This window comes from Pleurodeles waltl, chromosome 12 (genome assembly GCF_031143425.1).
Source record: "Pleurodeles waltl isolate 20211129_DDA chromosome 12, aPleWal1.hap1.20221129, whole genome shotgun sequence".
Lineage (NCBI taxonomy): Eukaryota > Metazoa > Chordata > Amphibia > Caudata > Salamandridae > Pleurodeles > Pleurodeles waltl.
The window spans coordinates 411,005,048-411,077,136 of NC_090451.1; positions in this window are offsets into that span (position 1 = coordinate 411,005,048).

Here is a 72,089-nt window from a genome sequence, read left to right on the forward strand (position 1 = left end):
TGCAGATTTTTTCACCACAATTTCAATATTTTGTTTTTTCAGTTGTTATTTTCTGTTTGGAAACCCTAGTAGGATCTACACAAATTACCCCTTGCTGAATTCAGAATTATGTCTACTTTTCAGATATGTTGCGGTTTCTGGGATCCAGCATTGGTTTCATGCCCATTTCTGTCACTGACTGGAAGGAGGCTGAAAGCACAAAAAATCGTAAAAATGGGGTATGTCCCAGTAAAATGCCAAAATTGTGTCGAAAAATTGGTTTTTCTGATTAAAGTCTGCCTGTTCCTGAAAGCTGGGAAGCTGGTGATTTTAGCATCGCAAACACTTTGTTGATGCCATTTTCAGGGGGAAAACACAAGCCTTCTTCTGCAGCCCCTTTTTCCCATTTTTTTAAAAAAAAACGAAATTTTCACTGTATTTTGGCTAATTTCTTGGCCTCCTTCTGGGGAACCCACAAAGTCTGGGTACATCTAGAATCCCTAGGATGTTGGAAAAAAAGGACGCAAATTTGGCTTGGGTAGCTTATGTGAACAAAAAGTTATGAGGGCCTAAGCGTGAACTGCCCCAAATAGCCAAAAAAAGGCTTGCCATCTGAGGGGGAAGAGGCCTGGCAGCGAAGGGGTTAATCAATTTCACATCCACGCTATTTCTGTTGTGATCCACAGCGGCCTATCACCACTACACGTCATGAGATATATCATATAACATCAATATTGCAAATAATATTGCAACCACTATACCGACCGTTCCACTACATCAGAAGGAAAGACTAGCTAAGGTGAGTGAGGAATAGTTGATATAGGTGTACATTGATGATGTAGTGGGAGGTGATGTAGCGGATGTGATATTTCTGCAGTTGATAGAAGCCCGATGAAAGTTGTCGTATATATTAGGAGACATTTCTTCAAGCCGCCATATCACAAATGATGGAGTGCATGTTTAATAATGTCTACAGAAGCTTAATGATAGCTGAGGGTATACAATGCTGGGATATTCTCATTTAAAAATGACCAGGATCAAGTATGCTTTGGTGCACTCCGAATATCAGGCAAACCAAAAAAAAAGATGCTTACCATCCCTTCATCAGGTATGAGAGATGGTCAAATCTGGCACGATGTCGACATAAACTCAACAAAAGGAGGAAACGGACACTAACAATTCACATTTAGGGGCATATTTATACTCCGTTTGCGCCGGATTTGCGTCGTTTTTATTAATGCAAATTCGACGCAAAACTAACTCCATATTTATACTCTGGCGTTAGACGCGTCTAGCGCCAAAGTCCATGGAGTTTGCGTCACTTTTTAGCGTGGACACCTACTTTGCGTTAATGATATGCAAGGTAGGCGTTCCCGTCTAAAAAATTGACTCAGAGGCATGTGCGCCGTCATTACACTCCCGGGCAAAAATCACGCCCGGGAGTGGGCGGGTAAAAAAAAATGACGTCCAGCCGCTTTTGCGTCGTTTTTTAGCGCCTGGTCAGGGCAGGCGTTAAGGGACCTGTGGGCTCGGAAGGAGCCAGAGGTGCCCTCCCATGCCCCCAGGGACCCCCCCGTCACCCTTGCCCACCCCAGGAGGACGCCTAAGGATGGAGGGACCCATCCCAGGGAACATAAGGTAAGTTCAGGTAAGTAAATTTTTTTATTGTGGCATAGGGGGGCCTGATTTGTGCCCCCCTACATGCCACTATGCCCAATGACCATGCCCAGGGGACAGAAGTCCCCTGGGCATGGCCATTGGGCAAGGGGGCATGACTCATGTCTTTGCTAAGACAGGAGTCATTTCAATGGGGGTTGGGAGTTAAAAAAAAATGGCGCAAATCGGGTTGAGGCGAAAATTTTGTCTCAGCCTGACTTGCCCCGTTTTTTGGCGCCCAAGCTCCATATTCCCCTACGCCGGCGCTGCCTGGTGTACGTCATTTTTTTTCACGCACACCAGGCAGCTCCGCCGGCTAACGCCGGCTAACGTCATTGAATAAATACGGCGCCCGCATGGCGCTTCAGAATGGCGTTAGCCGGCATTAGATTTTTTGACGCACAACTGCGTTGGCGCAGTTGTGCGTCGAAAAGTATAAATATGGCCCTTTATGTTTTCGCCTCTTGTATTTATGCATACATTTACAATGATAAACTAACCAGCCACGTGATTCAGACCCAGATTCAGTTCTGGTCGAAGGCAAACTAAACCGAAGGCTCTGGTAAAGAAAATGTGACACACCATAAAAAACATGTTCCCAGTGCAATGCCAGACTGCATTCACACACGAGATTGACTTTATATAGAGTTTGTTATTGCTATTTAACTTGGAAAAGTTTTAGACACCATCATAAGAAACAAATTACATTTCTTGTTTCCTTTATTGTATGGGATTGGGTAACTGAGATTATATGTGCATTCTCTAAAATAAAAAATAAAAAACACTATTTAGTCCTGATGAAAGTCCTAAAATTTTAGAGAACCGGAAAACGTGCTTTTATATTTTGATGACGTGAACAGAACGAATCCATGCCCGTCTATGTTCTCAATCATGCAGAAGGGGATGCAATTGTTTTGCCCTCCCTTCTACCTTTCATAATTTTCATAATTGTTACAGTATATACAAACCATACCAGGTAGCCAGTTTAACATGGCAGTTTAAAAATGCCCTCCAGTCTGCAGTGGCGAGCCGGAAACAGGTTATAAAGTGATACTTTAGTGGGTGGCACAATGAGTGCTAAAAGCCCATTAGTAACATTTAACTTACAGGCCCTGGGTACATACATTACCACTTACTATGGATTTACAAATACATTAGATGTGCCAATTAGGTGTAGTCCAATTTTACCTTGTTTGAAAGGGAGAACACAAACACCTTAGCACAGGTGAGCAGTGGTAAAGCTCACAGCCTTAAAGTCACCAACAAAATAAAAAGGCAAAATTTTGGGGGAATGCCACACCAAGGATGTCACATCGAACAGAAAGCTCTGTAATAAAGTATGCCATGCTATGTAGGTGAGGGTTGTAAACATCCATTTTAAAGTGCCTAAGGGATCACACTCCTTGTAACTGGGACTGAATTATGAGCATGGCTAGGTCAAATAAAGTGCATATATGTAATAACACCCCATCCAGAAACCTTTATTAAGAATCGCAAGCTTATATTATTATCAAATACATTTTCTGTTTTGAATAAAAAAGCAGGTCACAAGCTTCTGCTTTCATCACAGCTTAACCCCTACAGTGCCCAAGATGAGCTGGTCTCGCCCTCGGCACCGGTTGCCCGGAGCCGAGGACGAGACCAATTTGTCCTGCTATGGGCCCCCGGGAGAAGCGCTAGCGCTCCCCCCTTCCCTGGGCAGAGATGGAAGGGGAATCACTTCCCCTTCCACCCCAGCCCTACCCCGACCCCCCTGTGGCATCTGATGACGTCAGCACACTTTCACGTGCTGACCTCATCAGTGGCCTTCCCCCCAGCTCAGCTTCCACCGCCGATCAAAGAAGAAATGCAAAAGCATTTTTCCACCGATCACGTGGAGGGGGCAGAGAGGCATGAAAGGGGGTGATGCGATCCGCCAGCAGAAATGCACACTAGACACCAGGGAATATTTTTTTGTTTTGTATTTCAATAAGGGTAGCTCACCAGGGGGGCAAATTATTTCTAGGCCTTTTCTGCTCCCCAAGGGGGAGATCGGCCTAATATTATTAGGCCGATCTGCCCCTGGGGGGGGTGGGGGGGCAGATATCCACTAGACACCAGGGATAATTTTATATATTGTTTTTTAATTTTTTTTTATGTTTGGGGAACGACCCCTTAGGCAAGGGTCGCTCCCGAAGGGGGCAAATTATTATTAGGTCATTTCTACCCGATCTGCTTCGGGGGGCAGAAAACCACTAGACACCAGGGATTTTTTTTTTTTTTCATACGTGCGCATATGAGGAGCGGCACCTTGAGCAAGTCTGCTCCCCAGGGGGGCAAATGATTTTTATGCCATTTCTGCCCCCCCCCCCAGGCAATATAATATAATTAGGCCGATCTGCCCCCAGGGGGAGCAGAAACCACAATACACCAGGGATTTTTTTTAAAAAATTTGTTTATACTAACGCATAAGGGGAGCTGCCCCTTTGGCAAAGGCCACTCCCTTGGGGGGCAAAATATTTTTTGGTCTTTTCTGCCCCACCTGGATGTTGATCGGCCTAATATAATTAGGCAGATCTGCCCCCAGGGGGGGCAGAAACCTCTAGAGACCAGGGATATATATATTTTTTTATTTACTTTGTTTTTATGTATGGGGAGCGACCCCTTAGACAAGGGTTGCTCCCCTTAGGGTCAAATTGTATTTGGCCATTTGGGGCAGAAACCTCTAGACACCATGGATTGGTGTGTGTGTATGTGTTTGTTTTGTTTGGGTAGGGCAGCCTCTTGGGCAAGGGTCGCTCCCCATGGGGGCACATTACTGTTGGCCATAACTGTCGCCCTTGGGGGCCGATTGGCCTATTTTTGGAAGGCTCATCTGCCCACAAAGTGGGCAGAAAGCCCACCAGAGACCAGGGAAGATTTGTTTTTCAAAATAAGAGGTCGGGGTATGGCCATACCACCACCCCAAATAAATGGGGTCAAAGTTGTTCTGCCCACCAGTGGGCAGATTGGGCAATTACCCCCGATCCACACCCCGGGGGGACATAAAGTCTACTAGAGCCAGGGAATAAAAACAATAAAAGAAAATAGTGGGGTGGTGGTTACCAACCAGAATGGGCCTGGTTATGCCCCCACTCAAACTGAAGGGGCTAACAGTCTTTCAGCTCTCCCCCGCACACTAAAACATCTTATCCCATGGCAATCAAGAAGACATTTGATTATTTTTGTTTTTTGTTTTACATTTGGGCCATGAGAGCTTGGTAACTCTCAAAATCGTCCCACTTCGAATGGTGAGGGCTGCACTTTTTTTTACTTTGGGACGCTGCCACGTAGAAAACTCCACAAGACCTAGACAAATCTGAAAACTAAACATCTAGTTGATTCCAGGGTGGTGTGCTTCACATGCACCCAGCACTTCCTTACCCACAATGCCCTGCAAACCTGCAACTTTGCTGAAAAGCACACATTTTCCCCACATTTTTGTGATGGAACCTTCCGGAATCTGCAGGAATTCACAACATTCCTACCAACCAGCATTGTCTCATCTATACCGATAAAAGTTCTGCTGCACTTGTCAGCCTAAAAATTTTTTTTTTCAAACTTCCCTTTTGGACCAACTTTGGTTCCCCCTCAATTTCAACATGTTTTTGGCTCTTCCAAAATGATTTTAGCCACAATTTGAGGTTTGCAAAGGATTCTGATTAACCTGGTGAGAGCCCCACAAGTCACCTCATCTTGGATTCCACTAGGTCTCTAGTCTTCAAAAATGCACAGGTTTGCTAGGTTTCCCTAGGTGCCAGCTAAGCTAAAGGCCAAAATCCATAGGTAGGCACTTTGCAAAAAATACCTCTGTTTTCTTTGAGAAAATGTGATGTGTCCACTTTGTGTTTTTGGGCATTTCCTGTCACGGGCACTAGGCATACCCACACAAGTGAGGTATCATTTTTATTGGGAGACTTAGGGAAATGCTGGGTGGAAGGAAATGTGTGGCTCCTCTCAGATTCCAGAACTTTCTGTCACCGAAATGTGAAGAAAAAGTGTTTTTTTAGCCACATTTTGAGGTTTGCAAAGGATTCTGGGTAACAGAACCTGGTGAGAGCTCCACAAGTCACCCCATCTTGGATTACCCTAAGTCTCTAGTTTAAAATAATGCACAGGTTTGGTAGGTTCCCTAGGTGCCGGCTGAGCTAGAGGCCAAAATCCACAGGTAGGCATTTTGCAAAAAAAACACCTCTGTTTTCTTTGAGAAAATGTGATGTGTCCATGTTGTGTTTTGGGGCATTTCCTGTCGCGGGCACTAGGCCTACCCACACAAGTGAGGTATAATTTTTATTGGGAGACTTAGGGAAACGCTGGGTGGAAGGAAATTTGTGGCTCCTCTCAGATTCCAGAACTTTCTGTCACCGTGATGTGAAGAAAAAGTGTTTTATTAGCCACATATTGAGGTTTGCAAAGGATTCTGGGCAACAGAACCTGGTGAGAGCCCCACAAGTCACCCAATCGTGGAGTCCCCTAGGTCTCTAGTTTTCAAAAATGCACAGGTTTGGTAGGTTTCGCTTGGTGCCGGCTGAGCTAGAGGCCAAAATCCACAGGTAGGCACTTTGCAAAAAAAAAAACAGTTTTCTGTGGAAAAATGTGATGTGTCCATGTTGTGTTTTGGGGCATTTCCTGTTGTGGGCTCTAGGCCTACCCACACAAGTGAGGTATCATTTTTATCGGGAGACTTGGGGGAACATAGAATAGCAAAACAAGTGTTATTGCCCCTTGTCTTTCTCTACATTTTTTCCTTCCAAATATAAGACAGTGTGTAAAAAAGACATCTATTTGAGAAATGCCCAGTAATTCACATGCTAGTAGGGGCACCCCAGAATTCAGAGATGTGTAAATAACCACTGCTCCTCAACACCTTATCTTGTGCCCATTTGGAAATACAAAGGATTTCTTGATACCTATTTCTCACTCTCTATAGTTCAGCAAATTAATTGCTCTATACCTGATATAGAATGAAAACCCACTGCAATGTGCAGCTCATTTATTGGCTCTGGGTACCTAGGATTCTTGATGAGCCTACATGCCCTATATGTCCCCGCACCCAGAAGAGTCCACCAGATATAATGGTATATTGCTTTCAAAAAGCTGACGTTGCAGGAAGAAGTTACAGAGTAAAATATGGAGAAAAATTGATGTTTCTTTCACCTCAATTTCAATATTTTTTTATTTCAGTTGTTATTTTCTGTAGGAAACCCTTGTAGGATCTACACAAATTACTCATTTCTGAATTCAGAATTCTGTCTACTTTTCAGAAATGTTTAGGTTTAAGGATCCAGCATTGGTTTCAAACCCATTTCTGTCACTGATCGGAACAAGGCTGAAAGCAACAAAAAGGGTAAAAATGGGGTATGTCCTAGTAAAATGGCAAAATTGTGTTGACAAATTGTTTTTTCTGATTCAAGTCAGCCTGTTCCTGAAAGCTGGGAAGCTGGTGATTGTAGCACTGCAAAACATTTGTTGATGCCAATTTCAGGGAAAAAAACACAAGCCTTCTTCTGCAGCCCTTTTTTCCCATTTAAAAAAAAAAATAAAAAACTGTATTTTGGCTAATTTCTTGATCTTCTTCAGGAAAATCACAAAGTCGGGGTACCCCTAGAATCTCTAAGATGTTGGAAAAAAAGGACAAAAATTTGGTGTAGGTAGCTTATGTGGACAAAAAGTTATGAGAGCCTAAACGTGCCCTGCTGCCCTTGGCATGGACAGTGCAGGGGGTCCTCCTGATCTGCATCCTCACAATATTCACTGTCTGCTGTCTAGACAGTAAACAGTGCGAGGGTGCTGGTGTACCCCACGGCCTACAGCATTGCCGCCTGCTCAATTACGAGCCAGAGATAATGCTGTAGCCTGTATCTCAGTAAGCTGGTGGGCAGAAACCGAGCCAGGCGAGAAACTCCTATTAGGTCCGGTAGAGTGATTGCCACTACCGCTGTGGCCTGCCTGTCAGTAGTTTAGCAGACGGCATTCCCGTCCGCCAAACTCATAATGAGGGCCTTAATGTTTTTTTGCACTTGTTGCCCTAAATCTTGAAATATTAATATTTCTGATTCCCCCTATTGTTTTTTGATGTTTTGGTGTCATTTCACACATTAAGGCCCTCATTACAACATTGGCGGTAATGACTGCCTACCGCCACAGCGACAGCCGCCAACATACCGCCGCCGTGGCTACCAGCTGGCAATGTGTATTATGACCGCTGACGGTATTCTGCCAGAAATCTGGCAGAACACCGCTGCTGGTCATGGCGACAGACGGCTGTAAGGCGGCGCTGCTGACAACAGCACCGCCACGCCAGCAAAACACCGCCGACCATATCATGAGCAATGATACGGCCTGGTGGTGTTTTGCTGGCAGACACTGCTGCTGACAGCAGCGCAGAGGACCGTCTCCTGCCGGAGGACCCCCAGCAAGCAGGTAAGTCGGGTTCTCCGACCGGAGAGGGGGGTGGGGGTGTTGTGTGTATGTGGATGGGGGTGTGTTTATGTTTTGGGATGCGTGCATGCGGGTGTGAGTCACGTTGGATGCATGCGTAATTGTGAGTGTTGTGTGTTGTGGATGCATGTGTGTGGCAAGGTATGTGGTATGTGTTGTGGTGTGTGGGTATGTATCTGTGCATGCGTGGGTGGAGGTGGGTATGCCTGTGTGCATGTGTGTGTATGGGTGCACATGTGGGTGTGTATATGTGTGGGGGCAGGAGAGGGTGGGGAAGGGTGGGGATGGACTCTGGGGATGGGGCGGGGTGGAGGAGACACCTATTAGTGCCAGGGAAGAGATTCCCTGGCACTGATAGTTCCTACTGCCATGGTTTTCGTGGCGGTACAGAAACCACGAAAACCATGGTGGTAAGATGGGTCATAATTCCGAGGGTGGGAATGTGACAGCTGCCGGGCTGGAGACCGAAGTCTCCAGCCCAGCGGCTATTACCAACCTGGCGGTCTGTGTGTTAAAGTGGCGGTGTTGGATGGCGGTCACCGCCAGGGTCCAAATCCCATTTTTTTTACCGCCAGCCTATTGGCGGTATTAACACTGCTTTAACACCAACCGCCAGGGTTGTAATGAGGGTTATAGTCTTATTCCCTGTGGTGGACTCACATCCACCCCAGTTAATCATCCACTTATTTGAAATTTGCCTTCAATTGTGGTTTAGGATTTCTCATCTAGGAACAGCCTATCTTATCAAGTTTTTTCCAGATCTTGGTATAAATCACATTTAATATACAGATAGGTGATGAAAAGGGTTTGTTGATGGAATGTTCTATTTCAAAAGCGTGTTTGGAATAAGAAAGTAGACTTAATTGAGCAGTCTTGCCACAGTTTTATTTTCTGTTTTGGATTAGTTTAATTGTGGCCTAAGTAGATGCAACCAGCTGAGACCTCAAGAGCCAGACCACAAAACATTTTTCATTCCTTCGTGTCCTCAGTTTTAGGTTAGGACGTGCGTGCTCTAAACATATTTTATATCTTTGTTATAAAACAGGATTTTGGAGGTGGTAATAACACATCTGTTTTCTTTCAAAAAATGTGGTGTCCATGTTGCGTTTTGGGGCATTTGCTGTCGCGGGCGCTAGGCCTACCCACACAAGTGAGGTATCATTTTTATCGGGAGACTTGAGGGAACGCTGGGTGGAAGAAAATGTGTGGCTCCTCTCTGATTCCGGAACTTTCTGTCACCAAACTGTGAGGAAAACGTGTTTTTTTAGCCAAATTTTGAGGTTTGCAAATGATTCTGGGTAACAGAACCTGGTCAGAGCCCCACAAGTCACCCCATCTTGGATACCCCTAGGTCTCTAGTTTTAAAAAGTGCACAGGTTTTGTAGGTTTCCCTAGGTGCCGGCTGAGCTAGAGGCCAAAATCTACAGGTAGGCACTTTGCAAAAAACACCTCTGTTTTCTTTAAAAAAATGTGATGTGTCCACGTTGCGTTTTGGGGCATTTCCTGTCGTGGGCGCTAGGCCTACCCACACAAGTGTGGTATCATTTTTATCGGGAGACTTGAGGGAACGCTGGGTGGAAGGAAATTTGTGGCTCCTCTCTGATTCTAGAACTTTCTGTCACCAAAATGTGTTTTTATTAGCCACATTTTGAGGTTTGCAAAGGATTCTGGGTAACAGAACCTGGTCAGAGCCCCACAAGTCACCCCATCTTGGATTCTCCTAGGTCTCTAGTTTTCAAAAATGCACAGGTTTGGTAGGTTTTCCTAGGCGCCGGCTGAGCTAGGGGCCAAAATCTACAGGTAGGCACTTTGCAAAAAACACCTCTGTTTTCTGTCAAAAAATGGGATGTGTCCACGTTGTGTTTTGGAGAATTTCCTGTCACGGGCGCTAGACCTACCCACACAAGTGAGGTATCATTTTTATCGGGAGACTTGGGGGAACATAGAATAGCAAAACAAGTGTTATTGCCCCTTGTCTTTCTCTACATTTTTTCCTTCCACATAAAAGAGAGTGTGTAAAAAAGACGTCCATTTGAGAAATGCCCTGTAATTCACATGCTAGTATGGGCACCCCGGAATTCAGAGATGTGCAAATAACCACTGCTCCTCAACACCTTATCTTGTGCCCATTTTGGAAATACAAAGGTTTTCTTGATAGCTATTTTTTACTCTTTATATTTCAGCAAATTAATTGTTGTACACCCGTCATAGAATGAAAACCCACTGCAGGGTGCAGGTCATTTATTAGCTCTGGGTACCTAGAGTTCTTCATGAACCTACAAGCCCTATATATCCTCACAACCAGAAGAGTCCAGCAGACGTAATGGTATATTACTTTTAAGAATCTGACATTGCAGGAAAAAGTTACATAGTAAAACGTAGAGAAAAAATGCAGATTTTTTCACCTCAATTTCAATATTTAGTTTTTTCTGTTGTTATTTTATGTTAGGAAACCCTTGTAGGATCTACACAAATTACCACTTGCTGAATTCAGAATTTTGTCTACTTTTCAGATATGTTGCGGTTTCTGGGATCCAGCATTGGTTTCATGCCCATTTCTGTCACTGACTGGAAGGAGGCTGAAAGCACAAAAAATCGTAAAAATGGGGTATGTCCCAGTAAAATGCCAAAATTGTGTCGAAAAATTGTTTTTTCTGATTAAAGTCTGCCTGTTCCTGAAAGCTGGGAAGCTGGTGATTTTAGCACCGCAAACACTTTGTTGATGCCATTTTCAGGGGGAAAAACACAAGCCTTCTTCTGCAGCCCCTTTTTCCCATTTTTTTGAAAAAAACGAAATTTTCACTGTATTTTGGCTAATTTCTTGGCCTCCTTCTGGGGAACCCACAAAGTCTGGGTACATCTAGAATCCCTAGGATGTTGGAAAAAAAGGACGCAAATTTGGCTTGGGTAGCTTATGTGAACAAAAAGTTATGAGGGCCTAAGCGTGAACTGCCCCAAATAGCCAAAAAAAGGCTTGCCATCTGAGGGGGAAGAGGCCTGGCAGCGAAGGGGTTAATCAATTTCACATCCACGCTATTTCTGTTGTGATCCACAGCGGCCTATCACCACTACACGTCATGAGATATATCATATAACATCAATATTGCAAATAATATTGCAACCACTATACCAACCGTTCCACTACATCAGAAGGAAAGACTAGCTAAGGTGAGTGAGGAATAGTTGATATAGGTGTACATTGATGATGTAGTAGGAGGTGATGTAGCAGATGTGATATTTCTGCAGTTGATAGAAGCCCGATGAAAGTTGTCGTATATATTAGGAGACATTTCTTCAAGCCGCCATATCACAAATGATGGAGTGCATGTTTAATAATGTCTACAGAAGCTTAATGATAGCTGAGGGTATACAATGCTGGGATATTCTCATTTAAAAATGACCAGGATCAAGTATGCTTTGGTGCACTCCGAATATCAGGCAAACCAAAAAAAAAGATGCTTACCATCCCTGCATCAGGTATGAGAGATGGTCAATTCTGGCACGATGTCGACATAAACTCAACAAAAGGAGGAAACGGACACTAACAATTCACATTTAGGGGCATATTTATACTCCGTTTGCGCCGGATTTGCGTCGTTTTTATTAACGCAAATTCGACGCAAAACTAACTCCATATTTATACTCTGGCGTTAGACGCGTCTAGCGCCAAAGTCCATGGAGTTTGCGTCACTTTTTAGTGTAGACACCTACTTTGCGTTAATGATATGCAAGGTAGGCGTTCCCGTCTAAAAAATTGACTCCGAGGCATGTGCGCCGTCATTACACTCCCGGGCAAAAATCACGCCCGGGAGTGGGCGGGTAAAAAAAAATGACGTCCAGCCGCTTTTGCGTCGTTTTTTAGCGCCTGGTCAGGGCAGGCGTTAAGGGACCTGTGGGCTCGGAAGGAGCCCAGAGGTGCCCTCCCATGCCCCCAGGGACCCCCCCGTCACCCTTGCCCACCCCAGGAGGACGCCTAAGGATGGAGGGACCCATCCCAGGGAACATAAGGTAAGTTCAGGTAAGTACATTTTTTAATTTTTTTATTGTGGCATAGGGGGGCCTGATTTGTGCCCCCCTACATGCCACTATGCCCAATGACCATGCCCAGGGGACAGAAGTCCCCTGGGCATGGCCATTGGGCAAGGGGGCATGACTCCTGTCTTTGCTAAGACAGGAGTCATTTCAATGGGGGTTGGGAGTTAAAAAAAAATGGCGCAAATCGGGTTGAGGTGAAAATTTTGCCTCAGCCTGACTTGCCCCATTTTTTGGCGCCCAAGCTCCATATTCCCCTACGCTGGCGCTGCCTGGTGTACGTCATTTTTTTTCACGCACACCAGGCAGCTCCGCCGGCTAACGCCGGCTAACGTCATTGAATAAATACGGCGCCCGCATGGCGCTTCAGAATGGCGTTAGCCGGCATTAGATTTTTTGACGCACAACTGCGTTGGCACAGTTGTGCGTCGAAAAGTATAAATATGGCCCTTTATGTTTTCGCCTCTTGTATTTATGCATACATTTACAATGATAAACTAACCAGCCACGTGATTCAGACCCAGATTCAGTTCTGGTCGAAGGCAAACTAAACCGAAGGCTCTGGTAAAGAAAATGTGACACACCATAAAAAACATGTTCCCAGTGCAATGCCAGACTGCATTCACACACGAGATTGACTTTATATAGAGTTTGTTATTGCTATTTAACTTGGAAAAGTTTTAGACACCATCATAAGAAACAAATTACATTTCTTGTTTCCTTTATTGTATGGGATTGGGTAACTGAGATTATATGTGCATTCTCTAAAATAAAAAATAAAAAACACTATTTAGTCCTGATGAAAGTCCTAAAACTGTAGAGAACCGGAAAACGTGCTTTTATATTTTGATGACGTGAACAGAACGAATCCATGCCCGTCTATGTTCTCAATCATGCAGAAGGGGATGCAATTGTTTTGCCCTCCCTTCTACCTTTCATAATTTTCATAATTGTTACAGTATATACAAACCATACCAGGTAGCCAGTTTAACATGGCAGTTTAAAAATGCCCTCCAGTCTGCAGTGGCGAGCCGGAAACAGGTTATAAAGTGATACTTTAGTGGGTGGCACAATGAGTGCTAAAAGCCCATTAGTAACATTTAACTTACAGGCCCTGGGTACATACATTACCACTTACTATGGATTTACAAATACATTAGATGTGCCAATTAGGTGTAGTCCAATTTTACCTTGTTTGAAAGGGAGAACACAAACACCTTAGCACAGGTGAGCAGTGGTAAAGCTCACAGCCTTAAAGTCACCAACAAAATAAAAAGGCAAAATTTTGGGGGAATGCCACACCAAGGATGTCACATCGAACAGAAAGCTCTGTAATAAAGTATGCCATGCTATGTAGGTGAGGGTTGTAAACATCCATTTTAAAGTGCCTAAGGGATCACACTCCTTGTAACTGGGACTGAATTATGAGCATGGCTAGGTCAAATAAAGTGCATATATGTAATAACACCCCATCCAGAAACCTTTATTAAGAATCGCAAGCTTATATTATTATCAAATACATTTTCTGTTTTGAATAAAAAAGCAGGTCACAAGCTTCTGCTTTCATCACAGCTTAACCCCTACAGTGCCCAAGATGAGCTGGTCTCGCCCTCGGCACCGGTTGCCCGGAGCCGAGGACGAGACCAATTTGTCCTGCTATGGGCCCCCGGGAGAAGCGCTAGCGCTCCCCCCTTCCCTGGGCAGAGATGGAAGGGGAATCACTTCCCCTTCCACCCCAGCCCTACCCCGACCCCCCTGTGGCATCTGATGACGTCAGCACACTTTCACGTGCTGACCTCATCAGTGGCCTTCCCCCCAGCTCAGCTTCCACCGCCGATCAAAGAAGAAATGCAAAAGCATTTTTCCACCGATCACGTGGAGGGGGCAGAGAGGCATGAAAGGGGGTGATGCGATCCGCCAGCAGAAATGCACACTAGACACCAGGGAATATTTTTTTGTTTTGTATTTCAATAAGGGTAGCTCACCAGGGGGGCAAATTATTTCTAGGCCTTTTCTGCTCCCCAAGGGGGAGATCGGCCTAATATTATTAGGCCGATCTGCCCCTGGGGGGGGTGGGGGGGCAGATATCCACTAGACACCAGGGATAATTTTATATATTGTTTTTTAATTTTTTTTTATGTTTGGGGAACGACCCCTTAGGCAAGGGTCGCTCCCGAAGGGGGCAAATTATTAGTAGGTCATTTCTACCCGATCTGCCCCGGGGGGCAGAAAACCACTAGACACCAGGGATTATTTTTTTTTTCATACGTGCGCATATGGGGAGCGGCACCTTGAGCAAGTCTGCTCCCCAGGGGGGCAAATGATTTTTATGCCATTTCTGCCCCCCCCCCAGGCAATATAATATAATTAGGCCGATCTGCCCCCAGGGGGAGCAGAAACCACAATACACCAGGGATTTTTTTTTGATTTTTTTTTATACTAACGCATAAGGGGAGCTGCCCCTTTGGCAAAGGCCACTCCCTTGGGGGGCAAAATATTTTTTGGTCTTTTCTGCCCCAACTGGATGTTGATCGGCCTAATATAATTAGGCAGATCTGCCCCCAGGGGGGGCAGAAACCTCTAGAGACCAGGGATATATATATTTTTTTATTTACTTTGTTTTTATGTATGGGGAGCAACCCCTTAGACAAGGGTTGCTCCCCTTAGGGTCAAATTGTATTTGGCCATTTGGGGCAGAAACCTCTAGACACCATGAATTGGTGTGTGTGTATGTGTTTGTTTTGTTTGGGTAGGGCAGCCTCTTGGGCAAGGGTCGCTCCCCATGGGGGCACATTACTGTTGGCCATAACTGTCCCCCTTGGGGGCCAATTGGCCTATTTTTGGAAGGCTCATCTGCCCCCAAAGTGGGCAGAAAGCCCACCAGAGACCAGGGAAGATTTGTTTTTCAAAATAAGAGGTCGGGGTATGGCCATACCACCACCCCAAATAAATGGGGTCAAAGTTGTTCTGCCCACCAGTGGGCAGATTGGGCAATTACCCCCGATCCACACCCCGGGGGGACATAAAGTCTACCAGAGCCAGGGAATAAAAACAATAAAAGAAAATAGTGGGGTTGTGGTTACCAACCAGAATGGGCCTGGTTATGCCCCCACCCAAACTGAAGGGGCTAACAGTCTTTCAGCTCTCCCCCGCACACTAAAACATCTTATCCCATGGCAATCAAGAAGGCATTTGATTATTTTAGTTTTTTGTTTTACATTTGGGCCATGAGAGCTTGGTAACTCTCAAAATCGTCCCACTTCGAATGGTGAGGGCTGCACTTTTTTTTACTTTGGGACGCTGCCACGTAGAAAACTCCACAAGACCTAGACAAATCTGAAAACTAAACATCTAGTTGATTCCAGGGTGGTGTGCTTCACATGCACCCAGCACTTCCTTACCCACAATGCCCTGCAAACCTGCAACTTTGCTGAAAAGCACACATTTTCCCCACATTTTTGTGATGGAACCTTCCGGAATCTGCAGGAATTCACAACATTCCTACCACCCAGCATTGTCTCATCTATACCGATAAAAGTTCTGCTGCACTTGTCAGCCAAAAAATTTTTTTTTTCAAACTTCCCTTTTGGACCAACTTTGGTTCCCCCTCAATTTCAACGTGTTTTTGGCTCTTCCATGTCACAAACACTGGGCCCACCTACACAAGTGAGGTATAATTTTCACCGGGTGACTGAGGGGAACATTTAGTGGTAGGAAATTTGTCCCGGTGCAGTGATCCCACACAGAAATGTGGGAAAAATGTGCTTTTTTGGCTAAATTTGAGGTTTGCTGAGGATTCTGGGTAAGAAAATATTCGGGGATCCACACAAGTCACATCTCCCTGGACTCCCTCGGGTGTCTAGTTTTCAGAAATGTCTGGGTTTGGTAGGTTTCCCTAGATGGCTGCTGAGACCAGAACTAAAAATGCAGGTGCCCCCCTACAAAAACAGGTAGTTTTCTATTTGATAATTTTGATGTGTTCATATAGTGTTTTGGGGCATTTCCTGTCACGGGCAGTAGGCCTACTCACACAAGTGAGGTACCATTTTTATCAGGAGGAAAACATTATTTTAGCCACAATTTGAGGTTTGCAAAGGATTCTGATTAACCTGGTGAGAGCCCCACAAGTCACCTCATCTTGGATTCCACTAGGTCTCTAGTCTTCAAAAATGCACAGGTTTGCTAGGTTTCCCTAGGTGCCAGCTAAGCTAAAGGCCAAAATCCATAGGTAGGCACTTTGCAAAAAATACCTCTGTTTTCTTTGAGAAAATGTGATGTGTCCACTTTGTGTTTTTGGGCATTTCCTGTCACGGGCTCTAGGCATACCCACACAAGTGAGGTATCATTTTTATTGGGAGACTTAGGGAAACGCTGGGTGGAAGGAAATTTGTGGCTCCTCTCAGATTCCAGAACTTTCTGTCACCGAAATGTGAAGAAAAAGTGTATTTTTAGCCACATTTTGAGGTTTGCAAAGGATTCTGGGTAACAGAACCTGGTGAGAGCTCCACAAGTCACCCCATCTTGGATTACCCTAAGTCTCTAGTTTAAAAAAATGCACAGGTTTGGTAGGTTCCCTAGGTGCCGGCTGAGCTAGAGGCCAAAATCCACAGGTAGGCATTTTGCAAAAAAAACACCTCTGTTTTCTTTGAGAAAATGTGATGTGTCCATGTTGTGTTTTGGGGCATTTCCTGTCGCGGGCACTAGGCCTACCCACACAAGTGAGGTATAATTTTTATTGGGAGACTTAGGGAAACGCTGGGTGGAAGGAAATTTGTGGCTCCTCTCAGATTCCAGAACTTTCTGTCACCGTGATGAGAAGAAAAAGTGTTTTATTAGCCACATTTTGAGGTTTGCAAAGGATTCTGGGCAACAGAACCTGGTGAGAGCCCCACAAGTCACCCAATCGTGGAGTCCCCTAGGTCTCTAGTTTTCAAAAATGCACAGGTTTGGTAGGTTTCGCATGGTGCCGGCTGAGCTAGAGGCCAAAATCCACAGGTAGGCACTTTGCAAAAAAAATACAGTTTTCTGTGGAAAAATGTGATGTGTCCATGTTGTGTTTTGGAGCATTTCCTGTTGCGGGCTCTAGGCCTACCCACACAAGTGAGGTATCATTTTTATCGGGAGACTTGGGGGAACATAGAATAGCAAAACAAGTGTTATTGCCCCTTGTCTTTCTCTACATTTTTTCCTTCCAAATATAAGACAGTGTGTAGAAAAGACATCTATTTGAGAAATGCCCAGTAATTCACATGCTAGTAGGGGCACCCCAGAATTCGGAGATGTGTAAATAACCACTGCTCCTCAACACCTTATCTTGTGCCCATTTGGAAATACAAAGGATTTCTTGATACCTATTTCTCACTCTCTATAGTTCAGCAAATGAATTGCTCTATACCTGATATAGAATGAAAACCCACTGCAATGTGCAGCTCATTTATTGGCTCTGGGTACCTAGGATTCTTGATGAGCCTACATGCCCTATATGTCCCCGCACCCAGAAGAGTCCATCAGATATAATGGTATATTGCTTTCAAAAAGCTGACATTGCAGGAAGAAGTTACAGAGTAAAATATGGAGAAAAATTGATGTTTCTTTCACCTCAATTTCAATATTTTTTTATTTCAGTTGTTATTTTCTGTAGGAAACCCTTGTAGGATCTACACAAATTACTCATTTCTGAATTCAGAATTCTGTCTACTTTTCAGAAATGTTTAGGTTTAAGGATCCAGCATTGGTTTCACACCCATTTCTGTCACTGATCGGAACAAGGCTGAAAGCAACAAAAAGGGTAAAAATGGGGTATGTCCTAGTAAAATGGCAAAATTGTGTTGACAAATTGTTTTTTCTGATTCAAGTCAGCCTGTTCCTGAAAGCTGGGAAGCTGGTGATTGTAGCACTGCAAAACATTAGTTGATGCCAATTTCAGGGAAAAAAACACAAGCCTTCTTCTGCAGCCCTTTTTTCCCATTTAAAAATAAAATAAAAATCTGTATTTTGGCTAATTTCTTGATCTTCTTCAGGAAAATCACAAAGTCGGGGTACCCCTAGAATCTCTAAGATGTTGGAAAAAAAGGACAAAAATTTGGTGTAGGTAGCTTATGTGGACAAAAAGTTATGAGAGCCTAAACGTGCCCTGCTGCCCTTGGCATGGACAGTGCAGGGGGTCCTCCTGATCTGCATCCTCACAATATTCACTGTCTGCTGTCTAGACAGTAAACAGTGCGAGGGTGCTGGGGTACCCCACGGCCTACAGCATTGCCGCCTGCTCAATTACGAGCCAGAGATAATGCTGTAGCCTGTATCTCAGTAAGCTATTGGGCAGAAACCGAGCCAGGCGAGAAACTCCTATTAGGTCCGGTAGAGTGATTGCCACTACCGCTGTGGCCTGCCTGTCAGTAGTTTAGCAGACGGCATTCCAGTCCGCCAAACTCATAATGAGGGCCTTAATGTTTTTTTGCACTTGTTGCCCTAAATCTTGAAATATTAATATTTCTGATTCCCCCTATTGTTTTTTGATGTTTTGGTGTCATTTCACACATTAAGGCCCTCATTACAACATTGGCGGTAATGACTGCCTACCGCCACAGCGACAGCCGCCAACATACCGCCGCCGTGGCTACCAGCTGGCAATGTATATTATGACCGCTGACGGTATTCTGCCAGAAATCTGGCAGAACACCGCTGCTGGTCATGGCGACAGACGGCTGTAAGGCGGCGCTACTGACAACAGCACCGCCACGCCAGCAAAACACCGCCGACCGTATCATGAGCAATGATACGGCCTGGTGGTGTTTTGCTGGCAGACACTGCTGCTGACAGCAGCGCAGAGGACCGTCTCCTGCCGGAGGACCCCCTGCAAGCAGGTAAGTCGGGTTCTCCGACCGGAGAGGGGGGTGGGGGTGTTGTGTGTATGTGGATGGGGGTGTGTTTATGTTTTGGGATGCGTGCATGCGGGTGTGAGTCACGTTGGATGCATGCGTAATTGTGAGTGTTGTGTGTTGTGGATGCATGTGTGTGGCAAGGTATGTTGGTATGTGTTGTGGTGTGTGGGTATGTATCTGTGCATGCGTGGGTGGAGGTGGGTATGCATGTGTGCATGTGTGTATATGGGTGCACATGTGGGTGTGTATATGTGTGGGGGCAGGAGAGGGTGGGGAAGGGTGGGGATGGACTCTGGGGATGGGGCGGGGTGGAGGAGACACCTATTAGTGCCAGGGAAGAGATTCCCTGGCACTGATAGTTCCTACTGCCATGGTTTTCGTGGCGGTACAGAAACCATGAAAACCATGGTGGTAAGATGGGTCATAATTCCAAGGGTGGGAATGTGACAGCTGCCGGGTGTGGAGACCAAAGTCTCCAGCCCAGCGGCTGTTACCAACCTGGCGGTCTGTGTGTTAAAGTGGCGGTGTTGGATGGCGGTCACCGCCAGGGTCCAAATCCCATTTTTTTTACCGCCAGCCTATTGGCGGTATTAACACTGCTTTAACACCAACCGCCAGGGTTGTAATGAGGGTTATAGTCTTATTCCCTGTGGTGGACTCACATCCACCCCAGTTAATCATCCACTTATTTGAAATTTGCCTTCAATTGTGGTTTAGGATTTCTCATCTAGGAACAGCCTATCTTATCAAGTTTTTTCCAGATCTTGGTATAAATCACATTTAATATACAGATAGGTGATGAAAAGGGTTTGTTGATGGAATGTTCTATTTCAAAAGCGTGTTTGGAATAAGAAAGTAGACTTAATTGAGCAGTCTTGCCACAGTTTTATTTTCTGTTTTGGATTAGTTTAATTGTGGCCTAATTAGATGCAACCAGCTGAGACCTCAAGAGCCAGACCACAAAACATTTTTCATTCATTCGTGTCCTCAGTTTTAGGTTAGGACGTGCGTGCTCTAAACATATTTTATATCTTTGTTATAAAACAGGATTTTGGAGGTGGTAATAATATGTAACTATTGCTGTGTGGAATTTCTTTAAAATTGGCTTTTGTGCTTTGCACAACATCACAACATGCTGTTCAGAATAAAAAGTGTTTGAGTGATTGCAGGGTCACAGTTAAAACTCTTTTTACTCTTTTAAGCAAATCAGATCAGAGCAGAGTCACAACATATCCAGCCCATAAGACAAAACATAAATCAGCAAAGATATTACATGAAATAACAAAACAGCACCCCTCCCCTCCCGCCCCTGTACTCCATCACTAGGTTGGAACTAATTTTCCTATTTTACATTCTCTCATTTTATCATGTCATTGAGGGATCATGGGACCCATGTCCTCTCACTGACTTACTGTTAATTGTAGGGGCTCATGGCCAGTCTCCCACTCTTTCAGAAGGTTCTAGCATCCAAGAGATCACTCACAGACTGTATGAGGGCTCCCCAGGCAGAAAGGACATCATCTAGTTTCTTGTCACGTTGATAGCATAGTGATCAACATCTGTGTAGGTTCAGGGGCCTCCAGGAATGTGGACTAGAGGTTTCATGCCATGGATACTATTTTGGCATATTGCAGAAGTTGGCCAGCCCCAAGTCCGTACTCTTTAAACACGTCCAACATGGTGGTGAACCGGTATGCAGGGTGTGCATTTGGCAGTGTTATGCAGCTGCCGTCATGCCATGATCCATCACCATTCTCTGGGCAATCAATGCCATATGATCCAGATTTCTAGCTCTGGCACAAACAGTGCCCTTCTAAGTACCCCTTGAACTGCTCTCTCTGGGAGATGGCACACCCTTCGTATTACATGAGGCAAGGTCCCAGGTACTCTCTTCCTTCACATTAGGAGAATGCTGAAGCTGTAGCTGATATGAGTGCCTGCAATCAGGGACTTCTTTCATGTTTCACCCTCATCCAGTCAGTGAAAGACGTGCTGCAGCTGGGTTGCCAGATAACAGAGCTCTAGGTCAGGGACCCCCATACTCCCTTTATGCCATTATAATTGTAATGTGGATAGTACCATTCTGCATAATTTTCCAGCCCATAAAAGCTCTACCAAGAGCCAGTCCAGTTTGCCAAGCAACTGGCAGGGGATCTCATACATGGTACCCTGTAGCTCATACAGGCATTATGGAAGCACTACCATTTTGATTAGTGCTATTTTTCACATTAGGGAGAGTTGTAATGTTTTCCAGAACCTGATAGATGGCCAGAGGATCTCAATAACCATCCCCAGATTTAGCTTGTAGCATTTTTGCATCCAATGGGTGAAGCGTAGCTCGAGATAGCAAACATTTTCCATTTCTAAGGGCAGTCCTGTCTCTGGCAACGCATCCCTGGTTTTCCCTTTCAGTTCTCAAAGGGGGAATAGGGCAGACTTTCCATGACTGACATGGAGGCACGACACCTCCACAAACTCTCTCTTGCATGTAAGGTGATCGGGACAGAGATGTCTGGCTGATGAAGGTAAACCATTGCATCATCAGCGTATAATGAAGCAACATGGACCTTCTGGCCCACAGGGATTTCAGACTCATGTGTTACCTGCTGAAGACAGCATGCCATAGGCTCCTGAGCCAGGGCGAACATCAGGGGAGACAAAGGGCACCCTTGCTGCATACCCCGATGGAGTAAAAGCTGGTGTGAGACATGTTGTCCAGTTCTTACCCATGCCACTATCCTAGTGTACAGTAATTGGAGTCATATGATGTATTTAGGACCCAGTCCCTCTATCCAAATGTAGACCCAGCTGACTGGGTCAAAGGCTTGTTCTATGTCGCGGAAGGGAAGAGCATATAAACTTTTTTCTATGTTTGGAAAGGGTTGCACATGAGCCATTAGATAAAGGTTGCACAGTGTGTTTCTGCACAGTATAAACCCTCACTGGTCAATGTGTACCAATCTCTGGAGATATTTAAGATGGCACGCTGCCAGGATGTGACTGAGTGCTTTTAGATCCAGATTTAGCACAGAGAACAGTCGATAGGAGACAAGTTCAATGGGATTTTTCCCTGACTTTTGGTACCACAACTAACAGTTTCTCTTATGGAGTCAGGGAGCCCTCCCTGCTCATATGCCATTGTAAAGGCATTATGGGCCTAATTCACAAAGGGCCTCTGCAGTCAGGGTGGAATCTCTACAATGATGCCCTTTGTGAATTAGTCCCTAAGTAATTTATCTGCCAGGATCTCACAAAAAGCACTATAGAACTCCACTGGGAGCCCATTCCCAACCCCCCTGGAGCCAAAGCAATCTTAAGCGAATTTGTGCCCTGTAGGATCTCCTGTTTGGTCAGGGGTGCATCCAGCTCGGCATAGTCCAAATGCTCAAGTCATGCGAGTTGTAAATTAGTTACGTAATTAGTGAACAAGGCTTTGTCCACAGGGGGAGAGTAATCCCACTGTAGATATTCCACAAACACACCATTTATAGCTTGTGTATAAATTGTCCAAACCATTCTATTTCTGATTATAGTATTATGCATTGGTCTCATTTTTTGCAAGTTTAGCCAGTAATCACTCTGCTTTATCTCACTCCTCATGTAATCTATGTCTGTTATTAAGCCGGACATGCTTTTCCCACTCATTCACTTTGCTCTGTGTACTGCCCCAATTAATCCCTAGGTACTGAGGTACTGCTCCACCATTGCAAGGAACACTGGGTCAAGTTAGGGCCTCTGTTTTCATTCTCCACAGTAGGACGTGTGGTATCATCTTATCCAAGGAGTATGTGATAAGCAGTGGGGAATGATCTGGCATATATCTGGCTAGGTAAACCGAATCTGTTACCCTCTGAACTGCTCCTGGTTGTAATAGGTAGTAATCCAACTGACTATGAGTCCCCGTCGTCAAGGTGTAACAGGAGTTTGCTTGTGTCTGTGAGTTCTGTACCCGCCAGACATCTACTAGTCATATGCCCGTCATCATCTGTGTAAGGACATCCATCATGTGTGACTCAGTTACTCACCTAGGAGGAGTTCTGACAATTTGACCATCTATTACATAATGAAGGTCTTCACACATGATAACCTCTGATATCATAAGCCGCTGAGCTGCGTTGAGCACTGTTCCAAAGATTTCTGTACTATCAGTATTAGATGCATACATGTTAATAAAGCATACTCACTTCATGTGCATCCAATGTACCAGTCAATATGATATATCTGCCCTCTGAATCTATTCACACCTGGAATTTCTGAAACAGAACCCTGGGTGCAATCCCCTCACAAACCCTGAGTAGGATGTAGCCTTGATCTGTCCCTTCCATGTCTTCTGCATACTTCCAATGCAGTTCTCCCAGAGATGCACTTGTAGCATCGCTATTGAGACCCTCTAGCATTTTAGATAGCACTCTCCTGTGTTTCTTTGGCCAATTGAGCCCCCAGAAATCCCAGGTAATAGATTTGTATCTAGCTTTCGTATCAACCATATCTCTATCTGTCCATCAAGGCAGCCCTTTTCCTAGGCCCATCCCTTCCGGTTAGCACAGTTGATTCTTGATGATGCACCACCAGGAAACAGAACAACTTTATGAAACATACTCTTTTCCCACCCATTCAGCTTCCCACCTATAAGCAGAATATGCAGAACTCACTCCACTGTAACCGTCAGCCAAATGGAACCAGTGATCACACTACTTGCTCCCTGTTTTCTCAACAGTTGAGAAGTAAATTAATCAAGGTAAGAAGAAACACTAAAAATGAAGTAAAGTAGCCCGTATTATGGGAAGGGTGCATCAGCCCAAGGGACTGTAGCCCCAGAGGGGCGTAAGGGCGCTACTGACATAGCGATCCTGATGAGGTTGGTTTCTCACCCACTACCAGCTGCGGTGTAATAACCAATATATAAGCAAGTATATTTGTTGACCTATGCAAATGACTTACATTAACACAATCACAGTCTTGTAGGATGACATTCCATCTGCAAGGATAAGGGAGGATGCAATATACATAATATGTAGTGCCCTTGAGTCTCAGTCAGAGCCTGCCTCCCCGTATTGAACCCGAACTCCATCGGAAAACCAGTCATCTTCACCCACTCAAGGGATATCTTACCTGCATCTGTGCTGTCACTTATCATGTCAGGATCCTCACTGATTCAGGAGAATGAATCAGGATTGAGGGAGTCCACATTAGTAGAACGCAGTGTTCCATCAGGGCAAATCAGTTTACGGTCCTCAGCAGCACCCCCTAAGGGCTCCGTTGCAGTCACCAAGGTCCTCCTATTTCTGTGAGACCTGTGTAGGTAGACTCTGCTTCGACCATTACCCAGTAGGTAATAAGCCATGGCCTCTCATAGTGACTCATTAAAATGTAAACGGACCTTATATTGGATACAGAGTTTTTTGGGGAACATCAGGGAGTACTTTATGTTATACTCCTCTTTATTTTTGACCAGCACAAAGTTTTTCCTCAAGTCTTTTACCCTTGTGTGTTGCATGGGAATATAAGGATCTGCCTCTCCTCAAACTTAGGAGTGCTATGTGCGTGTGTGTACTCTACAATTATGTCCCAATACCAGTAACGGAACAGCCATGATATTAGCACCCTGGGTGACTCCCCTGGCTATCCAGGTTTGACTGTGTTGACTATCCAGACTTCAAGGAACAATTCCATCAGGGGATCCTCCACCCATTCTGGGAAGCCCACAAGTCTGATATTATTCCACCTAGAGCTTCCCTTAGCATCCACAAGGTATTCTTCCATGTGTGAAGCATTGCATTTAAGACCTGCCATCACAGCTTTGAGCATTTCGATCTCCTTTTTCAGTTTGTCTACTTCACCCTCCATCATTGTGACTCTGTTGGCAACTTTCCGTAGATCCATGTGTAGGTGTTTTATTTAAATAGCCATTTTGTCCGTCTTAGTCTGCAGTGCTGTGCGAGGCCCCCTGTTGTGGCTGTCAGGATTTTGGCCTTGAAAGGGGTGTGTTCTAGTTAATCTGTTGTACCTGCTTTTCCAGCCCAAGGCGACTGTGTCGCCAGACATGTGACCATGTATTGATCAATTTAATTGGAATGAGACGCTTAAGCCCCTTTCTCCTTAACCATGGTTAATGGTGAAACTGTGAACTTCACCATATTTTTTAGGACAGTCCCAAGCCACAACTCGGCAACATTCAGTCAGGGCTGGGCCTCTCTGCAGTCTGGGCCACAATCCACCATGGCTCAACCTCTCGCCCACCACTCACAATTTTCACAATGCCAGGGAAGTCCAGGCGAAGACACTCCAGGCTACTGAGGCTGCCCTGGGAGCTCCAACACTTGTGGCAGCCCTCATCTCAGTACAGGGACCTATTATAGCCAGTTTCACTACTCGCCAAGGGGATGTCAATGCAAACTCATCTGGTTCACATTGTCCGCCCCTCAATCAATGGGGCTCACCGGTGTTTCCCTAGTAGGCTGTCAGTTTCTTGTGCACTGATTAGTTTGCATAAGGTCGCACTGCTCCAGGCCACCCAGTTGACCACGAGCACCATTCTTTCAGCATCTGGGGCTTGACACTATCCAACCACACATGGTGGCCCCTCTCCAGCAGCTTGCACCTGCGCAATAGCCCTCCTGCTAGTCCTTGCCCAGTGACACCAGGCACATCAGTGCTCCACATGCCCCACTGCCTCCACACGCCTTCTCTAGCTACCCTCCGTCTGGGGGCCCAATGAAATCCCCAGACTGCCACCTCAACATCACTCGGCTGTGTTCTCATCACTGCAGGGCCTTAAACATGCTCATAGACCCAGGTTTATAAACAAACGTAACTTTCTACAAAGAGCACCTCGGAGATTTGACTACTCAGACATCTTGCTTGGGCATGCCCCCCACTGTGTGGAATGTTGTGATAGTGATGAGACCTGTTGTCTTTACGCTACAGTGTTTCTGTCCTTTATTATTACAGTATGATACTGTTTTGCTATACACTAGTTGCTGTGTTGAATTCTGTTTTGACTATTTTGCTGTGCTATTAATTGTGTGTTATAATACTTTGTTTGTAACATTGTGTTATGTTCTGTGACTAACTTCTGATGTGCCATCAAATGCTGCTTTATTTTCAGTCAAACGTAGCACATGCTTTGGAAGTTCTTGTCAAAAGCAACCACGAGCCACCCTTCAAAGTTCATAAACTAGCGCTGCTCCAATTCTTCCACAATTTAAGAAATCAGGCAGCACAAAATGATGGCACAGACAGGGTCTTACTTTACAAGTCCCAGTGTTCACTTTAGCAGTTATAGGTCCACCATTGCATGATTGGACCAAAAAAGGGATAAGACATGTAGATCGGTGAGATACAGAGTCAATGTAATATAATGCAATGTGGATTTGCAGACCGCAAAACTTGTCACCTATGGGGGTATCCAGGTACTGAGTTCTGCAAATAGGATCAGTTGAAAAGCCTGGTTTTCAGTTTCTTGGGGAAATCCATAAGTGACGTGGCTGGTCTGATCTGCTGGAAGAAGTCATTCCAGGATTTGCCTGCCAGGTAAGAGAAAACCCTATCCCCTGTCTTGCTTCTATGGATATGGTGGGGGGCTGGATGAGCGCAGAGCGGAGTTTCCTGTTGTTTGGTGGAAGTGTAGATGGTGTTTGAGGCAGGCGGGACCCTATTAGACCTGACATCCTCAGGCTGGTCTTGCACCAGACATTTTTCCTTTTACCTCCTGTTTTGTTCCTGTATCGTTGGTTGGACTTAGAACTCTCAGCTCTTTACCACTGCTAACCAGTGCTAAAATGCATGTGCTTCTCCCCTAAACATGGTAACATTGGTGTATCCACTACTGACTTACTTATTTAATTTACCTGTAAGTCCCTTGAAAATGGTATTCCATATACCCAGGGCCTGTAGATTAAATGCTACTATTGAGCCTGAAGCACTGGTTGTGCCCCCCTCACTTGAGTAATCCTGTAAACATGTATCAGGCCTGCCACTGCAGTATCACTGCCCCCTCGACTTGGCATTTAAAACCCCTTGCTAAGTCTTAAACTACCCTTTTCTTATATATAAGTCACCCCCAATGTAGGCCCTAGGTAGCCCAGCCCGGGGTGTAAGTAAAAGAAATTATGTGTACTTTTAAGTTTTACATGTTCTGGTAATGAAAAATTCCCAAAGCCTTTTTTCATTACTGTGAGGCCTGCCCCTCTTATAGGCCAGCATTGGGGATTCCTTAAAATAATTTTCATCTGCAATTCCTGATCAGGAGGAAGAAGGTGCATCATGTTTAGTATCATTGGAATGGTAATCATAAATCCTCCTTACTGATAAAGTAGGATTGATTAATACTCTCATAGAAATGCCACTTTTAGAAAGTGGGCATTTCTCTGCCCTCACTGCCCTGTGTGCTTACAGCTTGTATCCAACACACGTCTGGTTTGGGCTAGGTGACAACTTCACATGTACATTCCCCTCAGACACCCACAACACAGGATACTCAACTGCATCTGCATACTGATTGGTCTTCCTGAGGAGATGTTTAGGAATGGCTCACACTTAGTCTCCAAAAATTAGTGGCCTGAGCCCACACAAAGGGGCTAATTACCCCCAGATGATAGTCTGGAACTGAGGTTAAGCTGAAAGTGGGACCTGTGCACTTCAGAGAAACCTTTTGAAGTCGTCCTACATATCAAAGCCACTTTTTGGTATAGGTACTGGGTCTCTGACCCCTAAAAACAGTGAACTGCTGGACTCAACAAAACTATGCTGGAGTAAAGACTGCTATGCTGCTAGGATTACCACTTTGACAGGCTTGACTGTTCCCAGGAACTGCTGCTCTCTCATCAGAGACAAGCGTCTTAGAGCAGTGTTTTTGGCTACCGCCAGAGTAGAGCTCCCTGGTTAGCTTGAGAACCTCTGAGTGCTGGATGCACTTTCATCAAAGCTTCTTGAGCCCCGGACAGTACTGCGACTTTCCCGAATCATGTTGCGGGCCCATGTGCAAGCCCCGCCAGCACCACCAGTATCAGGACCCAGTCCTGTCTCCACTGCTGAGTCATGTCATGGGGCAGCACATCAGTCAGTGGCCCAGATCGGGCACTGGCGGTCCCAACACTTCTTCCTTGCACTCCTCGCTGTGAAAGGCAGTCTCACCCTGCTTGTTTACTTGTATCTGACCAGAGTGGTCCCAACACTGCTTCCCTAAGCTCCTCGCAGTGAACAGCAAATCTCACATTCTTTGTTTACTCGGACCGCACCTGCGCGGTGCCAATGCTTCCTACCCACGTCTCGCAGTTGGCCCAGGTGGTATTACCTCTAATAAGCGTGCTAATGTTTCATACAGCACTGCTTCTGTATTTATTAATTTAAGCCATATATCATATTTTATTGATTGAAATCTTGTTGTGTTGGCCTTATCTTTTTAATAAATAAATATTGTCTATTTTCCTAATACCATGTGCAGTCTTTTGTGGTGCTCTCAGTGTGATTGCCATATGTGTATTGCTCAAATACAATACTCATTGCCTTCTAAGTTAAGCCTGCCTGCTCTGTGCCAAGCTACCAGAGTGAGCACAGGGTAATTTAGGTCATGCATTTGACTTAACCTGACTAGGATTATGGTCCGTACTTGGCCAGCAGACCGCTGCCAACTAGGGACCCAGTTTCTGACAGACCTTGGTTGTGAACTCAATAAAAAAACAAATTGCAAAATGTAACTGATCTTATGAGTAGAAGTGTGCACTCATTGGATTAGGGCCCATATTTATGACTTTTACTGCAAAACCGCACTAATGCATACAAATCCACAGTGCCTGCGAGTACCAGCTGGGTGCCATATTTATGGAATGATGCATGGTGGCTCAAAGCACAGGCTAGCGTCTCAAGAAAAGATGCTAGCCGGGGGGATGGGGAGAGGCGAAAAGATGTTAGTGGGTCAGAAATGACACTAGGCTGGTTAGTGGTAATAAAAATGCCAGTAACCAGCCTAGCATCATTTTCTGACGCACTACCACCCAGACATGACTCCTGTCGTAGTAAAGACAGGAGTCATTCCCACCACCCTAATGGTCAGCCCAAGGGACCAGTGTCCTCGGGGAAGGCCATAATATCTAGTGCCAAGCAGGGGGCCCCATGTAAGGGGCCCCCATTGGCACAGAAAAAAATATACTTACCGAGGATGGGGTCTCCCATCCTTTGTGTGGTTCTAAAAATTCTGGACCCATGTAATTTACTTTGCCACAACAGTACGATTTTAGTATCAAAAGACCGATAATGACTAGTACACTAAGCATGAGCATTTTCGCTCAATTCCAGCAGCGTTTTCACCTCGAAATCGCCATTTTCGTCCTGCACTCGTGAATCCCATTTTTTAAAGTTGCCCTCACATAGGCTTATAATACAGTCGGATTTGATTCCAAGGACACGTACACCTTGATTGACTTTTCTCTGACCTGGGCAAGCTGGAACCATTGCCTCAGGCCAAACCTGTTTGGTCAGTCTCTCTCCCAGTGGCCGAATCAGATAGCATCAAGGCACACCATGCCATAAAACCCTTATTATCGCTCACACACCCTGCCTAATCTTGCTCACACCTGCACCTGCTCTTTTCTTCTTCTTACTTTACGAGGGGGAGGTGCCCGTTTTTATTGGGGGTCCACACTTATCTGATGTGAAATACTAGGCCTTGCCGGGTAATTTATTATGGGTTGGATGACATGAAATACGAGGTTTCTTCATGACACTGTTTTTTCCTTTGTAGTGAAAACATGTGAATGAACAACCAAAATGTCAAGAATGTTTGCCTGAAGCTTAAAAAACTGTATATAAGGAAACGTGATTTTGCATTGACACACAGTCTCCTGAGAACATACAAGTCGTGCTGTTGTACTTCTAGGACGCCTGTCAATTGGTTGCAGCCAATAAATTCGATCTTTGACTTCACCTAGAAGACTCTGAGTTTCTGTAGTCTGAATCAGGAAAGTACCCGAGGTCTTTGGGTGTACCCTGGCACCGCTGGGTTACCGGATCAGTACCGGTTCTGAAGAACCCAGTACCTCAGTTGGCGCCCAACGTGGGGCGATACCAGCGGTACCGGTCCAAGCCTGAGGTCCGTAGGGAGCTTCGTGTGAAAATTCTGGAGGAAGGCCGCCACTTCATCGACCGCTGCATGTCGACGTGGTCCGAAAGTCTTTGCTGCGAGGTTCCCCGGTTCCAGACGGCTACAAAGGACTGCTGCCCTGGCTATCGCCCTGATTTGGACCCTTGATGTTTGGTAGAGCGAAACGATAAGACGAGTCTTCTGGTGACGTCATTGATATTTTCAGTTAAGTATAAGTGGAGCGTCTCCCAGTCCTTAGTTGGACACTTGGTTTGGTCCTTAGTTGGACACTTGGTTTGGTCCTTAAGTTGGACATTTGGTTTGGTATCCCTTCGGGATCACTTTGATTTGGAACTTGCAAGTACCAAAGCCGAAGGACTCGTGTATTCACGAGACTATCGTAAACGATAATCCTTTGAAGTTTGAAGCTAGACTAGTGAGCGAAGATGCCTGGTCTTAGCAGACTTGGAAATTTGTTTTGTCTTGGTTGTAAAAGGGACTCCCGGTTGGAGGACTCATGTCCGGTTCCTCCGATTGGAACTCCAACTTATGAACTATATGTGAAGCACGGAGTAGGCCCCATCACATATAATGAAGTATGGATCCGTTACACCAGAAAAGATGGTGTTTTAAAATGGCCCCAAAATGGTAGCTTTGGCACAGAAATCTTAGATAACCTCGAAGTTAGACTTTTTAAGAAGAAAGCCCGGCCGGCAATGTTTGATTCTTTCCGCTTATGGCGTAAAGAAGCCAAGCAAAAGGAAATTAAATTAGCTAAGAAAAATAAGAGAGAAAAAGGTATTTCGATTATGCAAGCTGCTATACAGTTTAAAGATAACGAAGCAAAACAGTTGAATAAGCAGTTGCATAGGCGACATAAAATGACAGTAGATAAATGCTATCCAGTTTTGTCGCCTCTTCAGCAAGATGCAGCAAAAGACTCTGAAAACGATCCCCTAATGTCGCATTTGCTAAGTTCGCCACCACCCTATGCGCAGAATGCAACAGCACCTCCGCAACCTCTAGTTGCACAACCAGTGGTTGCATTGCCTCCTGCTCCTCCCCAGCACCCACCAGCTATTCTTCAGTTGGTTCCTATTCCTCCGGTGCAGCCTTCTCAAGGGCCACCGGCTTTGACATCTGCTCTGCCTTTACTTCCTACAACTTTGACTACTATAGCGACTACCACTCCTGGTATTGTTTCTGACACTGCTTCTGTCTCTGCCTTGTCTCATTCTGTTTTTCCTCCTGTACATTTGTCAACCTCTCCCTCTATCCGTCAGAGAATGACAAACACTGTGACTAGTCTTTTATCCCCTCTCTTTGGGTCATTAGCTACGACCCCAGTTACAGAGCGTAAGCAATTGCGTAGCCAATTGCCTGATGGTATGGAGAAAGAGACACTGAATTATTTGGCGCATAAATGGGTTACTGAACCAGCGAGATATGAACTAGAGTCTGTTATGGATGTCTTCCATCAGTGGGAAGAACCGAAACAGAGATACGTTTTTGAGAAAATGTGTACTTTTCTTTCTGAGGATTTAGAGGAAAATGGTTTGGAGCCCAATCCGCCTAAGTTGTGTCGTGTACGGTTTGATTTTTCGACAGGTTTGATTGTGGGTTCAGATGTCGAGAAAGCAGTTGCGACGTTATTGTCGTTTAGGACTGAAGGTGTTTCCAGGTTATTGTTTAAATATGATTCTTCTGCTAAAAAGAAAGGGAAACAGTACCCCATGAGAGAAGTTCCCCCACAGTGGAGGGAAGGGGACCCAAATGCTAATCCACCTGTCCTGCCTCACTTCCAGCGTGTATGGGTACACGTTCCATGGAAGCGAGCTGAAGTTTTAGCCCTTAAGCAGACATTGCCTGATCCCCGTAAGAATCCTACAGGGTATTACAAGGAATTATCACAGACTGCGGGGTCTTGCATTATGAATTTAGCGGACATAGACATGTTGTTTGGGAATGTTGTTCCACAGCCTTTATGGGGAAAGATTCGCCATGCAGACCATGCTCAAGAATTAGGTGACACATGGGCTAATATTGCTGCTGCAGATGCCCGACAAATTGGTGGTGCTAAACCTGAGCCTTTAGTGACAGAACTTCCTGGTAGAATTATTGATTACATGAAAACTATAATGCCTGCGATGCGTGTATACTGGGATAAATTGTCTGCATGTAAGCAAAAGAAAGAAGAAACGGTATCAGATTTCTTCACCAGGTTTGAAGAAACGTTTGTGGACCACAGTGGTCAAGATATGAGCACGGAAGGTGGTCAACGTTTGTTCGTCGATAAATTTGTGCATAATCTGCTTCCTGAGTTGTGTAAAAAGTTAAAAGACTCAGAAAGGTCTTGGGCAGTTTCCTCTTCGGCACAGATATTGGCTACTGCACAGTACTATGAAAATAGAGATAAAGATGAGAGAGATAGAGTAGAGAAGAAAACAAAAGATTTGAAAACGAAGGTTCTGTTACAACAAGCGTACCCGCCACGTGGTGGTCAGAATAGTGGTGCACAGAACAACTATCAGAATAACTATCAGCCCCAACCGTTTCAGAGAAACTCGCAAAGAGCTGAGTATGCTCAACCACGTATCCCAGTAGGTCCCAATCAGTGTTCATATTGCAAGGAAGAGGGTCATTTCAAGTATAGTTGCCCTGCTTTGCTACAGCGCGCAAATGGTACTTCTGGTTTAAGAGGTCGAGGTGTTCCACAAGCACCTAGAGGAAGAGGACGTGGATATGTTCCCCAGAGCGCGCGCCCATTCCTCCCTCAAAACTCAATGAACAGATTTGATCAACAGGTTAATGCATCTGATAGGACGGCTCAGTACTATACTGATGATTACTATACAGAGGGTGAGCATTTGGACAGTAATGATTGCTAGGACAGCCATAGACAAAGAGAGGGAGTTGTTTCAGTTCCAGTAGATCAGAGTGGGCCTTATGTTAAGGTGATTGCATCAGGTGTGTCAGAACCTTTTCTGTTGGATACTGGTGCTACCAAGAGTTCTATTATGCACTCAAAACTCCCTGGCGCACCTTTGTCTGGCGAAACAAATGTATCAGTAGGTTTTTCCGGCGCCCCAGTTAGAAATCCGATTTCTAACCCTATATCTCTTTCTGTTGGACCTTGTTCATTTGAAACACCCCTTATTTTGACGACAGGTTGTGGCGAGAACTTGTTAGGATTAGATTTGTTAAAAAGATTGTATGCGACATTGTATTGCTCTCCTTCTGGAGTGCAACTCACATTGGGTAAGAAAGTGGTTTCACCAATGTATTTGTCAAAGGACAGATTTCCACCAGAATTTTCGTCTCTTCCTAATTCTCTTTGGGCTACTGGACCTAATGATGTAGGTCTTTTGGAAATTCAGCCATATGTGATAACATTAAAAGCCAATGTTAAAATGCCACGTATTCCCCAATACAAGATCTCTAGTGAGGGGGAAAAAGCGTTGATGGAAATTATTCGTGATCTGATTGAGAAGGATGTAATTGAAGAGACAAGAGGCAACGTTTGCAATAGTCCTGTTTTGCCTGTCTTGAAGCATACTGACCCTACTCAGCCACCTGTTTATAGGTTTGTAATTGATCTTAGACAGGTGAACAAAATAGTTGTGCCACAGTTTCCAGTCGTCCCCGATATCACTGCATTGTTGACAATGATTCCGGCTTCAGCCACTTGGTTCTCAGTAATAGACCTGAAGAATGCTTTCTTCAGCATCCCTATTGCAGAAGAGAGCAGGGACATTTTTGGCTTCAATTTGGGAGGACGAAGCTTCAGATTTAAGAGAGCTCCTCAAGGCTATTGTGAAAGTCCATCTATCTATAGTCAGGCTTTGAAAGCACAACTTGACACTCTTATGTTACCTGATGGCGCCACTCTCATTCAAAATGTCGATGATTTGCTAGTTGCCGCAGATACTAAGGAGATCTGCAAAGAAGCAACATTGTCATTATTGCGTCATTTGTCTGACTTACACCACAAAGTGTCCCTTTCAAAATTACAGTATTGTCAAAAAGAAGTGACCTATTTAGGTCATCTCTTTTCGAAGGAGGGAAGGCAACTGACCCCGGAGAGAATCAGGGCTGTTGCAGCAATGAGTGTTCCAAGAACACAAAGAGAAGTGCGTGCTTTCTTGGGTATTACATCATATTGCAGACAATGGATACCTAATTTTTCGTTAATAGCCAAACCCTTGGTGGCCTTAACTTGTAAAGATATACCAAATCCCGTCCCATGGTCTGAAGATTGTCAGAAAAGTTTTGTCGAATTACGTGATGCATTATGTTCAGCTCCTGTGTTGGGTACCCCCAACTACAGCAAGCCTTTTACATTGTATGTCCATGAGAAAGAAGGTTGTGCGTTAGCAGTTTTGACACAACAGTTTGGAGACAGGGAGCGTCCATGCGCCTATTTCTCTTCAACCTTAGACCCAGTAGCTAAGGCACTACCGAGCTGCTTAAGAGCGGCAGCTGCTGTTTCTATCCGACAGTCTGCTGGTTTAGTGATGAATAACACATTAATCGTAATGGTTCCACATGCAGTGGACACGTTGTTAAACAGAACCAAGACACAGCATTTAACTAGTGCTCGATTGTCAGGTTACGAGTTGACATTGTTAGCAAGCCATGTACATATAAAAGGATGCACTACACTTAACCCAGCTACGTTATTGCCAATTGTGACGGAGTTAGATACTTCTGAACAACATGATTGTCTCCGTAGAACAGAAGAGGAAACGAAAGGGAGAATAGACCTTCTGGACACTCCCATTGCAAAGAGTGATGGTACTTTGTGGGTGGATGGTTCATGCTTTAAGCTCCCGAATGGTGACACGACTGCGGCGTATGCTGTGACAACTTTGTGTACGATTGTTGAAGCTGCACGTATCCCACATAATTCAGCCCAAGCAGCTGAGTTAATAGCCCTAACAAGAGCATGTACAGTATTAAAAGGAATGAAAGTGACTATCTATACCGATAGCCAATATGCGTTTGGTGTGGCCCATAGTTTTGGGCGTTTGTGGAAGGAACGTGGGTTCCTGACCTCGCATGGAACTAAAATACAGCATGGTCAGTTGGTAAATGAGCTCCTTGATTCACTTACTTTACCGTTGCAAGTTGCGATTGTGAAGTGTAGCGCACATAAAAAGGTGACTGATGATGTTGGTCGTGGGAATGCATTTGCTGACGAGGTCGCAAAAGAAACGGCAAGGAATGTGATGAGCCGAATGTATGTCGCGGGCCCTGCAAGATGGATTGGTGATGTTGGAATGTGTGAAGACACGATAGAAAGCGTGAAATCGATTCAAGCTGAAGCCACAGAGAGAGAATTGAGTGTGTGGAGAGAAAGTACGGGTAAATTGGATGCGAATGGTTGTTGGGTCGAGTTGTCAGAACATCAGAGATGGTTGCTACCCGATTCGTATGTGCTTGCAGTAGTTACAATGGCTCATGGAATGGCTCACATCAGTGTGAAAGGAATTTGTAAGTTGTTGGCCCCAGTATGGCAAAATGCAGGAATTCCCAAGTGCGCAGAAAATGTAGTTAAAAATTGCATGGTATGCCTGAAACACAACCCTGGTAGAGGAACCCCAACTCCAGCTGGTCATTTCGCACCTCCTACGTATCCGTTTGAGGTTTTGCAGCTAGATTTCATCCACATGGAGAGGTGCAACAACTTAAAATATGTACTCGTTGTTGTTTGTGCCTTTTCAAGATGGGTGGAAGCCTATCCCCTAAAAGACAATACTGCGCTATCCAGAGCCAAAGCCCTTGTGAAAGAGTTCTTCCCTAGGTTCGGAATGCCGAGAATGATCTGGAGTGACAATGGAAGTGAATTTGTGGGTCAAGTGATGAAGAAAGTATGTGAAGGGCTAGGCATCAACCAAAAGTTTCACGCTGCAAATCACCCCCAATCAGCTGGATTAGTGGAGTGCTATAACGGCACTCTAAAGCTAAAATTGGCCAAGATACAAGCGAGCTCTGGTCTCAAATGGCCTGACGCTCTACACTTAGCACTCCTATCAACCAGAATGACTGTGCATTCACGAGTGAAACTTAGTCCTTACGAAATAGTCTTTGGCCGCCCGGCCAATATATGGGGAGTGCCTAGGCCCAAGAAATTCAGCGAGATAGAGCATCCTGTCTTGCTTGACTATCTGTATGAATTGACGGCTAAATTGCGTGTCTTACATCAACAGGTCCACGACACCTTGCCTCCGGTCTCTGAATCTCCAGGTCATCCCATTGAGCCTGGATCCTGGGTTTTAATAAAGAACTTTCAGCGAACCAAAAACGAGCAGCCCAGGTGGACCGGACCGCACCTCGTTCTTCTCTCCACAAGATCAGCTGTTCGAGTAGAAGGGAAGAAACACTGGATCCATGGGACCCATTGCAAAAGGGTACCCCTACCTCTGACATGTGACCGGTGGGTCCAGGAAAATATCGCCGACTCAGAGACTGAAACCGTGCCACGTTTTTTGCCTTTCAGCGATGCACGAATAAAAGGAACACTCACTGAGAAAGAAAGTGATGACATTTTACAATCAGCAGTATCACCGTCAGTCCGATTGGACACTACAGAACCTGAACTCCTTTTTCAGGACCACACGATACCTGGGACTAACCGTTATAATCTACGACCAAGAATAAAGGACAAATAAAACAGTTTACTTTTCTTCTCTTTAGCAAAGTTCTCCAATATGGAAAATTATTTTTGAATGACTTTTTGCTTTTTGTATTTTTTGAACCTCCATCCGGGTTCAGCTGTAGGATCGTGGCTGAAAGGACTTAGGGGGGTAGCCTGTGGACACAAGGTCTACAGGTCTGGTTTGTTCTAGGGCGGCCTGGAACATTCAGAACACTCCTAAGTGAAGTAAACCAACCGCCACAAGCGGCAACGGTTAGAGGATGGAATCTTTCCAAAATGGAGAACATGTTGAAAGACTGAGTTTCAAGAAGAGAATATGTGAAACGATAACCAGGAAACGGTTTTTGCTGCTGTGCATTTTTATGTTATTTAGTATACTTATGTTTTTTATAGGATATATTTTATTCTGTTTTAATGTGATATTGGCACCCACTACCTCGTCTGCACCTCCTCCTTCCACTGTTTCCCCACATTCTTTTCAACTCCTCCCTAAACATGAATCTGCTAGGAGACTAGAGTTCATTAATAACTCCTTCATCCAGCTTTTGCACCAACACCAACTAGTGATAAATACAACTAACTGTTGGGTGTGTGGCCTTATGCCTCACACAGCAGATAAAGGTATCCCTTATCTGATCCTGCCTTTCAGCCACAATGGTTCCGTGTGGGCATTCAGAACGATATTCATCTATGCACACTACCCCCTACGTTTTGCGGAAGACAACCCTAAGAAAAATGCTTTAGTTAAAGGTATCATAGACATGGTGAAGGACAATATCTCCTACGAGACTATCCCCAGAGATGAGACAATGGCATATATAGGATGGAACATGACCGGATATGAAGCCACAATGAATGAGAAACAGCAAGCTAAGATATCTTCCCTGATTTGGGTTGTACCCCATCAGGGTCACCTGTGTCTGCAAGGTACTGGCAAGAATCCCAGAGCTCAGCTAGGGGAAAGCGTCTGCACTGAGACATATGTCTTCGCATTGAGGTACTGGGTTTTTCAGAACCGGTACTGATCCGGTAACCCAGCGGTGCCAGGGTACACCCAAAGACCCCGGGTACTTTCCTGATTCAGACTACAGAAACTCAGAGTCTTCTAGGTGAAGTCAAAGATCGAATTTATTGGCTGCAACCAATTGACAAGTGTCCTAGAAGTACAACAGCACGATTTGTATGTTCTCAGGAGACTGTGTTTCAATGCAAAGTCAGGTTTCCTTATATACAGTTTTTTAAGCTTCATGCAAACATTCTTTACATTTTGGTTGGTCATTCACATGTTTTTCACTACAAAGGAAAAAACAGTGTCATGATGAAACCTCATAGTTCATGTCATCCAACCCATAATAAATTACCCGGCAAGGCCTAGTATTTTACATCAGATAAGTGTGGACCCCTAATAAAAACGGGCACCTCCCCCTCGTAAAGTAAGAAGAAGAAAAGAGCAGGTGCAGGTGTGAGCAAGTTAGGCAGGGTGTGTGAGCGATAATAAGGGTTTTATGGCCTGGTGTGCCTTGATGCTATCTGATTCGGCCACTGGGAGAGGGACTGACCAAACAGGTTTGGCCTGAGGCAATGGTTCCAGCTTGCCCAGGTCAGAGAAAAGTCAATCAAGGTGTACGTGTCCTTGGAATCAAATCTGACTGTATTATAAGCCTATGTGAGGGCAACTTTTAAAATGGCTGCCGTGTATAAAATGGGAGCCACGAGTGCAGGACGAAAATGGCGATTTCGAGGTGAAAACGCTGCTGGAATTGAGCGAAAATGCTCATGCTTAGTGTACTAGTCATTATCGGTCTTTTGATACTAAAATCGTACTGCTGTGGCAAAGTAAATTACATGGGTCCAGAATTTTTAGAACCACAAACCCTCCTTTTGCCCTTACATAGGCAATAAACCTATTCTCATGCTAATCTGAGTCCAGGTCTATGTTTATAAGGCCATGGAGATGTTGCTGGAGCAAAATTCTAGTACTTGGTAACTCTCTCTGGACAGGTCTCCTCGAACATGAAGTAGCACAAAAGGCCACATATGGCAGGACAAAATAAGGAATACCTCTATCTGCAGTAGGTGGCATAAGATCACACACCCAACAATTAGTGATGTTCACTACTAACTAGTGTTGATGCAGAAGCTGTACAAAAGAATTGCTTACAAATTCTGATCTTCTAACCTGCTCATGTTCAGGAAAAGGGTGAAAAGAGTGCAAAGAAACAATAGTATGAAAAGACATAGGTTGGGAAGTGGGTGCAGAAGTCAATTGAGTAGAGAAAAACAATCCCACCCATAAATGACAACGTCATGTTTAAAAGACACTAGAAAACACGTTATTAAGAACATATAGACAACGGGAGAAAGTAGTGACCACTATTTACAAATGAAATAATAATTTTTCACAACCCTAACCAAAAATCAAATCCTAAAATTATCTAGTAACATTTTTAGGGCTCCTCTGCATTTCAGTAATTTTTGTATGTTCAGGTGGAACAGTGGTGACTCTCATCAATGCTCTAAGGTGAAAAGGGGGTACTCTTTCCACAGAAAATGGACTTTATTCTGCTTTTACTAAACAGAATAGTACTTTAAAACAATGCCAGCAAAACAATCAGTCTCCTAACACCTAGTCTATACAATCACACGGAAACCTCTTGTGAAACCAACTATGCCCAGAGTCCGTTCAAAAAGCCTCTCTGGCAGGCTTCTATTGTCCATCAAATTCTCTTTTGTTGTTTTCTTTCGCATGGGCCTCTCAATTCAGGCCTCTTCGTGAGAAAAGTACTGCTTAGTTGGAGTGCCCTCCTGGCAAACACCCACAGCTCACTCGAAAGCCTCAATGTCTTAAAGCAATGCACCAGTGTCTCTCCTCTGTGGCAGATACTACAAACAATGTGCTCTTCATTGATCAAGGGCACAAATCATCTCGTGCAGACCCAAGCACCATTAATTGGGAAATAGCTCAAGCTCAGCAGCACTTTCAGACTCCAACACTCATTATTTAGTGTCAGAGGACGCTCAAGCTGCTCTTTCATGGGCACCAAAATATAGTGCCTTTTTCCAAACTTTAAATCTCCGGTGCACTGCCCTTCTTCCGTTGGAGCAAAGAAAAGGGGGTGTGTGGCCAAAACTCAGGCCAAGGGGCTCAAGGGATTGCACACTGTCAGAGGTTACCAGCACATGACAGGTAGAGAAATGAAACCTCAAAACAGCTCTGCCATCAACAACAGGAATCCTTCTCATTAGCTCTTTTACACTGAAACTTTGGTTTTGTGATGTCCAACGCCGTCTGATGGAGCAAGTACGATACCATGCGCTGGCGATCGCTGTCCAGCTTTGCTACTTCCTGGGTGCTGAGACTGTAGGGCCAAGACGTCCGTCTTTCATCTGTAGCTGTCACTGATGGGAATTAGGCTTAAATCAATGTCCTGCAGGTTATTATGACTTGATACCTGCAGAATCTAGTGACGTAGGAAGTGTGCCACAGCTGTTAGTTTCCTTCAATTTAGTACAAAAACAGTTCATGGTTTTTAACAAGGGGACTGCAAGCAGGTGGTCTGCAATCTTCAAAGGAGTAGCCATACACCATGGGCATAAAATACAAAGACAAAGGCAGAAGGGCAAAACAGGGTCTGTAGCATCTTTAATTCAGTTCTCTCCATTATTCTCTGCCATCTATAGCTACATGAGAATTCTATCTGAATGGATTTCCTCACACAGTGGCATTGTCTAATGGGGTAAACACATATTTGCCTCAATGATTAAGTCTAGGTGTTCCTCCTTACCTTAGAACATCTCAATAGAGAAATCACATGATACCGATTATCAGGGACATGTAGAAACCTTCCTTTAAAAACTGTGCATCAGGTGCACTATGCAATACACAGGCTAATAGTCAAATGTGCAAACAAAAAGACAAGAACTAGAGGGTCCTGATATTTGCATGATTAGGACACATCTGATCCCACAAAAAATTAAAGTAGCAGGAACAGAAGGGAACCGAAAACCAAATTAAAATAGACATTGAAAATTCGTCATGTTCAAAAAGGTAAACATAAGATATCTCCTATTGAGATGGAAAACTTGTCTTACTATAATATTGAGTCAGTTAACCAGTCTATCGCTACCCTGACAGTCAGGCTGGAAAACATTGAAGCAGGCCTAAGGCAAATTCTTGAAAACCAGTCTGGTCATACCAAAGGGAATTATACATAACATGGGGGTCCCTGGTATATCACTGCAGTCTGGAAATGTGAACCTGAACAATACATCAATAATAATAAAAGGGCTGACTGGTGAAAGGAATTCGAAAAAGAGAAATGGGACTAGGACATAGCTAAAATCTCAATAACTAAGCATGATGCGACATTGGTCAGGGGAAGTAACAAAAGAAAAAATCTATAGGAAGAACACAAAAAAATTATTTGGGTGATAGTCAGGCATGTGACACAACACCGAGAGTACGGGTGATACACAAAGGCCAAAGTTACACAAATTTTAACTCTACCGTTGGCGACTACAACATATACGGTACTCCTAGCTAATGTTTCAGTTCCTTCTTCAGGAAAAAATGAAAACCTGGTTTTCTTTTAAGGAACGAAAGCCATATGCTACTTAGGAAACACAACATCATTAACTAATGTAATATAGAAATTAGGCCACCTTGAGTCACAGATCTATAATTTCATCTTTAGGTCCAATCAAGGATACATAAATGTAGGGCTGCCTGTTCCTTTAAGGGAAGGGGCAGTAACGTGACTAACTGCAGGTGACACACTTTGATCCTGTATATCTCTTTTTATTTTCCTTCAATACCATTATAGCCAAATAGACATTCACTGGTGAAGTGTTGTCTTTTATGTTCACAGCATGAAATATCATTATCTGTGGAATTAGTAACCAGAACAAGTTCAACCAACTGTTGCGTAGCGATGGGCATCGTCATGACCATCCCCTCACAACACAGGGGAGCTTGTAATAGTATCAAAAGCAGCAACAAACATGCAAAAAACAAATAAAAAATAATAAAAACGCACAAAACGTCAAGCCATCAGATATACTTGCTGTGTATCAAGCACAAAAAGCATAGACAAAACAATAGCATGTGTGAATAAGCGGTGACACACAACACCATGTCATGTACTTTATGCACTGTAAACCTGCAGCCCAAAACCCAATATTTGGGCCTGTTTAATTTGTCAGGTTTAAAATCCTTACCCTCCTTTTAACAGTAGATCACCAGGCAATGGAAATCTGCTGTCAAATATAACTTTACTGTTTCTCTTCTAACATACAGGACCAGCAAGAACAATTCATGATAGGACCAAATACATGAAAATAAATTTCCATTACTTAACTGTTACCCTCTTGTCAGTTACTTCGCAACATCAAGCCACCTTAGTTTTACCTTTCTAAAAGTAAAAATTGTTACTCTGACACTCCATATTAATTTGGCACCTACAATTTCCACTGTGAAAAATAAGTCTTAATTAGCAAATCGTTCTCATTAAGGCATGTAGCCTTCAAAATTTGAGAAAAGGGCTGCATCTTATTTTCTGTCTAAGACTTAATGCAACACTTCGTTTTCTGTCAAATAAAAGCAACTAGCAGGCATCGTTTTATTTTTTTAGAGCGGAGACACAAATGTTTCAGTTCTGCAGAGCATTTAACATGATGTTGGGACTTTCGAAGAAACCCCTTTTTTTTATATTTTCCCTTTGGAATTAAGTTCTTTAATTGTATTGATGTTCTTCTGGAGAAACCAGAAATCCCACTTTTAGAGGCCCGTAGGGTCATTCTGCATTTTACAGAGACAAGGCCCTAATTTAAAAGGTCACAAGTGTCAACACGACAGCCTCCTCCATTGTCTATGGGAAAACTAAAGATAGCATCTCAGCAGCATGACTTGAGCCAGCCTCTGTAGCTCTCCTAGCTTCTGCCACTCTGAATCTGTCAAAGACAGTAGGCCTTTCTATTTTCCTTCTAACCTGCAATAATTCACTCTATTTAAAAAATATATTTTTTCCTTTTTAGGCGCTAAAAAAAAACTATCTCTATTTCCAGATTATTAAACTACATTTACTGTGAATAATTCACAAACCTTAATAACACACATACCAGTTGTTAGAATAAATGCTTGTTGCAATCCCATGCAATGGTACATATTTCATCAACCTCGAATGAATGAACGTCTCAGTAGGCCCAGCTGAAGTTAGAACCTTCAACCTTGATATTAAAACAAGCCTTTGTACTGGCACATTGACTCATTGAATCATAAGAAGGCACAACCTGCAAATATATATCAAACCTAAATGTATGCATTTACTGAAGCCTGAGACACTTTAAAAAGTACTCTGAATGAAAGAAAATGCAGTTTAAACAGTGCTTTTGCCCAAAATCGACTTTGATATTTTAGGCATTAAAATATCAATATCCTACAATTTTCTTGCATAATATGCATTACCAGAATGTCTATTACACAATCCATGAGTCAGCCATTGAAAATATTAACTTATACTTTATAGAAATGAGCTTGTTTGCTCCTGCGCCAAGGGAAAATTGCACATACAAATGTCATTTTAGTGGTGCAACATAACTTGAATTAAATTTTAATGTTAGGAGGTCATAGTATAGGTATTAAGCTTTATAAATATTAAAAAACGATTTTGAAAGGCACTTATTTTTTTAAATAATTTTTCCATAATTAATAATTTTCTTTTAAAAAAAATAAAAACCCAATTATTCTTTTTTTTTGGTGATAATTCCACATATAAAAGCAAGCTGCATCCCTTGCCTATTATTTGGGATACATTAACTCACAAGCCTAAGCGCATAAGCCTAACTTGAAATGCGTCACATTTTTGCACCACTTTCATTTAAAAGGAAGGTTATGCAAAATTCCACCCATGTTTAACTGGGAAAGTGCTGGCTGAATTGAAAATAGATAATTTCGTTTTTTTGGGGGGGGGGGGCCTATTTATATCTATTGAATGTGTTTTCTAATTTATTAAGCATTTAACGTCAGTTTTGTATATGTGCACAATTGCTCATTCTATAAATTAAAGAGCAACATATAGCTATGTTAGCACATCACATGGTTCATTTCTGGATTTTTTCTAAGTTTCTACTTAATATTAATTAACCAACATTTTACTTAACAAACTGTAAACATCAAGAAGACCCACAAACACACATTGAGCTCATTTCAGATATAAACAGAAAACACTCAGTACACATAATACAGCGCGCTTTAGCCATTTTTCATAAATAGCGCCGTCGCAATTTACTTACAGAACCGTTTGCAGATCCTAGTTGTAAGTCATATTTACAAGAAAAAAAAGAAAACTTTTCTCAATTATTTCCAAGAATAGCGGACCCATACTTTATTAAACGTGATGGGGCCCACTCCGTGCTTCACATATAGTTCATAGGTTGGAGTTCCAATCGGAGGAACCGGACATGAGTCCTCCAACCGGGAGTCCCTTTTACAACCAAGACAAAACAAATTTCCAAGTCTGCTAAGACCAGGCATCTTCGCTCACTAGTCTAGCTTCAAACTTCAAAGGATTAGCGTTTACGATAGTCTCGTGAATACACGAGTCCTTCGGCTTTGGTACTTGCAAGTTCCAAATCAAAGTGATCCCAAAGGGATACCAAACCAAGTGTCAAACTAAGGACCAAACCAAGTGTCCAACTAAGGACCAAACCAAGTGTCCAACTAAGGACCAAACCAAGTGTCCAACTAAGGACTGGGAGACGCTCCACTTATACTTAACTGAAAATATCAATGACGTCACCAGAAGACTCGTCTTATCGTTTCGCTCTACCAAAAATCAAGGGTCCAAATCAGGGCGATAGCCAGGGCAGCAGTCCTTCATAGCCGTCGGGAAGCGGGGAACCTCGCAACAAAGACTTTCGGACCACGTCGACATGCAGGGGTCGATGAAGTGGCGGCCTTCCTCCAGAATTTTCACACGAAGCTCCCCACGGACCTCAGGCTTGGACCGGTACCGCTGGTATCGCCCCACGTTGGGCGCCAACTGAGGTACTGGGTTTTTCAGAACTGGTACTGATCCGGTAACCCAGAGGTGCCAGGGTACACCCAAAGACCCCGGGTACTTTCCTGATTCAGACTACAGAAACTCAGAGTCTTCTAGGTGAAGTCAAAGATCGAATTTATTGGCTGCAACCAATTGACAAGTGTCCTAGAAGTACAACAGCACGATTTGTATGTTCTCAGGAGACTGTGTTTCAATGCAAAGTCAGGTTTCCTTATATACAGTTTTTTAAGCTTCAGGCAAACATTCTTGACATTTTGGTTGGTCATTCACATGTTTTTCACTACAAAGGAAAAAACAGTGTCATGATGAAACCTCATATTTCATGTCATCCAACCCATAATAAATTACCCGGCAAGGCCTAGTATTTTACATCAGATAAGTGTGGACCCCTAATAAAAACGGGCACCTCCCCCTCGTAAAGTAAGAAGAAGAAAAGAGCAGGTGCAGGTGTGAGCAAGTTAGGCAGGGTGTGTGAGCGATAATAAGGGTTTTATGGCCTGGTGTGCCTTGATGCTATCTGATTCGGCCACTGGGAGAGGGACTGACCAAACAGGTTTGGCCTGAGGCAATGGTTCCAGCTTGCCCAGGTCAGAGAAAAGTCAATCAAGGTGTACGTGTCCTTGGAATCAAATCTGACTGTATTATAAGCCTATGTGAGGGCAACTTTTAAAATGACTGCTGTGTATAAAATGGGAGCCACGAGTGCAGGATGAAAATGGCGATTTCGAGGTGAAAATGCTGCTGGAATTGAGCGAAAATGCTCATGCTTAGTGTACTAGTCATTATCGGTCTTTTGATACTAAAATCGTACTGCTGTGGCAAAGTAAATTACATGGGTCCAGAATTTTTAGAACCACAGCATCTCAGACCTCCCCTCCGCTTTTGGCAGCTAAGGGTACCTATTTCATCTGCCATGATAGAGCCTTTACATGGTTGCCCCTGACTTTTTGGGCACATGCTTCGTTTCATTCCTGTTGCCCCCTACCTACACAACAGCGGCAGATTACCACAAGACAAGGATAGTTAGAGGCGTCTTCAGTGAAGAAGACACTGCAGGACAAGAATTTGGGGACTTCGTAAAGGGTTTTCTGCCGTTCTGGGGACAAATAAGCAACAGCAGGAGCATAAGGCAATTGATAAGAGTGGTTGAATCCACCGTGGCTGAAACCGCTGGTGCCCTTGGTAACTTGACTGCTGAGCTCCAGTCGGATCGTCTTATGACCCTTCAGAACAGGGTCGCATTAGATGTCATCCTTGCAGACCGGGGTGGAGTATGTACATTGATCCAGTCGAGTTGCTGTGTTTTTGTCCCAGATAACGCTCCAACAGTATACCAGGCCATCTCCAAACTGCATAGAATTTCCGAATCTATTCATTTAGATAAAGGAGATTGGTCATTAATGGGATGGCTCTGGGAACTGATATCAGCATGGGGATGGAAGATTCTGATGGTCATTGGGATGATCTTGGCCATTCTTTTTCTGTTCTGTCTATGCGTGCAGTGTGCTCCTGCGATATGTGGCCTCTGTGTTACATCATGCATAAGGAAACCTGCACCAAGAGACGAGCTAAATACTAGGATGATGTTACAGCAACATCTCAACGACTTTAGAAACATAGTCCTGGACTCAGATTAGCATGAGAATAGGTTTATTGCCTATGTAAGGGCAAAAGGAGGGTTTGTGGTTCTAAAAATTCTGGACCCATGTAATTTACTTTGCCACAACAGTACGATTTTAGTATCAAAAGACCGATAATGACTAGTACACTAAGCATGAGCATTTTCGCTCAATTCCAGCAGCGTTTTCACCTCGAAATCGCCATTTTCGTCCTGCACTCGTGAATCCCATTTTTTAAAGTTGCCCTCACATAGGCTTATAATACAGTCGGATTTGATTCCAAGGACACGTACACCTTGATTGACTTTTCTCTGACCTGGGCAAGCTGGAACCATTGCCTCAGGCCAAACCTGTTTGGTCAGTCTCTCTCCCAGTGGCCGAATCAGATAGCATCAAGGCACACCATGCCATAAAACCCTTATTATCGCTCACACACCCTGCCTAATCTTGCTCACACCTGCACCTGCTCTTTTCTTCTTCTTACTTTACGAGGGGGAGGTGCCCGTTTTTATTGGGGGTCCACACTTATCTGATGTGAAATACTAGGCCTTGCCGGGTAATTTATTATGGGTTGGATGACATGAAATACGAGGTTTCATCATGACACTGTTTTTTCCTTTGTAGTGAAAACATGTGAATGACCAACCAAAATGTCAAGAATGTTTGCCTGAAGCTTAAAAAACTGTATATAAGGAAACGTGATTTTGCATTGACACACAGTCTCCTGAGAACATACAAGTCGTGCTGTTGTACTTCTAGGACGCCTGTCAATTGGTTGCAGCCAATAAATTCGATCTTTGACTTCACCTAGAAGACTCTGAGTTTCTGTAGTCTGAATCAGGAAAGTACCCGAGGTCTTTGGGTGTACCCTGGCACCGCTGGGTTACCGGATCAGTACCGGTTCTGAAGAACCCAGTACCTCATTTGGCGTCTTTCTGGTGTGGGTGATCCTGGGACTTGGGGTAGGCATCTAGGGGCCCATTCCATGGTCTTTAGCCATGGAAATGGGTCAACAGGTCCCCCAACCCCTGTTCAGACCCAGGCGTTAAATAATGGTGATAAGCTGGCTTAGCACCATTATTTGGGCCCGCCTACCCTGTGTGTGTTGTTTCTGTGCCAGAGTCTAAATAGGGCGGTAGGGGGTTAGCGTCATGTTGTGGATGGAAACACCTACTTTGCATCTAATTAGTGCAAGGTAGTTTGCCACATCCACAACATGCCACTAACTCCTATATTTTGACGGGTCTAGAGTCAAAATATAAATATGGAGTTAAGTTTGCGCCATGTTATCGTCAACATTTTTTACATTAAAGCGATGCAAGCAGAGTATAAATATGCCCCCAAGTGTTTTTCAAATACATTTATATTTGCAGTATCAGCAACCAGGTAATATTTTTTTGCTGTAGGAACATTTCCTAATACAATGCCTTTCTTAAGCATTGTCTCTCGTGTGGATATTTGCAGTAATTCCCTAGAACATGCAGAAAACTACAAAGGTGATCCTGTAAGGACATGCATTATTAATGGGAGCCATTCCACAATATCACCCACACCTGGAATTTACCTGCGGTGCCTGTGGACACTTTTTGCCACTGGTGAAGTTGTGCAGAAGTGTCCATGTCAAACTCTGAGTCAGCTTTAAAATATTGCATACAATATTTTTGGAAATGTTAATATTAGCCCTGCTGTTTCACCAGTATGTTTTACCTTGTTTTACATAGAACTTATGTACTCGAGCCAAAGCATCCCACCACATTTATTATGCAAATGATTTGATGCTATATCGACTTGCAAAGAATTATTGAAACTCAAAGGCATCTCTATTTCCTTTGGAAAAAGAACATTGTTAGTCCATCGGTACATCTTTCCCACAACTGTCCTAACATTTGCACAGAGCAAAGGATGTTATCACTTTTATTAAAACTAAATATGTCTTGGAACATAGCCGACTGGGATTCCCTTTAGAAACAAAATTATGCTATGACATACATTTGCTCTTTTGACATCATATGTATCTCTCAGTCATGGAGTCTAGTATTCCTGCCTCTCTGATTTGCATTTGGCTGGGTCTAAACTGGGATGACATGGTGATTAAAATACCCAGATCTGTGACTGGGGGATGAGTGTTTGAAAAGTTGCAACACTCCGTCCATCATTTTATTTTGTGTTGTTGCTATTTGCGCTCTAAGGGCCAGATGTAGTAGAATTTTGAATTGCGACCCGCAAATTGCGAGTCAGACCGACTCGCAATTTGCGAGTCGCTATTCAGAATGTAGGATGGTGTCCCTGACACCATCTGCAACTCGCAAGGGGGTCGCAAAGGCCCACCTCATTAATATTATTGAGGTTGATCGCAATTTGCGACCCCCTTGAGGCTCGCGGCACTCATAGGGATGGTGACCTGCTGGAGACAGCAGACAACCATGTCTGTGACTGCTTTTAAATAAAGACGTTTTTTTTTTTTTAAAGGAAAATGAGATGCATTACAAAACTAAAAAATTTAACGTTTTCGTTTCATTTTTTCAGAGCAGGCATGCTAACCGCGATTGTTTTGTGACCGCGGTCACAAAACAATACAACATCGCATTGCGACTCGCAGTCCCGTTTTGCGAATCGGTAACCAGGTTACCGAATCGCAAAACAGGGATTGGGCATCGCGATGTGCTTTTTGCATGTCGCAAACAGCAAAATTTGCTGTTTGCGAAGTGCAAAATGTTTTGTACATCTGGCCCTAAGTGACAACGATATGCACAGACATGGGTCCCTTGCTCGCTGCCCCACTGTATTCAAGTTTGCCTGGCTGATAATGGGTGATACTAAGAAGTGGGTCCCAGGGTGACTGTCTCCAGTTTGGGCTGAACTGTTCACATGGGGAGCAGGGTCAAGACCGATTTGCATATGACTGGATACAAAATGACCCAGATCTGTGACTGGGATCGAGTGTTTGAAAAGTTTTAACACTCCATCCATCATTTTATTTTGTGATGTTGCTGTGTGTGCTCTAATTGACTAGTGTATGCCCAAACATGGGTCCCTTGATCGCTGCTCCCCTGGATTCAAACTAGCCTGGTTGATGAGTTGTGATATAATCTAGATTGCCTTTTTATTACAGAAACTTAGGCTAGAGAAGACTCTATCCCTGACTTCATTGTGGCAACACCTCTTGGATATTCATTTTTAAAATTAGATACTACCACTGGCAGTGGAAGTGGACTGGCGATGATTTTCAGGTCCACTTTTAGCTGTTGCTGGGAAGCTATAAATGTGGCATCAGCGATCTGTGAGAGCGCTTGTTTTAAGATTTGTCAGAGGAACACTATGCTTTTTGAGGGGCTGTTGATTTATCAATCTCCGGGTTCTCACTCTATTTTTATGCATCATTAGCTATCAATAATTGAGCCAATAACTATGACTTCTAAATGTATAGTGCTAGGGGATTGTAACATTCACTTTGATGATAGTCAGGACCCTCATGTCAATGAGTTCCTTAATATTATGGCAGATTTTGATTGGAACTTAAAAGTTACAACAGCTACCCATAATGTGGGCCATGTACTTGATGGGATATTTGCTTGTAATAATGATCTTGCTCTGATAGACAATAGGGCGTAGGACTGGACTGACCACCACCTCCTTACTTTTAGTTTGATACATTTCTCTGCAATTTAAATTGTTAGTCCTTCCCTGAAACCAGTCAGGCACTGGAACAGCATTAAGGAGTTACAACTAAGGCCTGGTTTCAGGTTGGACAGCTACAAAGGAACTTCCTTTATCTGCTACAGACAGATTTAACCAGGGGATCAGAATAGCTATTGATCAGCTGGCCCCGTTCAAACCTTCATGTTTCTTAAGGAGAAAAAAGGCCAGTTCCCCTTGGTTCACCGATGACCTTAAAAATTTGCAGAGAATATACTGTCAACAGGAACGGAAATGGAGACTAGACCCTAATCCTATGGAAAAGGCAAAGTTTAGAGATACCCTTAGGGGCATATTTATACTCCGTTTGCACCGGATTTGCATCATTTTTTTTTACGCAAATTCGACGCAAAACTAACTCCATATTTATACTCTGGCGTTAGATGCGTCTAGCGCCAAAGTCCATGCAGTTTGCGTCACTTTTTAGCGTGGACACCTACTTTGCGTTAATGATATGCAAGGTAGGCGTTCCCGTCTAAAAAATTTACTCCGAGGCACGTGCGCCGTATTTACACTCCTGGGCAAAAATCACACCCGGGAGTGGGCGGGTCAAAAAAATGACGTCCAGCCGCTTTTGCGTCGTTTTTTAGCGCCTGGTCAGGTCAGGCGTTAAGGGACCTGTGGGCTCGGAAGGAGCCCAGAGGTGCCCTCCCAGGCCCTCAGGGACCCCCCCCTGTCACACTTGCCCACCCCAGGACGCCTAAGGATGGAGGGACCCATCCCAGGGAACATAAGGTAAGTTCAGGTAAGTAATTTTTTAATTTTGTTTGTGGCATATGGGGGCCTGATTTGTGCCCCCCTACATGCCACTATGCCCAATGACCATGCCCAGGGGACAGAAGTCCCCTGGGCATGGCCATTGGGCAAGGGGGCATGACTCCTGTCTTTGCTAAGACAGGAGTCATTTCAATGGGGGTTGGGAGTCGAAATAAATGGCGCAAATCGGGTTGAGGTGATAATTTTGCCTCAGCCTGACTTGCCCCATTTTTTGGCGCCCAAGCTCCATATTCCCCTACGCCGGCGCTGCCTGGTGTACGTCATTTTTTTTCACGCAAACCAGGCAGCGCCGCCGGCTAACGCCGGCTAACGTCATTGTATAAATACGGCGCCCGCATGGCGCTTCAGAATGGCGTTAGCCGGCGTTAACTTTTTCAACGCACAACTGCGTTGACGCAGTTGTGCGTCGAAAAGTATAAATATGGCCCTTAGTCTTTACAAAAAGACAATTAACATTGCTAAAACCGAGTACTATTCATGTAAAATTAAGGAAGCAACAAATGCTCCAAGAGAACTCTTCAGAGTAGTATGCTCTCTTACAACTTCTGTCACACCTTCAAAAGTTGAGAACTCTCAAGACTTCTGTAATAAGGTGGCGACCTTTTTTGAAAGTAAAGTTTTGCAAATACAAGCTAGCTTCCCACAATCTGTAGAATCATTGGATTTATATGAATCTTTAAACAGCTCTATAGGGAATGATAGCCCTATGCTGACCAATTTTCAGCCATTACATCAGAAGAGGATGAAAGAGTTTATGATAACTATTATATCTGGCTCTCCTAGCAACCCTTGCCCATCGCATATTCTACAGCTCGTCCCTGATCTAGTCTCCTCAGCCCTTGATCCGATATTTCAGGAGGTCCTGACTACGGGAGTATTCACCCCTTTATGGAAGGATGCGACGGTGATCCCTCTGAAAAAGAAATTAGATGGTAAAGCAAATGATTTTAAGAATCTTCCTCCTATTGCTCTACTACCTTTCAAAACTAATATCTTTGAAAAACATATTAATGAAGAACTTGCCAAGTTTCTCCAAGACTCGGGTAGTCTAGATTCTAAGGAGCAGGTTCAAGACTGACTTGCATATAGGTGGATCCAAACTGGGGGTATGTGGTGAGTAAATATTGAAGGATTAAACCCAGATCTTTGACTGGGACTAATTTTTGAAACTTTCAACACTCTGTCCATCATTTTATTTTCTGATGTTGCTATGTGTGCTCTAAATGGCAAGAGTATGCCCAGATGTCAATCCCTTGCTCACTGCACCACTGTATTCAAGCTAGCCTGGCTGATGAGGGGTAAAACTCAAACCCAGTCCCAAGAGGCTTGTTTCTGATCCAGGGAGGTCCTCGATTGGCAGTTCGGGCTCGACTGTTCCAATGGGGAGTAGGGTAAAGACTGATTTGCATATGGCTGGGTCTAAACTGGAATGACACAGTGAACAAAATAATGATGGAATAAAAACAAATTTGGGACTCGGGTGAATGTTTGAAAAGTTTACATTTTCCATCAATCATTTTATTTTGTGATGTTACTATGTGTGCTCTAAGTGGCTAGGGGATGTCCAGACATGGGTCCCTTGCTCGCTGCTCCACTGGATTGAAACTATCCTTGCTGATGAGGGGTGATACCCAGAAACAGGTCCCAGGATGTCTGTTTTCTGTCCAAGGAGGACCTGGCTGGGCAGCTTGGACTGGACTGTTCTCATGGGGAGCAATGTCTAGACTAATTTGCATATGACTAGGTCCAAAGTGGGGTGACATGATGAGCAAAATAATGATGGATTAAACCCAGATCAGTGAGTGTGCTCTAAGTGGCTATGACATAGCGAGATATGGGTCCCTTGCAGGCTGTGCCACTGAATTCTAGCTAACCTGGCTAGTGAGGGGGAGACACTCCGAAACCAGTCCCAGGATGCTTGTTTCCGATCCAAGAAGGACCTGACTCAGCAGTTTGGGCTGGACTGTTCACATGGAGAACTAGTTCAAGACTGATTTGCATATGGCCGGGTCCAAACCGGGGTGACATGTCGAGTAAAATAATGAAAGATTAAACACAGACCTGTGACTGGTGGAGAGTGTTTGAAAAGAATCAACAACCCATTCATCATTTTATTTTGTGATGTTGCTATTTGCACTCTACGTGGCTAGGATATGCCCAGATGTGGGTCGCTTGTTTGCTGCACAACTGGATTAAAGCTTGCCTGGCAGTTGAAGGATGATACCCTGAAACCGTTCCCAGGAGGCTTGTTTCTGGCCCAGGGAGGCCTTGCCTTGTCAGTTCGTGTTGAACTGTTCCCATGGGGAGCAGGGACAAGACTGATTTGTGTATGGGTGGGTCCAAACTGGGGTGATATGGCGAGTAAAATAACAATGGATTAAACCCACATCTGTGACTGTGGGTGTATGTTTATAAAGTTTCAACTCTCAGTCCATCATTTTATTTACCATGTGTGATCTCAGTGGCTACGTGTAAGGAAATGCCTCCTTAGCATGGATACCTTCTGACTTTTTGCTTTTTACTGATGCCAGTTATCACTGAAAGTGTGCTGGGACCCTGCTAACCCGCCCCCAACACCAGTGTTCTATACCTAAACTGTACCTTTGCTTCCACAGTTGGCACAGCCCTGGCACCCACAAAAGTCCCTTGTAAATGGTACCCCTGGTACCAAGGGCCCTGTTGCCAGGGAAGGTCTCTAAGGGCTGCAGCATGTCTTATGCCTCCCTGGGAACCCCTCACTCAGTACATGCACACTGCTTCACAGCTTGTGTGTGCTGGTGGGGAGAAAGGGACTAAGTCAATATGGTATTCCCCTCAGAGTGCCATGCCAACCTCACACTGCCATTGGAATAGGTAAGTCACCCCTCTAGCAGGCCTTACAGCCCTAAGGCAGGGTGCACTATACCACAGGTGAGGGCATAGGTACATGAGCACTATGCCCCTACAGTGTCTAAGCAAAACCTTAGAAATTGTAAGTGCAGGGTAGGAATAAGAGTATATAGTCTGGTAGTTTGTCAGACACGAACTCCACGTTCCATAATGGCTACACTGAAAACTGGGAAGTTTGGTATCAAACTCTCAGCACAATAAATGCACAATGATGCCAGTGTGCAATTTATTGTAAAATACACCCACAGGGCATCTTAGAGATGCCCCCTGAAAACATACCCGACTTTGAGTGTAGGCTGACCAGTCCCTGCCAGCTTGCCACATACCAGACATGTTGCTGGCCAAATGGGGAGAGTGCCTTTGTCACTCTGTGGCCAAGAACAAAGCCTGTAATGGGTGGAGGTGCTTCTCACCTCCCCGTGCAAGAAATGTAACACCTGGCGGTGAGCCTCAAAGGCTTGCCCCCTTTGTTACAGCACCCCAGGGCATCCCAGCTAGTGGAGATGCCCGTCCCTCTGGCCACTGCCCCCACTTTTGGCGGCAAGGCTGGAGGAAATAATGAGAAAAACAAGGAGGAGTCATCCACCAGTCAGGACAGCCCCTAAGGAGTCCTGAGCTGAGGTGACCCCCACCTTAAGAAATCCTCCATCTTGAGTTTGGAGGATTCCCACAATAGGATTAGGGATGTGCTCCCCTCCCCACAGGGAGGAGGCACAAAGAGGGAGTAGCCACCCTCAAGGACAGTAGCCATTGGCTACTGCCCTCCTAGACCTAAACACACCCCTAGATTCAGTATTTAGCGGCTCCCCAGATCCCAGGAAATCATATTCCTGCAACCTGAAGAAAGAAGAAGGACTGCTAACCTACAAGCATGCAGACAAGGAGGAAGTCGACAACTGATTTGGCCCCAGCGCTACCGGCCTGTCTCCAACTTCAAAAACCTGCTCCAGCGATACATCCGACAATGACCAGCAACCTCTGAAGCCTCAAAGGACTGCCCTGACCTCCAGGACCAAGAAACACCCGTGAGCAGCGGCTCTGCTCATCAATCTGCAACAAACTTGCAACTTTTCAACAACTTTAAAGACTTCACGTTTCCCGCCGGAAGCATGAGACTTCACACTCTGCACCCGACGTCCCCGGCTGGACCTGCAGAAAACCAACAACTCAGGGAGGACTCCCCAGCGACTGCGAGCCCATGAGTAACCAGAGATGACCCCTCTGAGCCCCCACAGCGATACCTGCAGAGAGAATCCAGAGGCTCCCCCTGACCGCGACTACCTGTAACAAGGGACCCGACGCCTGGAACCAACACTGCACCCTCAGCCCCCAGGACCTGAAGGAACTGAGCTCCAGTGTAAGAGCGACCCCCAGGTGACCCTATGCCTAGCCCAGATGGTGGTAGCCCCAAGGAGCCCCCCCTGTGCCTGCTTGCATCGTTGAAGTGACCCCCGGGTAATCCATTGTTTTCAATCTAAAACCTGACGCCTGTTTGCACACTGCACCCAGCCGCCCCTGTGCCGTTAAGGGTGTACTTTCTTGTGTCCCCCCGATGCTCTATAAAACCCCCCTGGTCTGCCCCCTGAGGACGCAAGTACTTACCTGCTGGCAGACTGGAACCGGAGCACCCCTGTTCTGCATAGGCACCTATGTGTTTTGGGCACCTCTTTGACCTCTGCACCTGACCGGCCCTGAGCTGCTGGTGTGGTAACTTTGGGGTTGCCTTGAACCCCCAACGGTGTGCTGCTTATCCCCCAAACGTGAGACTTTTAAGTGTTTTACTTACCTTCAAAACTAACCTTTACCTACCTCCCCCAGTAACTGTGGATTTTTGCATTGTCCACTTTGAAAATAGCTTATTGCCATTTGTACAAAAACTGTATGTGAAATTGCTTTCATTCAAAGTTCTTAAAGTATCTAAGTGAAGTACCTTACATTTAAAGTATTAACTGTAAATCTTGAACCTGTGGTTCTTAAAATAAACTAAGAAAAGTTATTTTTCAATATAAAAACCCTATTGGCCTGGAGTAAGTCTTTGAGTGTGTGTTCCTCATTTATTGCCTGTGTGTGTACAACAAATGCTTAATACTGCCCTCTGATAAGCCTACTGCTCGACCACACTACCACAAACTAGATCATCAGAATTATCTACTTTTGCCACTATCTTACCTCTAAGGGGAACCCTTGAACTCTGTGCATGCTACTTCTCACTTTGAAATAGTACATACAGAGCCAGCTTCCTATATTGGTGGATCAGCGAAGGGGGGTCTAAGACTTTGCATCTGCTGGACTACTCAGCCAATACCTGATCATATGACTAAATTCCAAAAATTGTCATTAGAAACTGATTTCTGACATTTGAGCTATTTTTCTAAATTTTTTAAAGTCCTGTGGGGCCTTGTGTAAGTCCCTGTTAGCATTTCTTTTAGAGTTTAAAAGTTTGTAAAAGTTTGGATTTAAGTTCTAGAAGTAGTTTTTAGATTCTTAAAAAGTAATCCCAACTTTTAGAGTGATAATGTTTAGCACAAATGAGATGGAGGTAGAACTCAACCTCACCGCTTACCTGTATCTTAGGATGTCAGAGTTAAGGACTCTCTGTAAAAAAAATGTCGGAAAGTACTATCTTGCCTGGCTTGTTACCCCCATATTTCACTGTATATATGTTGTTTTAGTCTATGTGTCACTGGGACCCTGCCAGACAGGGTCCCAGTGCTCATAAGTATGGGCCCTGTATGTGTTCCCTGTGTGATGACTGTCTCACTGAGGCTCTGCTAACCAGAACCTCAGTGGTTATGCTCTCTCTGCTTTCCAAATTGTCACTAACAGGCTAGTGACCAATTTCACCAATTCACATTGGCATACTGGAACATCCATATAATTCCTAGTATACGGTACTGAGGTACCAAGGGTATTGGGGTTCCAGGAGATCCCTATGGGCTGCAGAATATCTTTTGCCACCCATAGGGAGATCTGACAATTATTACACAGGCCTGCCAGTGCAGCCTGAGTGAAATAACGTCCACGTTATTTCACAGCCATTTACCACTGCACTTAAGTAACTTATAAGTCACCTATATGTCTAACCTTCACCTGGTGAAGGTTGGGTGCAAAGTTACTTAGTGTGTGGGCACCCTGGCACTAGCCAAGGTGCCCCCACATAGTTCAGGGCAAATTGTCCGGACTTTGTGAGTGCGGGGACACCATTACACGCGTGCACTATACATAGGTCACTACCTATGTATAGCGTCACAATGGTAACTCCGAACATGACCATGTAACATGTCTAAGATCATGGAATTGTCACCCCAATGCCATTCTGGCATTGGGAGACAATTCCATGATCCCCCGGGTCTCTAGCACAGAACCCGGGTACTGCCAAACTGCCTTTCCGGGGTCTCCACTGCAGCTGCTGCTGCTGCCAACCCCTCAGACAGGTTTCTGCCCTCCTGGGGTCCAGGCAGCCCTGGCACAGGAAGGCAGAACAAAGGATTTCCTCTGAGAGAGGGTGTAACACCCTCTCCCTTTGGAAATAGGTGTGAAGGCTGGGGAGAGGAAGCCTCCCCCAGCCTCTGGAAATGCTTTGATGGGCACAGATGCTGCCTATCTCTGCATAAGCCAGTCTACACCGGTTCAGGGATCCCCCAGCCCTTCTCTGGTGCAAAACTGGACAAAGGAAAGGGGAGTGACCACTCCCCTGACCTGCACCCCCCAGGGGAGGTGCCCAAAGCTCCTCCAGTGTGCCCCAGACCTCTGCCATCTTGGAAACAGAGTTGTTGCTGGCACACTGGACTGCTCTGAGTGGCCAGTGCCAGCAGGTGACATCAGAGACTCCTTCTGATGGGCTCTTACCTCTGTTAGTAGCCAATCCTCCTTCCTAGGTAGCCAAACCTCCTTTTCTAGCTATTTAGGGTCTCTGCTTTGTGGAATTCTTCAGATAACGAATGCAAGAGCTCACCAGAGTTCCTCTGCATCTCTCTCTTCACCTTCTGCCAAAGGATCGACTGCTGACTGCTCAGGACGCCTGCAAAACCGCAACAATGTAGCCAGATGACTACTAGCAACCTTGTATCGCTTCATCCTGCCGGCTTTCTCGACTGTTTCCAGGTGGTGCATGCTCTGGGGGTAGCCTGTCTCCTTCTTGCACCAGGAGCTCTGAAGAAATCTCCCGTGGGTCGACGGAATCTTCCCCCTGCAACCGAAGGCAACATAAGACTGCATCACCGGTCCTCTGGGTCCCCTCTCAGCACTACGAGTGTGGTCCCTGGAACTCAGCAACTCAGCAACTCTGTCCAAGTGACTCCCACAGTCCAGTGACTCTTCAGTCCAAGTTTGGTGGAGGTAAGTCCTTGCCTCCCCACGCTAGACTGCATTGCTGGGTACCGTGTAATTTGCAGCTGCTCCGGCTCCTGTGCAGTCTTCCAGGATTTCCTTCACGCACAGCCAAGCCTGGGTCCCCGACACACTAACCTGCAGTGCACAACCTTCTGAGTTGTCCTCCGGCGTCGTGGGACTCCCTTTTGTGACTTCGGGTGGACTCCAGTTCACTTTTCTTTTAAGTGCCTGTTCAGGTACTTATGCAGGTGCTGCCTGCTTCTGTGAGAGCTCCCTTCCTTGCTGGGCACCCCCTCTGTCTCCTCATCTAAGTGGCGACATCCTGGTCCCTCCTGGGCCACAGCAGCATCCAAAAACCCTAACCGTGACCCTTGCAGCTAGCAAGGCTTGTTTTTGGTCTTTCTGAGTGGGAACACCTCTGCAAGCTTCTTCACTACGTGGGACATCCATCCTCCAAAGGGGAAGTTCCTAGTCCTCTTCGTTCTTGCAAAACACCAAGCTTCTTAGATCTGGTGGCAGCTTCCTTGCACCCTCAGCTAGCATTTCCTGGGCTCCTGCCCACTCTCGACACTGTCGCAACTTGGTCCCCTTGACTTACAGGTACTCAGGTCCGGAAATCTACTGTTGCATTGCTGGTGTTGGTTTTCCTTGCAGAATCCCCCTATCACGACTTCTGTGCTCTCTGGGGGTTGTAGGTGCAATTTTCACCTACCTTACAGGGTCTTGGGGTGGGCTATTTTTCTAACCCTCACTGTTTTCTGACAGTCCCAGCGACCCTCTACAAGCTCACATAGGTTTGGGGTCCATTCGTGGTTCGCATTCCACTTTTGGAGTATATGGTTTGTGTTGCCCCTACACCTATGTGCTCCTATTGCAATCTACTTTAACTTTACACTGTTTGCATTACTTTCTTTTGCTATTACTTGCATATTTTGGTTTGTGTACATATATCTAGTGTATATTTCTTATCCTCATACTGAGGGTACTCACTGAGATACTTTTGGCATATTGTCATAAAAATAAAGTACCTTTATTTTTAGTATATCTGTGTATTGTGTTTTCTTATGATATTGTGCATATGACACCAGTGGTATAGTAGGAGCTTTACATGTCTCCTAGTTCATCCTAAGCTGCTTTGCCATAGCTACCTTCTATCAGCCTAAGCTGCTAGAAACACCTCTTCTACACTAATATGGCATAACTGGACCTGGCACAAGGTGTAAGTACCTCTGGTACACACTACAAGCCAGGCCAGCCTCCTTCAATAAAAAATATAAAAATTGGAACAAACCTTACCAAAGGACAGCTGCAGGAGCTTTTGGCAGAGTTTGCTAGATATCACCCCTCTGAAGACAACCTTACAGAGGGGGAAACTAGTGACCTTGAGGATAACTCACTCCCTCCTGTCCTAGTTAGGGAGACCAGGGTTCCTCAAACCCTGACTCCACAAGTGACAGTCAGAGATGCTGCTTCTCCCACAGCAGAGTCCAGCAACTCTGGAAGCATTGAGGGCAGCCTCAATAAAGATGGCCTCCTGTTAGCCAGGATGGCCAAAAGATTGGCTTTGGAGAGACAGCTCCTAGCCATAAAGAGGAAAAGACAAGAAATGGGTTTAGCTCCCGTCAATGGTGGCAGCAACTTAAATAGGGTCAGAGAGAATACTGACATGGTAAAAATCCCCAAAGGGATTGGAGAAAAATATGAAGATGGTGATGACACCATCAAATGGTTTAAAGCTTTTGAGAGGGCTTGTGCAACCAGAAAAGTAAACAGATCTCACTGGGGTGGTCTCCTTTGGGAAATGTTCACAGGAAAGTGTAGGGATAGACTTCTCACACTCTATGGAAAAGATGCAGAATCCTATGACCTAAATAGGGTCAGAGAGAATACTGACATGGTAAAAATCCCCAAAGGGATTGGAGAAAAATATGAAGATGGTGATGACACCATCAAATGGTTTAAAGCTTTTGAGAGGGCTTGTGCAACCAGAAAAGTAAACAGATCTCACTGGGGTGGTCTCCTTTGGGAAATGTTCACAGGAAAGTGTAGGGATAGACTTCTCACACTCTATGGAAAAGATGCAGAATCCTATGACCTCATGAAGGCTACCCTGATTGAGGGCTTTGGATTCTCAACTGAGGAGTACAGGATTGGGTTCAGTGGGGCTCAAAAATCCTCGAGCCAGACCTGGGTTGATTTTGTTGACTTCTCAGTCAAAACACTAGATGGTTGAATTAATGGCAGTGGTGTAAATGATTATGAAGGGCTGTATAATTTGTTTATGAAGGAACACCTTTTAAGTAATTGTTTCAATGATAAACTGCATCAGCATCTGGTAGACCTAGGTCCAATTTCTCCCCAAGAATTGGGAAAGAAGGCAGACCACTGGGTCAAGACAAGGGTGACCAAGACTTCTACAGGGGGTGACCAAAAGAAAGGGATCACAAAACCTCCCCAGGGGAAGAGCGTTGAGACATCCAAGGGAAAAAGCAAAGAGTCTTCTACAGGGCCCCAAAAACCTGCACATGAGGGTGGGTCCAAAGCCTCTTCACAATCCTCATTTGGGTACAAGGGTAAAACTTTGATCCCAAAAAGGCCGGGTGTCGCAGCTGTAGTCAGCATGGACATCAAACTGGAGACAAGGCCTGTCCCAAGAAAGGTTCCACTTCAACTACTACTCCAGTTAGCACTGAAATAGCCAGTCTCCAGGTGGGATCAACAGTGTGCCCAGAGCAAATCAGGGTTCACACTGAAGCTACATTACTTTCTGAGGGTGTGGTGGACTTCGCCACACTAGCTGCCTGGCTGCCTAACATGCAAAAATACAGGCAGCAGCTCTTTATTATTGGGACTAGAGTAGAGGCCCTGAGGGATACATGTGCCAGTGCCACTATGGTGACAGGCAAACTGGTTCCCCCGGGACAATACCTGACTGGACAAACTAAGCCAGTCACCAATGCTGACAATCAGACTAAAGTACATCCCATGGCTATGGTAACTTTAGAATGGGGAGGGGTCACTGGTCTGAAACAGGTGGTAGTCTCTTCTGCTATACCAGTTGAATGTCTGCTTGGAAATGATCTGGAGTCCTCAGCATGGGCTGAGGTAGAACTCAAAACCCATGCAGCCATGGTGGGTATCTCTGGACTGGTGTATGTCAAGACTAGGACACAATGCAAGGCTCAGGGTGAAAAAGAGGTGTTGGAGTCTGGAATAATGGCCCAACTCTCCAAGAGAAAAGGAAAGAAGACTGGGGAACCAGCTTCAGCACAGAAAAAGAAACAGAACCTCTCTTCTCAGGAAGAAGTTCTATCCCCTGAGGGAACTGAGCCTATAGAGTTAGAACCTTATCAGGTTGAGCTCTTGGTCCCAGGGAGATCCTCATGGGAAAGCTGTGCAAGGGGCAAGAGACTTGTCCCTCTCTTGAATGCCTAAGGCAACAAGCTGCTGACCAAGAAAAAGGAAATGTCAATGGAACACACAGGGTCTATTGGGAAGATGGACTCCTTTACACTGAGGCAAGAGATCCCAAACCTGGTGCCGCTAGGAGAGTGGTAGTGCCCCAGGAGTTTAGGGAGTTCCTTCTGACCTTAGCCCACGACATTCCCCGTGCTTTGCATTTGGGACAAACCAAGACATGGGAGAGGTTAGTCAACCATTTCTATTGGCCCTATATGTCCCAGAAAGTGAAGGAGTTTTGTGCCTCCTGTGCCACCTGTCAAGCCAATGGTAAGACAGGTGGCCACCCAAAGGCCCCCCACATTCCACTTCCAGTGGGGGGGTCCCCTTTGAAAGAGTGGGAGTGGATATAGTGGGTTCACTTGAACCTCCCACAGCCTCGGGGAATCAGTATATCCTAGTAGCAGTGGATCATGCTACTAGGTACCCTGAAGCAATTCCTCTTAGGTCCACTACTGCCCCTGCAGTAGCCAAAACACTCATTGGTATTTTTACCAGAGTAGGATTTCCTAAGGAGGTGGTTTCTGACAGGTGTACCAACTTCATGTCAGCTTACCTAAAACGCATGTGGAATGAGTGTGGGGTGACTTACAAATTCACCATACCATACCATCCACAAACCTATGGTCTTGTTGAGAGATTTAACAAGACATTGAAGGGCATGATCATGGGGCTCCCTGAAAAACTCAAAAGGAGATAGGATGTCCTCTTGTCATGCCTGCTTTTTACCTACAGAGAGGTGCCTCAGAAGGGAGAAGGGTTTTCCCCCTTTGAACTTCTGTTTGGCCATCCTGTTAGGGGACCACTAGCACTTGTGAAAGAAGGATGGGAGAGACCTCTCTATGAGTCTAAGCAAGATATAGTGGACTATGTACTAGGCCTACGTTCCAGGATGGCAGAGTACATGGAAAAGGCAAGTAAAAACCTTGATGACAGCCAACAACTCCAGAAGATGTGGTATGACCAAAAAGCTGCTATGGTTGAGTTTCAGCCAGGGCAGAAAGTCTGGATTCTGGAGCCCATGGCTCCCAGGGCACTTCAGGACAAATGGAGTGGCCCTTACCCAGTGCTAGAGAAGAAGAGTGAGGTCACCTACCTGGTGGACCTAGGCACTAGCAGGACCCCCAAGAGGGTGTTCCATGTTAACCGCCTAAAGCTCTTCCCTGACAGGGCAGATGTAAACATGTTAATGGTTACAGATGAGGACCAGGAAGCAGAGAGTGAACCTCTCCCTGATCTCCTCTCCACTGACCCTAAAGATGGCACAGTAGATGGAGTGATCTACTCAAACACCTTCTCTGGCCAACAGCAAGCTGACTGCAAGCAAGTCCTCCAGCAGTTTGCTGAGCTCTTCTCCCTAACCCCTAGTCAGAAACACCTAAGTACCCATGATGTGGACACAGGAGACAGCATGTCTGTCGAAAACAAAATATTCAGACAATCTGACCAAGTTAAGGAAAGCATCAAAGTGGAAGTCCACAAGATGCTGGAGTTGGGAGTGATTGAGCACTCTGACAGTCTCTGGGCTAGCCCAGTGGTCTTGGTCCCCAAACGTCACACAGAAGATGGCAAAAGAGAGAGGAGGTTCTGTGTGGACTACAGAGGGCCTAATTCTGTCACCAAGACAGATGCTCACTCAATTCCAAGGGCAGATGAGCTTATGGATAAATTGGGCGCTGCCAAATACCTGAGTACCTTTGACTTAACAGCAGGGTACTGGCAAATAAGAATGGCACCTGGAGCAAAAGAGAAAACAGCATTCTCTACACCTGATGGGCACTACCAGTTTACTGTGATGTCCTTTGGCTTAAAGAATGCCCCTGCCACCTTCCAAAGGTTGGTGAATCAAGTCCTTGCTGGCTTGGAGTCCTTTAGTGCAGCTTATCTTGATGATATTGCTGTGTTTAGCTCCAGCTGGCAGGATCCCCTGGTCCACCTGAAGAAGGTTTTGAAGGCCCTGCAAGCAGCAGGCCTCTCTATCAAGGCATCTAAATGTCAGATTGGGCAGGGTACTGTGGTTTTCTTGGGACACCTTGTAGGTGGAGGCCAAGTTCAGCCACTCCAACCCGAGATCCAGACTATTCTGGACTGGGTAGCTCCTAAAACCCAGACTCTAGTCAGGGCATTCCAGCACCAGTTTTGAAAGCTCTAGATTACTCTAAGCAGTTCATAGTGCAGACAGATGCCTATGAACATGGGATAGGAGCAGTCCTGTCCCAGACAAATGAAGATGGCCTTGACCAGCCTCTTGCTTTTATTAGCAGAAGGTTAATCCCCAGGGATCAGCGTTGGAGTGCCATTGAGAGGGAGGCCTTTGCTGTTGTCTGGTCCCTGAAGAAGTTGAGGCCATACCTGTTTGGTACTCACTTCATAGCTCAAACTGACCATGGACCTCTCAGATGGCTTATGAAAATGAAAGGAGAAAACCCTAAACTGTTGAGGTGGTCCATATCCCTACAGGGTATGGACTTTAAAGTGGAACACAGACCTGGGACTGCCCATGCAGATGGCCTTTCCAGGTTCTTCCACTTAGAAAATGAAGACTCTTTTGGAAAAGGTTAGTCTCGTCCTCTTTCTTTTGGGGGGGTTGTGTAAGGAAATGCCACCTTGGCATGGTTACCCCCTAACTTTTTGCCTTTGCTGATGCTAAGTTATGATTGAAAGTGTGCTGGGACCCTGCTACCCAGACCTAGCTCCAGTGTTCTTTCCCTAAACTGTACTTTTGTTTCCACAATTGGCACAACCCTGGCACTCAGGTAAGTCCCTTGTAACTTGTACCCCTGGTACCAAGGGCCCTGATGCCAGGAAAGGTCACTAAGGGCTGCAGCATGTCTTATGCTACCCTAGGGTCCCCTCACTCAGCACATGGACACTGCTTCACAGCTTGTGTGTGCTGTGGGGAGAAAAGGACTAAGTTGACACAGCACTCCCCTCAGAGTGCCATGCCAACCTCACACTGCCTGTGGCATAGGTAAGTCACCCCTCTAGCAGGCCTTACAGCCCTAAGGTAGGGTGCACTATACCACAGGTGAGGGCATATGTGCATGAGCACTATGCCCCTACAGTGTCTAAGCAAAACCTGTAATTGTAAGTGCAGGGTAGCCATAAGAGTATATGGCCTGGGAGTTTGTCAAACACGAACTCCACAGTTCCATAACGGCTACACTGAAAACTGGGAAGTTTGGTATCAAACTCTTAGAACAATAAATTCACAATAATGCCAGTGTGCAATTTATTGTACAATACACCCACAGGGCATCTTAGAGATGCCCCCTGAAAATATACCCGACTTCTGGTGTAGGCTGACCAGTCCCTGCCAGCCTGCCACACACCAGACATGTTGCCGGCCACATGGGGAGAGTGCCCTTGTCACTCTGTGGCCAAGAACAAAGCCTGTACTGGGTGGAGGTGCTTCTCACCTCCCCCTGCAGGAAATGTAACACCTGGCGGTGAGCCTCAAAGGCTCACCCCCTTTGTTACAGCGCCCCAGGGCATCCCAGCTAGTGGAGATGCCCGTCCCTCCGGCCACTGCCCCCACTTTTGGCGGCAAAGCTGGATGAGATAATGAGAAAAACAAGGAGTCACCCACCAGTCAGGACAGCCCCTAAGGTGTCCTGAGCTGAGGTGACCCCTGCCTTGAGAAATCCTCCAACTTGAGTTTGGAGGATTCCCCCAATAGGAATAGGGATGTGCCCCCCTCCCCACAGGGAGGAGGCACAAAGAGGATGTCACCACCCTCAAGGACAGTAGCCATTGGCTACTGCCCTCCCAGACCTAAACACACCCCTAAATTCAGTATTTAGGGGCTCCCCAGATCCAAGGAAATCAGATTCCTGCAACCTGAAGAAAGAAGGACTGCTGACCTACAAGCCTGCAGAGAAGGAGGAAGACAACAACTGATTTGGCCCCAGCCCTACCGGCCTGTTTCTAACTTCGAAAACCTGCTCCAGCCTTGCATCCGACAGGGACCAGCGACCTCTGAAGCCTCAGAGGACTGCCGTGACCCCCAGGACCAATAAACTCCTGTGAGCAGCAGCTCTGCTCAACAATCTGCAACAAACTTGCAACTTTTCAACAACTTTAAAGACTTCACGTTTCCCGCCGGAAGCGTGAGACTTCACACTCTGCACCCGATGCCCCCGGCTCAACCTGCAGAAAACCAACACCTCAGGGAGGACTCCCCAGTGACTGCGAGTCTGTGAGTAACCAGAGACAACCCCCCTGAGCCTCCACAGCGACGCCTGCAGAGAGAATCCAGAGGCTCCCCTGACCGCGACTGCCTGTAACAAGGTACCCGACGCCTGGAACCAACACTGCACCCTCAGCCCCCAGGACCTGAAGGAACCGAACTCCAGTGCAAGAGTGACCCCCAGGTGACCCTCTGCCTAGCCCTGGTGGTGGCTGCCCCAAGGAGCCCCCCGTGCCTGCCTGCATCGTTGAAGTGACCCCCGGGTCTCTCCATTGTTTTCAATCTAAAACCCGACGCCTGTTTGCACACTGCACCCGGCTGCCCCTGTGCCGCTGAGGGTGTACTTTCTGTGCCTCCTTGTATCCCCCCCCGGTGCCATATAAAAACCCCCTGGTCTGCCCCCGAGGACGCAAGTACTTACCTGCTGGCAGACTGGAACCGGAGCACCCCTGTTCTCCATAGGTGACTATGGGGGTTAGTCTAACTTTGGAAGAGGGGTTAATCCGTCCCAAAAGTGACGGAAAAGTGACGGATTTACCACCAGCCGTATTATGAGTCCATTATATCCTATGGAACTCGTAATACGGCTGGTGGTATATCCGTCACTTTACCGTCACTTTTGGGACAGATTAACACTCCTCCAAAGTTAGAATAACCCCCTATGTGTTTTGGGTACCTCTTTGACCTCTGCACCTGACCAGCCCTGAGCTGCTGGTGTGGTAACTTTTGGATTGCCTTGAACCCCCAACGGTGGGCTGCCTATGCCCCAAACTTGAGACTTGTAAGTGTTTTACTTACCTTCAAAACTAACCTTTACTTACCTCCCCCAGGAACTATTGATTTTTGCATTGTCCACTTTGAAAATAGCTTATGCCATTTTTACAAAGACTGTATGTGATATTGCTTTCATTCAAAGTTCCTAAAGTATCTAAGTGAAGTACCTTACATTTAAAGTATTAACTGTAAATCGTGAACCTGTGGTTCTTAAAATAAACTAAGAAAATATATTTTTCAATATAAAAAACCTATTGGCCTGGAGTAAGTCTTTGAGCGTGTGTTTCTCATTTATTGCCTGTGTGTGTACAACAAATGCTTAACACTACCCTTTGATAAGCCTACTGCTCGACCACACTACCACTAAATAGAGCATTAGAATTATGTACTTTTGCCACTATCTTACCTCTAAGGGGAACCCTTGGACTCTGTGCACACTATTTCTTACTTTGAAATAGTATATACAAAGCCAACTTCCTACACTATGGTATGGCCAGATGTGTGTCCCATGCTCGCTGCACCACTAGAATCAAGCTTGCCAGGCTGATGAGGGGTGATACCCCTACACCGGTCCCAGGGTGCTTATTTCTTGTCCAGGGAGGATCTAGCTTAGCAGTTGAGACTGGACTTTTCCCATGGGGAGCAGGGTCAAGACTGATTTGAAAATGGCTGGGTCTAAATTGGTGTGACGTGGTTAGGAAAATAAGGATTGATTAAACCAGATCTGTGACAGGGTACGAGTATTTGAAAAATGTCAACACTGTGTCCATCATTTTATTTTGTGATGTTGCTAAGTGGCTAGGGTATGCCTAGAAATGAGTCCCTTCCTAGCTGTGCCAGTGGATTCAACCTAACCTGGCTGATTAGGGGTCAAACTCAAAAACCAATTCAACGATGCTTGTTTATGGTCCAAGGAGGACCTGGCTTGGCATTTCAGACTGTACTGTTCTCACAAGGAGTAGAGTCAAGATTAATTTGCATATGGCTGGCTCCAAACTGGGGTGACGTGGCAAGCAAATTAACTGTGGATTAAACCCAGATCTGTGACTGGGGGTGAGTGTTTGAAAAGTTTCCACTCACCGTCCATCATTTTATTTTGTGATTTTACTATGTGCGCTCTGAGTGGCTAAGGTGTATCCAGAAGTGGGTCTCTTGCTCAAAATGCACCACTGGATTCAATCTAACCAGGCTGATGAGGGTTGTATCCCAGAACCAGACTTAGAATGCTTGTTTGTGGTCTAGGGAGGACCTGGCTTGGCAGTTCGGACTGGACTGTTTCCATGTGGAGCAGGGTTAAGACTTATTTGTATATGGCTGGGTCCAAACAGGGGTGACGTGGCACGTAAAATAATGATGGATTAAACCCAGATCTGTGACTGTGGACGAGTTTTTCAACTCTCTCCCCATCATTTTATTTTGTGATGTTTTATGGGTGCTCTAAATGTCTAGGGTGTGCCCGGATGTGGAATCCTTGCTCTCTGCACTACCGGAATCAAGCTAGCCTGGCTGATGAGAGGTGACACCCCTCAACCAATCCCAGGATGCTTGTTTCTGATCCAAGGAGGACCTGGCTTGGCATGTCAGACTTTTCCTATCAGGGGTATGAGAGAAAAGGCCTGTTTCTGACATGGTTAGCCCCCACTTTTTGCCTGGAATTTGATGTAGCCTAAAAGTTGTTAGCGCCCAGGGCCTCTGCTAACCAGGTTCCCCAGGTCAGAACTCTTTCCCTAAAACTGTTGTAATGCATTGGCACAATTGGAGTCCCCTTAGCTGAACCCATATGTCCCTACAATATCATACTTAGGTAACAAGACCAGTAGGGACACAAGGTAGGCCCTTGAGGGCAGTAGCACTGATTGTGCCACCCTCCCTGGCCCTGCATTCAAGTACACCCAGGAGTGCCATTGCAGGCTGAGTATCCTGATGCAAACCTAACATACAAACTTGACTTGGCACACTGTTGGCGTGCCTTGTCCCTAATACACTGCATGCACTATATGAAAGACACCCCTCTCACAGGTCTTCCAGCCCTAAGGCAGGGTGCACTATACTACATGTGAGAGCACAGCTGCATGAGCAATATGCCCCCATTGTGTCCTTGCCAAACCCGGGACATAGTAAGTGAACAAAGAAGCCATTTTAATGCATGTGCTGGACACTGGTCCATACGAGTTTCACAGCTACACGATGGTGACTCTGACCCCTGGGTTGTTAGGTATCAATCCACTCAGAATGGTAAATCCAAACTGGTACCAGTATTGGATCCAACACCAAATGTACTCAGGAGTCATCTTAGAGTTGCCCGCTGCAAAAGCTAATTACACTGACAAGGTTGCTGGCCTGTCACATCCAGCCTGTCACCCCCAGGCACAAATCTGCACCCCTGGAGTGAGGGTCTCTGCCCTCTGGGATGCAGAACAAAGCCCTCCCTGGGTGGAGGTGCTAACACCCCCTTTATCAGGAATGTGCACTGCCCTGTTGGTGAGTTTCAAAGGGCTTACAACCTTTGAAACTCAACCACCCGGCCTGCTGCTAGAAGGAGATGGCTGCCCCCATTGCAGACCCCTAGTATTGGCAGGAGCAACGGCGGGAAATTCAAAGGACAGGAGGAGTGGCCCTACCTATCATGCATCACCCCTCAGCTGTTGCATGCAAGGTGGACTCTCCATTTCATTTCCGTCAATCTTAGGTGGAAGGAAAATAGACTGTAAAAGGATCAAGAGTAAGTCCCAGTCAAGGGACTTCAGAAACAGCCTGGACCTTCTTCCAGAGTCCCCACATTGTCCTGCCAACAACCCCTTAACTAACCTACCTCCTGCTTCTGAGGGCATCCTTAGGCACGGCTTCTGGCTCACCTATTCGCTCTGAACCTGGCTGCCTTGTGGCCTGCACCAAAGAACCAGCTGTGCCCTAACAGTCCCCCATCTCTTGCGACCTTGACACTCCAAGGGGACCACCAGGATCCACCTTTAAACTTACCTGTGCAGTGCTTTTACAAGTGGTTGTAGGAGGCTGGCCTGGTTTTTAGTGGGTACATAAGGTACTTACACCTTATATCAGGTCCAGTTATCCCTTATTAGTGAAATGTAGGCAGTGTTCTGGCAGCTTAGGCTGTCTATAGGTAGCTCCAGCAGAGCAGGGAAACACCAAAGGTAAGGAAAGCACCCCATCCCAGAACCCAGGAAAGCAGGAGTAAAGTACAGCAAGTTTCCTCAGGACACACTACACGTCCTGATAAGAGATTTTGCAAGAACCAAACAAGACTGCAAGCAACAACCAATGAATCCCTGGACCTGAATACCTTTGGAGAGAGGAGATCAAGGCCAGAAGTCAAAGAAGAGTCCAGGAAGGGCAGGAGCCTCTGTCAACCTAGAAGACGGTGCAAAAGTGGATTCTCCGGTAAGAAGAAGAGTACAGAGGAGCACCAAAGACGATGGCTGCAGGTTCTTGCTTTTTGCAGGTGATGTCCCACATCGAGTTGTTGGATGCAGGCTGTTTGCGTCACTGGATTCCGTCAATAAGCCTTGGTTCAGGTGAGTACGCAATGTGCATCAAAATTCAGCTGCCTGGACCCAGGAAAGACCTGGGGGTCTCAACTTGGACTGAGGAGACAGAGGGGGCTCTCAGCACTTAAGAGAGCCCACAGAAGACCAGGCAGCACCCACTGGAGTCCCAGAATATGGGGACAAAGAAGATGCAAAGTGCAGTCGTCACAGCACTACAAAGGGAGGTCCCACGCCACCGGAGAACAACTCAGCGAGTTGTGCATCACAGGATGGAGTGCTTGGATCTTGGGCTATACTGTGAACAAAGGATTCTTTGAAGAAGTGCACAGAAGCCCAATGAGCTGGAGAGGATGTTTTTCACAGGGGCGCTGTCGCAACACGGGGAGGCAAGCTCTTACCTCCAACAAATTTGGACAGCTGGACCTTAGGACAGTCTGGATCCCGTCAATCCACCACCTGTGTTCCAGGGTGCATGCTCGTCATCAGGAGAGGAGTCCCGGAGTACTGGTCGTCATCACAGAAGGGTGCCTGCAGAAGTAGGGAAGTGACTCCATCACCCCACGGGAAATTCCTTCGGTTCTTCTGGTGCAGGATAAAGACATGAAGTCCTCAGAGCGTGCACCCCTTTAAAACTGTTGCAAATGCTGGCTGGAGCTGAAGTTGCTATCACAGGAGTCATCCTGGATACTTTGTTGCAGTTACAGCGGTTTCTGGTGCAGTCTGCGGTTGATCTGACAGTCAGAAGCTGAAGTAGAGGATACAGAGGATTCCTGGAGGAGTCTTGCAAGCTGAATCTGAGGAAACACCCACAGGAGAGACCCTAAATAGCACTGCACCTATCAGGAGGGGTCTCTGACATCACTGGCTGGCACTTACCACTCAGAGGTCTCCAGAGTATCCCCACACCTTGGAATCCAAGATGGCTAATGCCAGGGACACACTGGAGGAGCTCTGGGCACCACCCCTGGGGTGGTGATGGACAGGGGAGTGAACACTCTCCTTTCCCTTGTCCAGTTTCATGCCAGAGCAGGGACTGGGGGTCCCTGAACCGGTGTAGACTGGCTTATGCAAGGAGGGTACCATCTGTGCCCTTCAAAGCATTTCCAGAGGTTCTGGGAGTCTACCCCTCCCAAGCCTCTAACACCTATTTACAAAGGGAGAGGGTTTAACACCCTCCTCCCAAAGGAAATGCATTGTTATGCCTTCCTGGGATTGAGCTGCTCAGTTCCCATGAGGGCAGAAACCTGTCTGTGAGGTGGTACCAGCTGGGGCTACAGTGGAAACCTCAGCAAGCTGGTTTGGCAGTACTGGGGTCCATGGTGGAGCCTCCAGGGTGCGTGGGATTGGCCCCCTAATACGGGATTTAGATTGGGGACAATTCCATGATCTTAGACACCTCACATGGCCATATTAGGAGTAACCATTGTGAAGCTACATATATGTATTGACATATATGTAGTGCAATCATGTAATGGTATGCCCACACTCATGAAGTCTCGGGAATTGGCCCTGGACAACGTGGGGGCACCTTTGCTAGTGCAAGTGTTCCCTCACACACAGTAACTTTGCACCTAGCCTTCAGTAAATGAACGTTAGACATATAGGTGACTTATAAGTTACTTAAGTGCAGTCAAAATGGCTGTGAAATAGTATGTGCATTATTACACTCAGACTGCAGTGGCAATCCTAAGCAAAGGCTTGTCTGAGCTCCCTATGGGTGGCAAAAAAAATGTTGTAGCCCAAAAGGATCTCCTTGAACCCTAATGCCCTGGGTACCTAGGTATCATATACTAGGGACTTATAAGGGGGGTCCAGTGTGCCAATCAGAAATGGAATATGGAGTCACTAAAGTGTAGTGACAAATTTGGTAAGTAGAGAGAGCAAAAACACAAATAGGCCACAAACTATGAGCACTGGGGTTTTTGCTAGCAGGATCCCAGTGAGACAGGCAAAACACACTGACAAATAGGGTTTTAACTATGAGCACTGGGGTCCTGGCTAGCAGGATCCCAGTGAAACAGTAAAAACATACTGACAAACACT